The sequence below is a fragment of the Salvia miltiorrhiza genome, chromosome 4, assembly GCF_028751815.1.
Source record: "Salvia miltiorrhiza cultivar Shanhuang (shh) chromosome 4, IMPLAD_Smil_shh, whole genome shotgun sequence".
Taxonomy (NCBI): Eukaryota; Viridiplantae; Streptophyta; class Magnoliopsida; order Lamiales; family Lamiaceae; genus Salvia; species Salvia miltiorrhiza.
In genome coordinates this window covers 52,301,569-52,372,596 of record NC_080390.1, presented here as the reverse complement: position 1 = coordinate 52,372,596, position 71,028 = coordinate 52,301,569, and the positions used below count along the sequence as shown (strand labels likewise).

The following is a 71,028-nucleotide window of genomic DNA, read 5'->3' as shown; positions in this document are numbered from 1 at the left end:
TGATGGAGAAAGGTTGATCAAGTCAACTGCGGTCCTCATAGCTTCACCCCAAAAGGATTTTGGCAGTTTGGAGTGCGACAGCATGCATTTGATTCTCTCACAAATTGTTCTGTTCATCCTTTCTGCCACGCCATTGTGTTGAGGGGTCTTTGGGACGCTTTTCTCAAGCTTGATACCATGGTTCCTGCAGTGTTGCTCAAACGGGCCTTGGTACTCACCGCCGTTGTCTGCACGAACACACTTCAGTTTCCTTCCCGTTTGTCTCTCGACTTTTGCTTGAAAATTCTTAAAGACCTCCAACGTTTGGTCTTTGGTTTTCAAAGCAAAACACCAGACTTTCCTCGAAAAATCGTCAATGAAAGTGACGAAATATAGTGCGCCACCAAGAGTTCTGTCTTTCATGTAGCACAAATCTGTGTGCACCAAATCAAGAGGTTGAGCTCTTCTTGAGGGAGAGAAGCTCTTGAATGCAACTCTGTGTTGTTTTCCGGCCAAACAATCAACACAGGTTTCCAAATGCATTCCTTTAACCTCAGGGATGAGGCTTCTTCTAGCCAAGATCTCCAGACCTTTCTGGCTCAGATGCCCTAGCCTCTTATGCCATATCTCAATGGAGGAATTTTTGACGACTGCATTCACCTCTCCATTGGACAACGTTGCATGCATCATGTAGAGAGAATTTTGCTTTCTACCCTTTGCTGCAATTAGAGAGCCTTTGATTAGCTTCCATTTTCCTCCGCCGAAATGGTTGATGTAACCATCATCGTCGAGCTTGCCAGTGGAAATAATATTGAGTCTGATATCAGGAACATGTCGGACATCTTTTAAGATAAGCTTACATCCAGTGTCAGTAAGCAGGACAATGTCTCCTATACCAGCAACTTCTGTCACACCATGATTGGCCATTCTGACTTTGCCAAAGCTGCCACCGGTGTAGGATGCAAACATATCACGATGTGGTGAAATGTGATATGATGCACCCGAATCAACGATCCAGTCTGTTTGTTGGCATGACGAACTCACAAGAGCATCATCGCAAACTACGACAACATCGCCATCAGTTGCAACTGCTGTTGTGTCTTTCTCAGCATTTTCATTATTTCCACGCGCTTGATCTCTTTTCTTCTTTCTGCAGTCTCTCTCATAGTGGTTTGGACCACCGCAATAATGGCATTTGAAGTCTTTTCTGGGTTTAGACTTCCCCCTGGATTTATCTCTCGAGTATTGAGAGCCTTTACTTTTACTTCTCCCTCGATCTCCGTTTTCAGCAATCATCGCCTTTGTCTCAGAAGAACGTTCTTGATCTTTTCTTCTGGATTCTTCATTAAGAAGACAATCTTTGACCATCTGCAAGGTCAGTGCTCCACCTGGAGCCGAGTTGCTGATTGACACTACAAGAGTGTCCCAACTGTCCGGCAACGAACTAAGTAGCAATAAAGCTACGACTTCATCATCAAGAGAAATCTTCATGTTGGTGGATTGGTTGATAAGACCCTGGTATGCATTGAGGTGCTCCGTCATGTTGGCACCCTCCGCATATCGCAAGCGAACGATTTTTCTGATGATGGAAGCTTTGTTTAAAGCATTTTTCCTTTCAAACATAGCTTCCATTTTCTTCCAAAGAACGTCAGCTTTTTCCTCATTAGCAAAATGATGAAAAATACTGTGTTCAATGAAGCGCCGGACGTAACCAACTGTTTTTCTGTGCATGATGACCCATTCATCATCACTCATATCCTTTGGTTTGGCATCATCTCCATGTAAGGGCAAATAGAGATCCTTACAATAGAGAAGATCCAACATGCTTGGCTTCCAAATTGAGTAATTTGATCCGTTCAATTTGAACATACCACCAAGCGACGACGATTCCTCCATTTTTAATCCGCCTCAGAACCAAGGTGGCTCTGATACCACTTGTTGGGAAAAGTGGTGAATAAATATTCACGAGTATCCAAAAATGACACTTGCACAGCGGAACCAGGATAATTCTTTTCCCTCTTGCTGGATTACAAAATGGGATCCAAACCAAGAAAAGTATTTGGTGCAAAATATAAGAAAATATGAGACAAGAATTTTTACGTGGAAAACCCAAATTGGAAAAAACCACGAGACCGTAGTCTAGAAATCTTCCACTATGTATATAGTAGGCTTACAAAAAATTCTCCCTACACAAAATAGGGGAAACACAAATCTCAAGTTTAATAACTTGGAAAACACAAGAGGACTGAGCTACTATTTTAAGAGAGATGAAAAATCCTATAATTTTTCCTCACAATTTTCTTCTCTCAAAATGCACTCACCAAACTCTCTCTTGTTTTGCCTCACTTTTCTCTCGCACTCTGCACTTCTACATTTGCCGAATACATAGCTCTATTTATAGGAAAGTTGAGCTGTTGTTTGTTGAAGTTTGCTGCTTTGCTCTTCCAATTTGGTGGGCTGCAGCAAATTGTTGAAGAAGACTGCAAATGTCAAAAGTTGATTCACATTTGTCAAAAGTGGGGTCCACATGATGTGGAAAGCTCAACAAGGAGGACCAGCTCTCTCGTTGTGTTTGTTTGGATGATGCTCTGTGCTAGAGCTATTGCTCCACACACGTACGCTTCTGACGAGTGTAGCACTGTAACGTATGCCTCTCGTGCTTTCTCCTCACTCAATTCTTCGCCTAATAAATTAAACATAAACACTAATCCATTGGAAAACCACATGAATATAATCTATAAATTAAACATTACCGGATTGTGGTGACGGCGGGGTGACTTGGCAAGTTCCGACGGGCAGGCGCACAATCTGTTTGAGCCTCCTCAACTGAGGTTTGTAAATCCAAGAATCAGCAACGCGTAGCAGCAGATCATCACACCGGAAAATCTCCCACATCGGACCACAACACCCCACAAACACTGCAAAAAGGGGCCTACCACTTCCCACTCTCCCACTTCTCACCAACAAATTAGCCACCACCAAATTCACATGCAACCTAGCAACATCCCTCCACCCACTCTCCTCACACTTATTACAAGGAACCCTAGCCACCACCACGTCCAGCTCCTCGTACCTCCCGAACTCCGGCATTGAGAGCTCCGGGCAGCTCGTCATCGTCGAGCTCTCGTTGATCCACTCCGGGAACAAGTCCGACCACTGCACGCCCTTATCCAGCGGCTCCAACTCCACCTTCACCACCTTCCCCTTGGCCTCCAACGCCGCCGTTTCATCGCCGTCCATGTTCAGCAGCCCGATGTTGATCATCCGCTCGTCTCCCACGTCCCTCGCAATGACGTCGTACCAGTCGGGATTGGTAGATGGTTCCGAGTAGGTTACTGCGCTTTGGAAGCAGTCGTGCAGCTGTCGTAGGTAGTAGATGGTGAAGACTAGGAGGGCTATCAAGAAAAGGATGAAGGAAGAGGTGTGGGGCTTCGGCTTCGACGCCATTAATGAGGATGTATATATGGTCTGAATTTTAATTGGGTTTTCGGCATATATATGTGCGATGGAATGTAGGTGGGTTGTAAGAACAAGTGCATGGATGCACGTTGCATTATTATATTCCTTGTCTAATCCATTTTGGCAGTTTTATAGTATTTGCTTAGCTTTTCCAGAATGCGGGTGGCATGTAAGAGTTCTGAAGACTCTACCAACTAAAATTCCCACCACTTTCAAGAAATTTTATTAGGTATATAATACTCCCTCCGTGCCATTTGCATTGGTCCCTTCAGTGAGAGTAAAGGAGCCAATATAAAGGGACGGAGGGAGTATAGTACTAATATTTCTTAAAAGTATTATTCTGTTCACGAATTAATTAATTGATTGATTGATTGATTATTAATTAATCAATTGGTGACAAATTAAGAGAAAATACACCTATTTACCTCAATAATATGACTTGATAACAATTTTAGTCTTCGACTTGTGACTATTTTATCGCAAAAAGTGATATCTAGCATCAAAAAGCACAATTGACAACCGAAAATTAAATAACACGTGGACCGTGGAAGAAACGACGTTCTTTTGTATTTAAGGTGAATACACAGGTTTAATTAGCATGATATATGACTTTCTAACAATTAATTTTAGCTCAATCAATTGTTTCTTTTTTTCTTTTTTCTTCTTTTATTGGGCTAGCTAAACTGATCATATGTATTCACCTAAACATAAAACGATGTTGTTTTGTCCATGTTGGCAATCCTATGTGTCGTTTTTTGGTTTGTATTGCCCTAAATGATCATAAATCCAATTTAACGATTTATTGGATTTAAATTAACTATTGCAAAGTAATACTATTAGACTAAATCAATGTATTTTCTCCAAAATTAAGATGTCCTAAATGATGAGAATTTCTAGTAAGTGTTGATCAGGTTTGCCTTTAGACGATCAGATTGGTAATGCGTAAAAAGTGAGTAAACTATTATGATCCAAATTCGTGTATTAATTAGAAAGCAAGGATTGCTGTATATGTCCACCTCTATTTAGTATATGTCGTACCTCAAATTTTCAAAAAATGGAGTACTGTGGATTTTCAAATTGCTCTTAATTATTCTACCTTTATAGATGAAGGTAAATCAATCATTTCTTTTTCCAAGATAGAGTATCTATTCACGTTACCAAACTAACTTTCACTAGTGTAAAAATTTCTCATTCTTAATTTTCCACAATATTTTCAAGAATAATAATAATAATAATAATAATAATAATAATAATAATAATAATAATAATAATAATAATAATAATAATAATAATAATAATAATAATAATAATAATAATAATAATAATAATAATAATAAAAAGTTAATAATAGTTTGTTACCCAAGTTTTGGCATTTTTAGCTTATGACCCAATTTTATTTTATCGTTAAATATAATGAATATATTTTGCAAAAAAAAAAAGATTATAAATTAAATGCCGGAATTTTTTATGACAAATTAAATAAATTAATTTACAAACTTTAATATATATATATATATATATATATGTATGTGTGTGTAAGAAAATAATTGATAATTTAAAAATAGATTAATCAAAATTTGTATCGCAAATTTTTAACATTTTTCAAAAATGGAGTATCATTAATTTATTTTTTTACTCTAATAACTCTCATTTTTTCAAAAAAAAAAAAAAAAAAAAAGGTATATGAATTATACCTCGTATTACAAAATCCTGCAATAAAATGGTGAATCACGACTCTTTGGTGGATTCTTAATTCTTAACAAATCAATTTTTATATATAATCGGCAAGATAAATTTACAGATTTTATGTGATCATTAGCGCGCACTGTTGTTTAGACAATGAATATACTATATAATATATGTACAGGCCACAAAGCAGAAATTAAGTGTTGATGATGAAGCTTGTAATTTTTTTTGCTGTGTGGTTTTCATCATTTATATTAATTAGTTCATTAGCTACGTTTATTTTGGGGAAGCCAGAGCGATGAGGTTGGGGTGTTCTATACCTCTTTATTCATAGAAAAGGTCTTCATCCCTTGAAAATCTTCAAATGGATGTTCATTAGCCAAGTTAGCAAAATGGAATTCGATTGATTCATTAGTTCAATATACCTATATAAATTACATTCAAATTTGATATCATTCTCACTTCAATTCAAATCGATCAGTTATTGTTCTTGAATTTCTATTAGTATTTCAAAATCGAGGTAATTAAATTTGATCCATTTAGACAGTTTGGTCCGAAATATTAGTTCTATTCTCTTCACTTTGTTAATTTTTGACAATACGGTTTCCAGTTGTTCTGTATGCGAGCTTTTGAAATGAACTGGCCCGTACGTATGCACAACATATCCAATTATAATGATATTTAATTCAAATCAAAGTTCAAATATACCATTTTTTTTATAAATTAACAAATAAATTTAAAGATCATATCACGATAAATTTGAATCCAATACATTTAACTTTAAACATTAATCATTTTATGACTAAGTTAACACACATATACAAAGATAGCATTTTTTAGATGAGGAGAGAGTCGGGAATGGTAAAAATTGAATTCAAGAGCTCTTCCTCTTATACATGGAAATCCATCCTTTTAATTTGTTTGATATGAAGCTGTTGGTAGCCAAGTTAAGATCAGCCTTGGTAGATTAAAATTTAAGGGCCCATTATAGGTATGGCTTGTTATGTAGTGTATATGTGTGTTTGTTAGCAAGGTTACAATTATAGAAAACAATGTTCAGTTGTTTGATAGATATTACTAAACACATGATTAATTGATGAAATTATAAATTTATCCTCGACCAAATTTTGAAAAGACACGTGTGTCCCTTTTTGCAAGGCCCCAAATAGGGGTCGCATACCTTCAACAGCGATCACTGCTACTACGCCGCCCTCAATCTCAAGGTGTGCAAGTTGCTCAAGTCCTTGGAGGCTCGCCCGCCGCCTCTCCAACCACTACAGGCCGCGCTCAGAAACACTTTCTTGTCTTGCGAAGCCAACAACGCCTACCTCCAACACTAATTTCAATTCAATTTCACTTCTCATCTCCCAGGTCAGGTGCTTCTACATTTTTCCACTTTTGTTGCGCAGACTCCTAGGGTATGCCATTTGTTTGGGTGATTAGTAATTTAGATGTGGTTCATCAACTTAAGAATGTCACTAGTTTTTGAATGCTCACATGGTGACTCCATGTGGATATAGTAGTTAGAGATCTTCATACCAGTAATCTCGCCAGCTAGCTGATTCCGGCTGAGATCGACGAATGTCAAAAGCTTTCATTCCCTAATCTCAAGCGCAATGGGGTCGGTGAAGTCGTTGTGGCTGAAATCTATATTTGACAGCTGCTGCAACTTTCCTATCTCGGCCGGAATTTTGCTGGAGAATTTGTTGCCATCAAGCAAAAACTTTTAAACGCCAGCAAAATTTCCGATGCTCAGTGGCAAATCGCCGGCAAGATGATTGTTGGAGAGGCTCATTTGACCTAGCCCGGCAGAAAATCCATGATTAACATAAAATAAAAGGGTAAAATCAAAAATAAATTTTTAATCCAAAAATTGTACAATCTGAGTAAAAGATAACTAGCCCTCACCGCGGTGCACACTCACAAGGCGGAGCAGTAATTTAGCAGCGGCCTGGCCATTCCTACGGGCCCCAATGTTAATTAAACTGCTCTACCAAATAGGCGGAAGACATGATAAACACAAGCAATTTGTCCTTTTCAGTTATACCAAACCCTTAATATTTCCTCATATTATTCATATAAAAATATATTATTATTATTATTATTATTATTATTATTATTATTATTATTATTATTATTATTATTATTATCTCTTCTTTTAACACCTTGTTCTTGAAAACTATGTACTTGCATGTTGCCTTTTCAGTATCCAGATCCGTATAGTAAGTTTGGAACAACATACAAGAAATAATATATAAATGGATTAATTGATTTATTAATTGTTTATCTAAATTATTACTCTTAAAAAAGTAACTCAAAAATGTTTAATCTCATGACGTTCTTGAGAAAAGATATTTTCCCTCCCCGATTTCCTGAACTCTGAGGTTAATTTTGTGCTTTGTGCAATGCAGCAGTGGCGGGGGGTGGAGTTGGACAAATTCAATTGAGGAGCTAAATAGAGATCAAATCTATACTATATTAAAAAGTCAAAAATTAATTTAAAATTAATTTTAAAATTAAATAGTAACTTTATAATTATAATAAAATTTAAGATTTATTTATAATTTATATTTTTCTTTTTATTTCCTTTTCATATATCTTCGTATTTTTTGTTTAATTTCATTTCTTTCTAAAATTGTAAATTCGACTAATTTATAAAATATTTAATATATATATATATAAGAGCTTTAATTCGATATATTCTATATAAATATTTGATTTAAAATATAAAATTTATATTTATTTAAAGATTTTAATTTGAAAAAATTAAGTTAAAATTAATTTTTTTATTATATTTATAAATATGATAATTGAATTGGTATCAATTTTATATAAATATAAAAATATAAAAACGTTTTTCATGCATTGCACGGTATACAAATGCTAGTACTACTATTTGAAGCTATGTAACAACTAACAAAAAAATAACCAATATATAAAATTACTTATAACATACAAATATTAACATATATTTTATGGAAACATATTGTAGGGGGCTAAAAGTTAAAGCCGTCCTCCTGTATATAGTCAAATGTCAAAGACTCAAAAATACTAGTACTAATTTATGAACTTATAATATATGCTCTAATTTTGATTACTTCTGCAAATACGAATTGTAGTTTATGACTTCCGTCATATATACAAAGCGGCTGGGCGGAATCACTACCCAGTACCCACATAAAAGTGGAAAAACAACTCTCAGGAGAGTCTTTGAGTGTCTCAGCTCCATTTGAGCCAAGTCTCATCGGCATCTTAATTTGATGTTACTATCAATCAAATCCATCTAATTAAGTTCAAATTTATTTGCAACCTTCCTCAACTTTTTAAATAAGTAGAGTTAAATAATGTCAAATAAAATGAATCAAGATTTTTAAATAATATTTAGTCTATCAAAATGATTCAAAAGTTCGAAATTAAATTTTAAGATTTGAAAGTTTATGTTGGAATTAAAAGTTGACGCAAATTTTTTGAATTTGGCTGTATTAATTGGACCCTAGCTACAAATAATTTCGAGTAGATCAGTCTTCTTAATTCTCTGATTAGAGATCAGTCTTCTTAATTCTTGATATTGGTTGTGCTTTGCGTCATATTATTTATATATGAAAAAGAACAGGTTAGAATTTTGAGTTAAAGTACGTCTTTTATAAATATATAGTTTTAATCAGACCCACATCTTATATTATATGAGAATACTTTTGAATATAAATTATAGTAGATATTATATTAAATACACATTTTTAAACCGTCGCAGCAGCAGCCAACTTTGATTGCAGAAACTCAAGTAGCATGACCCAGCCCGAATGTAAAAACCTACCAATTAATGATGGTCACTCATGAATTTATGGCCTATCATTATATAATAATATAGTTTAAGATTGAATGGATAAACATAAGATTCAACAAACTATATATCCATCCCTAAAGACGTGCCCTCCTACACGCTTTCTCTCTTCGTTGAGCGGCACGCACAACTTGATTTCAAATTTCAATCATTCCCAATTTTAAGAATTCATCAACTTTATCTATTTATGATTATGAAATTATTCTGCGCTCATCTTATATTTTTTTGAGATCTCTCCCTCTCTCAATATTATATTGATTTTTACCACAATATCTTATAAAATATCACTAATTCGACAAGTCTTATAATTTAGTGTTAGTAGTATTCCTACTTTTCATACGTCAATAAAATAAGAGTAGAATACCTTAAAATTCAATGCACTCCCTACGTCCACAAAAATTTTGCGGTACAGTGTATGACACATATTTTAATAAATAATTGAAAGGTATGTATAAAGTGTAGAAGATCTTCCATCAAAATTGAGTGGAGAAAGTGATCCATCAAATATATTAATTGTTTGGGTATTTTGTTAGTGAGTGTGAATGAGATTTAAAATATAAAGGGTAATTTTGAAAAAAATGAAAACATATATGAATGAACGAAAATAATACTCCCTCCATTCCATTATTGTTGGCCTATTTTCTTTGGGGACGGATATTTAGAAAAATAAAATTATAGTGTAAAAATGTATAAATGTGTGTGAGATCATATTGTAATATAAAATTATTATCAAAACTAGAAATATATCAATATTAATAGGACACTCTAATTAAGTGCTCGCTTGACTTAAGTAGAGGAATGGAATCAAATAAATGAGTGGAATAGTAACAATAATCATTACTTATATTGAGGTGTTTGGTTTAACAATGAAAATAAATCATTAGTAAGAGATTTCATTTCTTTTGTTTTCTCTCTATTTTAAGGAGTAACAAATTGGGTGATTGGGTTACCCTCAAGTAAGGGTAATAGCTAACTCATTATCCAAACCAAACAATAAGTAATGGATTCAATTAGTTGAATCTCTTTTCAATTTTTAAAAATACTCAATTATACGTGGGCTAATAAGAAAAACAGGGCAATAATAATAAGACGAATGAAGTAATAAATATAGAATATTCATGGATGGAGGGAGAAAGTATAGAAAGGGGTCTTTGGGAATCAAGGCCATATATTTTCCTTCCCCAAATCATTTTTTTTCTTTTTAAAGTGCACAAAAGGGGTCTTTTTTAGTCTCTCTGTCGCTTAGTTTGATTTTGCTCTAGTTGAATGAAAATTGCTTTGAATATTCCTTCTATGTTTGTATGATTTAGTAATTTTCAACGCATTGATAAACTGTTTGATTTTACCCAACACTGAATAATAATTACACGTAATATATCAATAATAATATTTCTATCTATTTATAATTATAAGAGAAATTTGGGAAACATGATAACTTAATATTCTACTAGTAGGATCCTTAATTGATAAAACAAAATAAATATTATAGTAAAATACTTTACATATAATCTGATTATAATAAAATATAATCTTCATATATTTCCACAAAAGTAGATGCAAGTCTAACTCTCATTGGAAGAGAAAAAAAAATCCTTTTGAGCCAATAATTTTCTTTGAAGCCATTGACCGTTATATTTGATTAAATCGGTTTATTTTTTAGTTACAAGTGACAATCATACTCTCATGCAATTCAAAAAATTATCATATCATGGAAATGTCAAGTCGATTCATTAATTCATTGAATCAACAAAAGACTACCATCTCCATCAACCAAAATCAAACAGAGGTGAAATTATGATAAAAAGAAATATAAATATTATTAAAATAGTAAATATACTTAGATAATTTAAAATAGATTAAGATAATTTTCCTCAATCTTCATCCATAGAAATGGACAAAACCTAAGATGATAAAGAGTAACCATCCCATTTCGTCATTTTCATGAGTAAATGACATTTCAGGTTGTTGGTAAAATAATCGTTCTTAACAAATAAATAAGTAAAAAGCACAAAAAGATAGGTGGAAGCCTGCATTAATGTTTAATAAGACTTGTTAAAATTGTAAAATACAAAATTTGAAGGGTGAGAGGCAGTTGGGGGTCGTATACCAAATCCTATTTGCTATTACCAGGAATAAGACACGCGAGCCGCACGCGCTCTGATAAGTCAAAAACGCTTAATGTAAACTTCCGAATTTACCCCTCTGCCTATCTTCTCTCTCCAAAGTCCAACCAACAATAAACAACCTCTCCCCCTATCTCTCTCTTCTCTCTCTCTCTAAAAATCAGCTATCAGATTTTCGCGAAACACGAAGCAAAATCAAAATCAAAAAATAAACTCCGAAACACAAAAACAAATACTGGGCAGAGAATAATACATCACCGAAACGGATAGGGTTTCAAATCCTCCCCCAATCATAATTTCCTTTCCCTCAATCTCCCAATTCCACCGGGAGATTGATTTCCCCTTCAGATCAGAATTTGTTGCAGAGAAACACCTTTGCCTTTCCGGAGAATATCATTCTCACTATTAGCGGCCTCCCGGGAAAATTCCAGGTTCGTTTTTTCTCACGTAATTCAGGAAATATCTCTTTTCTGCAGGAGAAAATGTCGTACGCCTTTGTTTATGCGTTTTCTCGGTCATGTGTTTGCAGGGAATTTGGGCGATTGAATTACTTATATCCGGAACCATTGGTTTCTTATGTCTAGATTGAGGAATAGAGGGGAAAATTCATGCATAATTTGAAGGGAAGTTTATTAATATATATACGGGTGGAGGAGTTGGAGCTTTTGAATTCTGAATTTATTGAGAATTTTATTTTATAGTTCTTCGTGTTAAAAACATTGATAGTTGGGGTAAAATTGTGAGTTTCTGGGTCTTGAGTTGCGTTGGATGTGTATTGACTGATCCATGGAGCTAGATGATTCGCTCCAATCGATGAGCCATGTCCAGTGTTGTGACTGTGGGTGCAGCTGTTCAATGACGAACACGGCCTCATCTGAGGCGTGTCTCCGGTCTGTCAAGCGTAAATATGATGATGTCAAGGAAGAAAACAAATTTACTGTCCCGGGACTTGTTGTACCGCAAAATGCCCGCGTGGAGGTAGAAAATGAATGTATGGCACTGCGTGAAACAGTCAGCAGTCAGCAGCAGACTATCCAGGATCTCATTATGGAATTGGAAGAGGAGAGAAATGCATCTTCTTCTGCTGCAAACGAGGCCATGTCTATGATTCTGAGGCTGCAGAGGGAGAAGGCAGAGGTTCATATGGAGGCAAGGCAGTTTAAGAGGTTTGCGGAGGGGAAAATGGCGCATGATCAGCAAGAGGCATTGGCACTAGAGGATTTGTTGTATAAGAGGGAACAGACCATTCATTCTCTTACCTGTGAGGTTCAGGCCTATAAACACAGGATGATGAGTTTTGGTCTCACGGAGTCCGAAGCCGATGGAGAAAAGGTCGCAAGCCAAAACACAAGCATGACAGAGAATCTTGAAGGACAATATGAGTTTCCTGCATATGAGATGTACCCGCCTCTCAAATGCAATATAAATGAATCCCAGGCATATCCAGATGGGGATGATGAAACTGCCGACATTGAGAAATATCCATTTGGGGAAACCCCACGTTCTCGGTATGAGCTGAAGGATTTCGAGTACAGGCTCAATGAATTGGAGCAAAGTCCTAGAACCATTGAGCCTGATTTGGAATACTTTGGCACGAAAAATATGCTTGAAAAGGTAACTGTTGGTCAATCTCCAAGGCGGCCTAAGCATCTTAGGAAGTTATCTACTGATAGCTCAAATTCACAATTTTCAATGATTAAAGAAATGGGTCAAGATTTTGCCACAGATTCCCCAAAATGTGGTGGCAGTTTCAAGAAGACAGTATTTTCCCATTTGGATTTGAACCCTAATTTCAGGAAAGTGGACAATGCATCTGAAGTTGGAGATGACGTAAATGACAGAGTTTACACAATAGATTCCATTCATCAAGGATCTGCAGTTAATGGTGTCATGGATCATAAGGCTTCTGTTGGCTCCTTATATGATGACTATACAAAAAGTCCTAGGGAGTCACTAGAACATTCTGATGTTATGGACCTAGAGATGCAGAAGCTGTATGCAAGGCTTCAGGCTCTTGAAGCTGATAGAGAATCAATGAGGCAGGCTCTTATATCTGTTGGGACTGATAAAGCACAACTGGTATTGTTGAAAGAGATAGCTGAGAACTTGTGCAAAGAAATGGCACCAGCAAAACCAATGCCTATCCAGAAGAAGCCAGCAACTAAGAGTTTAAGCTTCATTTCCTTATTCAAGGTAATGATAGTGGTAAATACTTGAATTATTTCCATTCCAATTGTATCTGAACACATGAAAGATATATCTTTCCTGTTATTGTTGTGCTGCATTATCTGAAATCACACTTCGGATCAAACAAACATTAGTATCTGCACAAACTTGGTTAATCTCTGTGGTTATGCAACTAACCTTCAACAACCTCGCACTATATAGCCCTGTACTGGCCTTGTGGTTCAGACAAGTGAAAGTGCAGCCTCAGTTTATGATTGCAAGAACAGTTTTGATTCTGAGCTTCTTTTAGTAGATATGACACCTACCATTAAGATCTACGATTCCAGATTTGGCAGCATCATGATACTATGTAGTTTATGTTGTTATTGACTTCTTCCAACTTTTATTTTTTGCCATGTTCGCTCGCACTTGAGATCATCTTCTGGCTGCCAGTCTATCACTGCAAGTATATTATTCTCCTTCCTATAGTCCAAATAAATGGCACTTATGCTCTCAGAAGTCTAGTAAACAGATCCATTGTTGTTTAAGAATCCTGTAATTGCTTCCATCTGAAGTTTTTTATTTTCATGACTGGTCACATGTGGAAGCTCTTTGTTAAACCTCTAATTGCAGGACTTTATTTTGAGCTACATCCATAGATCTTGTAAATAAATTTTTCATAAATGCTGACGATGTATTTCTCTTTGTTCAGTGGGTTGTATCTTTTGTTTTCTGGAGAAGGAAAGCACGCAGAAGCAGGTAAGATACAATACCATGAAAACGTGTGACTAACTTGTGGAGATTATTGAATATCAGAAATTTTTGCTCTATACTCTTTGAGTCTTTTCTGCTGTTTTTGATAGAGCATCCTTAGCCCATTGATATTGTATAGTCACTTCGATAAGCTCCATTTTTGCCTGCATGTCTTAGTTATAGTAATAACGTAATATTGTCTACGATATCAGAGTGCTGGAGCCTCTGCCAAATAAAATTCTTAATAGTAGCTATCCTCAAAAGTAATAACAGATTATAAGTGTTAACCTCATTGAAGGAAGAGCTAGTAATTAGTAAAAGTAGTGGAGGATATGCAGATCACTTATTGATTGGGATAGGAGACGGATCAGTTTGCAGATAAACATTTTTCGTGAGAATCAGGGAGCAAAATAATGGAAGATATTAAACATCAGAGGAGTGGAAATCAGTCAGATTGATTCTCTGGATAGCACAATATCTTTAATGCAGTTAGAAATTGTATGATTTTTACCATTATGAACTCATATTTCTTTTTGTGAGTGTCTCAGGTACATGTTTGGGAAGTCTGCCAAAAATGAGGGTTTGCTAATGCTTTTAGACCGAGGTCCTCGTGTCGGACAGCGCAGGGTTGTGTCAACAGTAAACCTACGAAACTGAGACTGATTGGTCTTTGTTCCATATCCCTGAAGCCTGTTATCACCTGTTTGGATGCTGAGTGGTTTAAAGCTTTTCTGGTGTTTGGATTGTGCGTGAAGGTTTTTCTTGTGGATATCTTGCTAAGGGGATTGGTCGCGTTACTTCAACTGTGGCATAGCATACATCTAGAACACATCCATTTGTCGATATAGGAGATATTATATTCTTTTCGGTTTATCAGCCAATTTGGGAATTGGGTTTGTGCAAATTTAGTCCTAAATGTGCCCCTCTTAGATAGTTCTCTGCTGTATATTGCCAATGTCTCTTGTGGTTTTCTTTTCCTTTTACTTCACACGTTAATGTTGATTTGTTATTTTTCTTGTACCCCAATTGTCATATATACCCATTTTTGTTTTTCCTTGGGACGCACATTGAGCAACCTCTGCTCTCTCCTTGTGCAAGTTTTGATTTATAATACGGCCTTCATCATATGCGTCACCACTAGTACTGTTCAGTATGTGGACCAACACAACTAATCTATTTGTTTCAATCAAAATTAAAGACAAGATTTTTTTTTAAATAAAGTGATGCCGCTTAATATTGTGGATGTAATATAAAAACTACCCGCCCTTGTGGATTATCAGTCGCTTTGAATTTGGTCAGATTTTTTTGAAGTGACGTACACGGAATCGATCACCTATCCACCATAGGCAAATATAATTCCACTGTAGATAAATATAATGTGCTTATCACTGATGTGGTAATTTTAATTTGGAAAGAGAATTAACATATCTTACTCTAATTAAAATTGTCTTACTCTAATTAAGATTGTCACATCAGTGGGAAAATATAATGTGCTTATCATTGATGTGGTAATTTTAATTTGGAAAGAGAATTAGCATATCTTACTCTAATTAAGATTGTCACATCAGTGGTGAGCACATTCTGCTTCTCTAATTAAAATTATCACATCAGTGGTAGGCACATTATGCTTGCCTACGGTGGATAGGTGATCGTTTCTGGTAACTTACATTCACAAGGATGGGTAATTTCTACAGCTATATCCACAGTATTAGGCAGCACCACTTTATTTATTTTTTTAAATATTGTCTTTAATTTTAATCGAAACAAATAGGTTACTATTTTTTTTTTCCGAGAATAAACGGGAGCTTATATTTAATCACGAGACGCAATACTTGAGAGCCAAGCAGGTAAGCTCTACTTCCAGATAATTACACCAAAAGAAGACGCGGTGAAGTTCGCCAAACAATGTGCTGCCCGATTAGCTTCTCTACGGACATGACAAAAATCTAGAACAATGTGATCTTTCGCATGATTGAAAACTTCAAAAATCTTCAGGAACCACACCTTCAACGGACTGATATCATTCTCCAAACAAAACTCGATTTCGAGCATCATTGCATGAAGCTCGTCCATTAAAACATACGTTTACTTTGATGGAAAATGAGAGAAAAAATATATTTTCACTCATTTTCATATGTTTATTATAATGAAAAATTTTCTCGAGACATGGTGAATATTTTTTTCTAGCAGTTTTTTTTCACTCATTTTTTTAATGTCGGATAATATTATTTTATGTTAGGAGTGTAAAAATATTATCCAAAACATCTGATAAAATAAAGAGAAAAATATAATATTTTCTTATTTTTTTATTCATCATTTTTCAATGAAATTTTTATCACCAAAGCAAACGCATTCTTAGTGGGAAAACTTGTAAAGCTTATGTATTTTTAAAACTAATTTATGAGAATCGCCCCAAAATATGTCTAATACAGTACGTTTGTTTAACCTCTACTGACGTGGGATTAGTACTAGTGTAAAATCCTTTTAAGGGTTGGTTGCGTTTCCTCCCTCCGCCTCCAGCCCAGCAAATACTCTCCGGCGGTTTCAACCGCCGCCGACGCTGCCGTTGTTCAAAATGCTTAGCTCCAAAAATCTATGGCTCAAGTCTAGATCGAAGAAATCGAAACAATCCCGTCTAACCCATTCCAAGAGGCCGAACTCAATCAGAAAGAAACCAAAACTTGAATTAAAAAATCAAGCAACAGCCTTGGCACCAACAGAAGACGAAGAATACGAGCAAACTGAAGAAGGTATATTCAGCTTGAAAAACTCGGCTCAATCCCACTCACACGGCGTCCAACCATTGGGTAATCTCTACTTCAGCTCCTCGTCCATCAACTCAAGGAACACAGGCCTAGGTAATCTCCAAATCCTCACAGATGAGCTCGTTCTTGAGATTCTTGCATTTCTCAGTGGGGCCCAATTGGGGGTTTTATCAACTGTGAGCAAATCTTTCTATGTTTTCTGCAATCAAGAGCCTCTTTGGAGGAATCTTGTGCTGGATACTTGTCAAAATGGATTCTTGTACAATGGGACTTGGAAAAACACTTTTGTTAGTGCTTATAGATGCTCGTTCATGATTGTCAGCAGTGGGGTTAGAATTAGGGACTTTTATTCTGATTACTTGTTTCAGAGTTGGCTGTGTGCTAATCTTGAGATGAAATCTGAGTGGCTTGAGAGGGATAACATAGTGAGGAGAAGGGGAATTTCTGTTGATGAATTTATATCGAGCTTTGAGGAGCCGAATAAGCCGGTGTTGTTGGAAGGTTGTCTGGGGAAATGGCCTGCAATGAAGAAATGGGATAGAGAGTATCTGGTTGAAGTTTGTGGTGATACTGAGTTCTCGGTTGGGCCGGTGCAGATGAAGCTCGAGGACTACTTTAGGTACTCAGATCAAGTGAAGGAGGAACGGCCATTGTATCTCTTCGACCCTAAGTTTGGTGAGAAAGTTCCTCAGTTGGGGATGGATTATGAGGTTCCTGAGTATTTCAGTGAGGATCTTTTTAGTGTTTTGGGAAGTGAGAGGCCGGACTATAGATGGATTATAATAGGGCCGGCAGGGTCTGGATCGTCTTTCCACATTGATCCTAACTCGACCTCTGCTTGGAACGCAGTGGTAAGAGGTTCCAAGAAGTGGGTGCTGTTTCCTCCTGATGTGGTGCCTCCTGGGGTGCATCCGAGCCCGGATGGTGCAGAGGTTGCTTGCCCTGTTTCCATAATTGAGTGGTTTATGAACTTCTACAATGCTACGAAAACTTGGGCAAAGAGGCCCGTTGAATGCATTTGTAAAGCAGGAGAAGTCATATTTGTGCCAAATGGATGGTGGCATCTGGTTATTAACCTCCAAGATTCTGTGGCCATCACACAAAATTTTGCTAGCAGGTATAATTTCTCTCCATTGTGCTCTCCACTTCCTTTGTTTTTGTTGCTACACCAATCCATGCTTCCATATACTCTCTCTTGGTCTAGCTTGTAGTATTAGTTGATGTTCTTAACAATGTAAACGTATCATTTCGGTTATAGACTTTCATATGTCGTCGTCCTGTATAAGTCTTATAAGAGTATCTTTAAAATCTTTCATGCTGCTACTTCACTGAACATGCCATGCTTTCTTTAAGAGGGCAGTAACATAAAATTATTTGGAGGTATTAGATATATTAAACCAATAAAACTTTTGGGGTTCACCAACCCCAGTTAGTCTCTAGTTTGGGTTTATGTTTATTAATCACAATTAGGATTTGATTAGGACAGATGAACCGGTGTGTGCCTCATCCTATAGTGAAGTTCACTGTAGAAAGACCTCCACCAAATTCCCAATCCCACATTTTTATTTTTCTCCCATGGAAGAATATAAAAGAATTAGTTGGAAAATGCATGAATAGGTTTCATAATAGGCACATTTTGCTCATCTACACTCTTCGTGGCGTAGAGCTAATAATTTGCTGGATCATGGCAAGTAGTAATAAAATTTAGGAAGGTGAAATATGATGAAAAAGTTGTGGTGTTGATAATTCAAGTTAGTGAGGGAGAGAGAATATAATGATGTTGAACTTTCTGTGTAGTAGTTCCAGCATCATCTTGGTTAAGCTGCAAAAACTGAAGATTAATGTTGTATTATTGCAGGAGGAATTTATTGAACGTTTTAGATTTTCTAAAGAGGCCTAATGCAAGCACTCTTGTGTCGGGCACGAGAGATAGAGTTAATTTGCACGAGAAATTCAAGAATGCTATCGAAAGGGCGCTGCCGGGAACCATAGATGAGCTGAAACTGAAAGCAGAGGAGAAGTCGAAGAAACTTTCTTTCTGGGAGTCTGTTGCTGATTCCAAGGTGGGTGCCTTCAAGTTCTCCTTTTAAAAGGAGTTTATTTCTTTCCTTGCAAGCATAGGCGTATCCTTGCATCTTCATTTCATTTATGAAAACCAGTTTTGTTGAGAGATTAAACATTGATTTCATCTCATGATAGTCACCTCACATTCACTATTTATTCATTTCGCTCACTAATTTTGGTTGCTTATTGTAACAACTTCAAGTGACAGTAATATTGTGTGTTAATTACCAATCGCCGGAAAAGCGAGAACAGAAATTGGTTGTAGGATTATAAATTTAACCACAATCTCTCTCCACAAGTATTGTTATAGTTGATTAATATTCTTTCTATATCAGCTGAGTCTCGAAAAAAAAATATACTCCCTCTGTCTCCCTGAAATATTTCTCATGGAGTCGGCACAGATTTTAATGTGATGGAGAAAGGGTCTCACAAATTAGAAAAACAATAATATTATTATTTGGATAAAATATATTCGGACAAAAAATAGTTAAATATATTAAAAATTTGATTTAAAATAAAAAAAGATTTAATTAGTTTTATAGTTTTATCCATATTGTAAATTTTGAATAATTTTTATATTATTATTTTTGTAAGTACAAAATTTACAAAAAAATAATAAAAACAATAAAAGTAAAAAAAAAATATTAAAAAAAACTACAATGTGGAGAAAATAATAAAATTAACTAAATTATTTTTAAATTTAATCCAAAATTATTAAATAAATTAATTTTTCAAAATACTTGTTCAGACATATTTTGTCCAAATAACACTATTCTTAGACAAAGTAATAATATAAAAAGTAATGATATTAACTAATGGATCAATTAAAATGAATTGTGGTGAGTCCATTTGTGTTAATTGGTGTAAATATTTAAGAAATTGTAAGGATAATAGTTAGTGAAATTGTTTCAAAAAATAGATTATGATGTTTTGGGGACAAACAAAAATAAAAATAAGGACAGAGGTAGTACTAATTTCTTAAAACTCACACATATATTTAAAACCTCTTATGAATATTTCTATTTATATCACGTGTTCTTGAATTTGATTAAGGGTTAAAGTACATATTCACCCCTGAAGTCGACACCCCTAGAGCATTGGGCTCCCCAGACTCGGTCGTGGCGCGTTGACCTCCCTGAACTCTCGGAAAAAGGGTGCAAATTTGCACCCTTTTTCCGAGAGTTCAGGGAGGTCAACGCGCCACGACCGAGTCTGGGGAGCCCAATGCTCTAGGGGTGTCGACTTCAGGGGTGAATATGTACTTTAACCCTTTGATTAAACATTTAAACCTGCAAAGTTTCATATGGTCGTATAAATCTAAATTAAACCCTAGGATCAGTAAAAGAAAAAAAAAATGAAAACCTAATTACAACCCCCTAAGAGCACTCCCAGCAGAAATCCCAAAATTATGCTCCTATATTTCTTCCTAAAGCTTCCCTATTTAATTTTAGGATCTCGATTTTATAAATGCATATACCAGATCTCCTAATTTCTACATAAAAACAATAATTATATGTGAGCCCTACTAATTAAAAGCTTAAAATAAATTTAGGGTGGGTGTAAATTTAAGATTGAATTTAGGTAGGTGTAAAATTTTTTGTGGGCCCCATCTAATTTAGGGGATCTGCTTGATGCATTTTTTATCTCATTTTCAATTGTTTTAGCCTAAATTTAGAGTTAATGATACATTTAGGTGATCTGCTAGTCCACTACACACAGCTTAATTTTACACTTGTAAATTTTGCTATTCGTCGGAAATTTGTGGCATCACCCCAGAATATAGACAACTAGTATTCTAAAAGAAAACATAAAAGAATTCAAGTGAATTAGTAAAATAACGTATAAAAGTAAAGGGGTTAATTACAATTTGTAATCGAATTTTCAACAAATTTCGGTTTATAATCTCAACTTTAATTTATTGTTTATATAGGCTGAACTTCGAGAAATTATTTAATTATAACAACAATTGCACCAAAATTATGTTAATAGTCTATTTTTTATCATAATTACAACTAAAATGATGATTAATTGCCACAAAACTAGAGCCTAATGTACTCTATACGAAGAGAGGTTTCCAACGGTATGTAGCACATCGTCATCGGACCACCGGTGTAGTTGGAATCGCATTTGAAAGAATGTTTCAGACGCGATTCCGATTACAGCGGTGGTCCGATGATGATGATCTACCTATCGTTGAAAATCTCCTTTAGTATAGAATACATTAGGCTCTGATTTCGTGACAATCAGTCATTGTTTTATGTGTAATTTTGATAAATAAGAGCTATTGTCATAGTTTTGATGTGATTGTGGCTATAATTAAACAATTTCTCAAAGTTCAGACTATATAAAAAATAAATCAAAGTTGAGACTATAAATCGAAATTTGCTTAAAGATAAGGCTATAAACTATAATTAACTCAAAGTAAAAACTTAAATATAAATTCTTCCTCCACAAAAAAAAAATTTCTTGCTTCCGTCCATGATGACTAGAGCGCCATCTGCCGAAAATTTCTGCGCTTTGGGAGAGAATAGATGAGTAGTAGGAAGGAGAATATGTTAGCAAGGGTATTTTGGTCAAAAACACTCAATTCGTCCCTGATATCATTTTCACTTTGTGAACGTCACGAATTTTAAGAAAATGATGAATAATAGTGGATATTATTGTGAGTGGAGTTTGAGTCTCATTGTTATTGTGAGTAAAGTTTGTGAACTCTACTGCTATAAATGAAAATAGAAATAATATCGCGTGGACGAACTAAAATGATAAAAATGAAAACGATACGACGGACGTAAAAAGTATAATTTATAGAGTACTATGTTTTAAATTGATGGGTAATTTTGACTTTCACAATTCAACGTGGATAAAAATTGTTTTGCCTATGAGTCTATGACCCTCAAAAAAAAAAAATTTGTTTTGCCTATATATTATCAACGACAACCTAGCTTAATTAGCAGAAACCTATTGGATTTCATCAAATTCATTATATCATCTATTCTATTATTGTAATATTCCATCCGTCTATACTATTTTTTTTTTTGTTGAAACGTCCATAAAAATTAGTCATTTTTCATTTTTGAAAATTTCTATCACATACTGAATTTTTTTCTGCACTCACGATACAATTAACTATCATTAATAATACTGCTTAGTGAGATCATTTCTCTGCTTGTAATATACTAACCATGTATACTATATTAAAAAGGGAGCTTTCAATTTGAAATCAATTTTAAATTAATTTCAAAATTGAATGGCAATTTTGTAGTTATAATAAAATTGAAGATTTATGCTTAAACTATATATTTTTCTTTTTATTTTCATATTCTTTAATAATTTACATTTCTTTCCAAAATTGTGAATTTCGATTATAATTGAATTAATATTAATTTTATATAAATATAAAAATTAAAAATATTTTCCTGTGCATTGCACGGGATGCAATTGCTAATTTTTATTAAAACATGTGTCGTCATTTTTTAGTATAATTTTTTGTGGACGGAGGGAGTAAAATATAAATATTCTATTATAAATCAATCTCAAATTAATTGTAAAATTTGTGATTAGAATAAAAGTAAAATTTTATTTATATGCTCTCTCTCTCTCTCTCCTATATTAAAATATTTGTATTATATATTACATTATTCAGTAGGATATATTTGAATTATATAATAATGACTTTTGTTATAATTATAATTTGTTGTAGTGATTCAATTATTGAAGTCATATCTAAGTGCAGAACACTAGTATATGATATATAGAAAATAAAGTAATTATGTTTAGTTGCGTAGGAATCCACTCCTATTTGTTTCATAAATGAAATGAGGGCCATTTCTGTAAATCATATCCATGACCTACACTTGTGTGGACGTAATTCAATTCATGTACGTCCAATTTGTTGCACGACAATTTTCACGCCTCACTCTCTTCTCTTTCACATCGCCCTATTTTTCCTAATTCTTAGCTAACAGACATTTCCCCCCTTTTTAATTTATTTTGTCCTCTTTTATCTTTTTATTTCATTTTCATTACTACATCATATCGATCCATATATTTTGTAAAAAGGACGTACACCAAGTTATTATAAAGATGTTTTTTGTTCATTTGCTTATTAATTTCTTTTTTTTTTTTTCAATTTTAACTCTCTAGCTGTCACATAAGATAAGGATAGTGGGTTTGAATTGTTGGAAAACTGATAATAATGTAGATACGTTAATTCAAATGGAGAAGTTAATCAGTATACGTGGTATCTGAATGATTGGATGAAATGATCACTAATCACGCACTATTATGGCTGTCTAAATGGTTATCAGGTTTTGGGTATCCAATTAACCGAACCGAAATTTCCGGGTTTGTGTATCCAATAACCGAAAATTTCGGGTAATGGATCGGTTTCGATTATTGTTTTTTTGAAAATTTCGGTTATCGGTTAACCCGAAAAACCGATCGGGTTAACCGAATAACCGAAAATTATTTTATTAATTATTTAATATATATATTATCAATATAATATATATTTATTATATATATATATTATATATAATATATTTGTAAATTTACATATATATTATATATTAACAAATATATTATAAATTTGTAAATTTATAATATATATTGGTAAATTTACAAATATATTATATTTGTAAATTTACAAATAATTTACATATATATTATAATATATTTACAAATATATTATATATTTGTAAATATATATTATATATTTGTAAATTATTTAATATATATATTATATATTTGTAAATATATATTATATATTTGTAATTTCTTTTAGAGTAGATAGAGCAAAAATTATTTGAATTTCATTTTTTAAATGGGTATTTCGGATACCCAAATAACCCAATTGGTTAACCGAAGCGGGTATTGGGTAACCGAACTTCTAAAACGGTTCGGGAACGGTTATTAAAATTTGGCAATTTCGGATTCGGGTAACCGAAAATTCGGGTACGGGTAACCGAACCCGAACCGATCGACAGCCCTACGCACTATGATTGGTTATGACTTTTAAATTACTTTAACATTGCATGTGGATTTGTGCCATAGGTCGATGATAAGTGATTTCGGTAGTTGAATATAAAATACTACTAACATTGTTGCTTTTTTCTTTGAAATCTTATTTGTTTGGAAATGAATTACTTAAGAAAACGTGTAAATAAAATAAACGAAAATGTTTTCTTTAGAAGGAAGAAGGAAAATTCTAACGTTATTTAATTATATTTGCATGTGAACTAATTGTACATATATAAACTTATGCTATATTTTCTTCGATATAATGCACTCAAAACTCGCACACCGATAGTTGGCCTTTCTAATATTTTTCCTCTGGTTATTTAATTGTTTTCATTTTTAAAAAAGCAAAATAGAACCTGCGGTCCATATAAAAGTCATGAATTCCGTTCCACTAAAAGTGACTTGTATTTCATTTTAGACCGTCTTATTATAAGTGATCTATTTATATAAATAGAAAATTGTAACCCTTAAAAAAATGTAGGCCCTATCACTTTCAACCAATCTGCACATTCTCCTTAATTCTCATGACGAAAAGTTTTGAATCATTTACAGTGGAACAGAGGGAATAAATTATATTTTTCTGAATTTATTATTTTTCATAACAAATTCATAATATATATATATATATATATATATATATATATATATATAAAACATATATATATAAGGGAAAATTGCACCTAAATACACAAACTTTGCCAAAAATTCATATTTGACGCGAAGTTAGGATTTTACATTTTAATACACCAACTTTCATTGTTGTCCAAATTTGACACGACTTTCTTAAAAATTCAAAAAACAACCCATTTTTGTAAATAATTATACAAAGACCCACTTATATTATAATTTGGGACATTTAAACCAAAACAAGATATTTCCTTATGATGTTTTCTTTTAAACCATTTTAGGCGCGGATCAAAGATTAAAAGAAAACATCATAAGGAAATATCTTGTTTTGGTTTAAATGTCCCAAATAATAACATAAGTGGGTCTTTGTATAATTATTTACAAAAAGAGGTTGTTTTTTAAATTTTTAAGAATTAAGTCGTGTCAAATTTGGACAACAACGAAAGTTGGTGTATTAAAATGTAAAAAAATTCTAACTTCGCGTCAAATATGAATTTTTGGCAAAATTTGTGTATTTTCACGCAATTATCCCTAGACGAAATTAAGTTGATCATTTCGTGTTGACTTGTGTAATGCTAACGTCCTTTTTTGTGAGAAAAAAGTGGAAATGCTAAATAAACTGATCATTTCACGTTGGTAAATATATATGCACATGTACTCCCTCAAATAATAATAATATTAATAATAATAATATGCACATGTACTTGAGATCATGCAAGTACGTGTGCTTGAACGCCTCATCAAATATATAAAAACTACCACATGCAACAATCTGTATTTATTTATTTTTTTGCTTTTTTAAAAGGCCATGTAACAATCTTGAATTATTGATATATATCGCTTAATCTTATCAAACGTTTAAATTGACTCAAACTTTATGGATATACAAATGCAAACTCGCCTTATGTCCAATTCATCTTAGAAAAGCGTTACTTGAATAGACAACAAAGTAAATTAATAATGAAAACAGAATCATGTATTACTCGTACAAATACTCATCGAGAATAAATGGATTATATTTAATGAGAGAAGACATGCTATAAATGGGGTTAAATTAATGAAAATAAAAATGTAAAGTGAAACGGGAAAACACTGAAAGAAACAAAAACTATAAATGCTGGAAATAGAAAGAGAGAGAGAGAGTGGTGGAAAAAGAATGTAAAAAATAGTGAAAAAATGTACAGTAATCATCAGGGAATCGTGATAGTGTGGGTAGACGTGGAAGCTGTAAAGAGATTTCTGGCACCACGTGTATGGTGGCTCAGCTGTGTCCAGCCCACTGCTCCGCCGTCCCCACCGCCGTCTCAATCACGTGCTTTGGCCGGCACCGCCACTTTTTCAAATTTGACACGAGACCAACACCATCCCCCCCACATTTCTTTTATTCCAAAATAATACTATCAATATAAATCCCAAAACCAAGCATGGTTTTTATTTTTCCCTTTGTGAAACAAAAGGTTTCCAATTAAAGTTGATTTTCATTGCTCTCCTCTTTCTTAACTGAAAATAAATACTAATACCTATATAAAAAAAATAAAATTGTACTCCAGTATGTAAAAATATTTTTAGTACTCAGCTAACTAGGGGTGTGCGCGCTATTTCGATGTTTTAGTATAGTATTTTGCATTTTGTGTGTGGTCCATAAACTATCAACAGAGAAAAGTACATGATAGGATGGTTCGCTTATTTTATAAGAATGCGTTGTTTTGAGTTATAAATGTATTGCGAAGAAAAGGAGGAATAAGAAAAGGGGTAAAATATTTATTATACTATTTTTTTTTTATCTTATACGTATGGTTTTTGCAAAGGAAAATATTAAAAAATATTACTTCCTTCGTCCCATGAAGCATGACACTTCTTTTCGGCACGGGAATTAAGAAAATGGTATTTTGTGTGTTAAGTGTGGTAGGTGAAAAAGTGAAAATGTGAATAAAGGGTAATTTTTTTGCCATTTTTAGAAACGTGTCATGCTTCGTAGGACGGAGGAAGTATTACATCACTGTCTCATGATGTTATTATCATAAATTTAAGTGAAAAGAAAGAAAAGGGTTGCATGAATATATATATATATATATATATATATATATATATATATATATATATATATTATTTGGAGAAAATTATCTATCATATGCTGAATTAACATTTTATTGAAGAAAATAAAAAGGGAAAAAGAAAACCGCATAATCCATTGAAAGCACAAAGATGCTAACTAATGGTCGAGCCTCATCAAAACTTTTACGACAAATATCAAATAGAGAAAAAACACCAATAAAAGAAAAGAATTACCAAACCACTCTCGTGAAAAGAACGATACACATCTGCAAGGACGAGATCGATAGTGTATAGGGATGGCAACTGGCCGGATCTGGACCGGATCTCATCAACACCAGAGATCCGTTTCATTTTACCAGATCCAGATCCAGATCTGTCAAATCCCCGGGTCCACGGGTCTAGATCCATAGATCTACTGTTTTTAAATTAAATTAAAAAAAAAGTCACACAATCAACAACATTTAATTTTCTTCATAAAAAATATTGCACAAAACAAAGTATTTTAATTTGTAATTCTAATTTTTGTATTATTTTTAATTTTTAATATTATTAATAAAATAAATATAATAAATAAATAATATATATTAAATAAAACAGATCCACGGTCGGATCTGGGTCGGATCCAGATCTCAAATTTCAAGATCCAGATCCAAATTCGTTTTAAAAATTGAGATCCAGATCCGCGGGTCCAAAAAATTGAGATCCAGACCTTGAAAAATGGATCTGAATCCACGGATCTGGATCGGGTCCAGGATCCATTGGCATCTCTAATAGTGTACGGTATATATGGCATAAGTCCACCAACCCTCCATATTCACAGTTTCACACAAGAGGCTAAGCAATCAGCAATGCAATTGCATTCATAAAATATGTGAGAAATTTGAATGTCGATATTAGTAGCAAGATTAAGAATTTGATTCCATCTATACTTTTAAAATGCCAAAGGACCGCATGAGACCGAGTAGAGAGAAGTTGAATCACATACATCAAATCCCACGTAATCCAAATGAGTTGCCGACCAGACTCAAAAGCTCGTTCGAGAGCAATAATAAGAGCCAAACGGCTTCATGTAATGCGCCACCGGAAAAATGGAAGCAACCAGGGACCTCATTAGAAGCATTACGGCAAATTAATTCCCCTTTCCAATTGAATTAATATCAAATGAAAATTATCTATCATATAAGATATGTGAAAAGAGTGAAAAAATAAATATATTTTCTACTTTTTCTATGAAAATAATGCACCCTCAATGTTTTAATTACAGGTTGAATGTGTCGTACAACAACGCCTTAAAGGCTATTTCGTAGCCTTTTTTCTTCTAACGATGGTTTGCAAGCTATTGTAAATGATTAGGATTAGGAGTGTTTCTAAATTCTTAATTAAATTGAAATTTATAGGTTTTATTTTTAATCCTCATCTTCGAATATGTGTAAGTTCTTTTCCTGATAAGTTCCATATTTATATTTTTTTATGGGATGGAATAAGTATATGTCGATATCACAAGTGCATTTCTATGGATCATCAATATTTTTAGAATGTACGTAATTTATGTTAATAATGCGAGCATAATGTATATACCCATTAATAGGTGAAAGATATTATTTATTCTAATTGAATTTCTCACAAATTGTATTAAGAAACTCTGAAAAAAAAAAGCGATAAATAGAATTATAAAAATAGTAACTCATAGAATTTTGCTTAAAAGAATATGCCTTTTATCCTTATATAGAATGGATAGACATAAAGGAGTCTTTGATCAACAACAAGTGGGTATCGTTATTTTTTTAAAATTAAGAACTGACAATTTGAAAGGCGAACCCCCCCCCCCCCCCCCAAACAATTATTTGATTTGATTCAGATATCGAAAGAATAGTCGGAGGTTACACCTAGCATATGATGCATTATAGTAATAAAAACGCATTCAATCCTCGACATGGTTATTAGTAATTAGCATGAATGCAAACTGAGCTTCATAATAATGTCAAAATAGGAGAGATGCAATAAAATTTATTTAAATAAAACTCGATAAATAATTAATTTTTAATTTTTTTTTTAAATTCTGATTTGTGCCAATTTTAGAAAAAAGTCATCAATTTAAATAACATAATAAAATAAAGAATTTTTGTAGAATATATCCCTTTTATAAATACCTCGTCAATATTTAAATAAAATATTTTTTTAAATATTATAATTATAAATACTATAGTAACTTGTTAAAATATGAATATATTGTTTGATAATTAATGAAATTAAAATTTAGGTGAATTTCATCCCTAACTTTTCTAATTGCAATTATAAGTTTTGGTATCAAATTCTTCAATGCAGTAGAAGAGTTGGTGCCACTTTCAAAGCTTCTTTTTGTGTGATTGCTTCAAGTTTTGATCATCATTAGGACATTCAATAATATGAGCCATAATTTCCTCAAAACTTTGAATCTTTGAATACTGAGCATTTTCACCTGAGTAATCTAACAAGTTATTGACATCCATTTCATTATGATAGCTCATATATTTAAATCATTCTGTATTATGCATGAATATTCTATTTAATTTAATACATTATAGCATTATTTATCTTTTTTTTACACATTATAATTAACTTGTTCTAAAATTATAGTTTTCGAAATTAAGGCGACAGTCTATAAATTGATAAATAATTAATTTATCATTATGAATTAATAAAATTCCCATATCTCAATAATTAATTAATTAGTCTATAGAAGTTAATTTTGCCGTAATTAGAAGATAAATTCAATAAAAAAAATGAATATTATAGCTGAGCGCAACGATGATGAAACCATGACGACGAAGAACAAAATGCTAAAAATAATATGGATAAAATCAAACTCAGACGCCTATCATATTTACCAAAATTAGCAGAAAACAAAAAGATGGGCCATATTATATATATATATCGTCGAAATAGAGGGAGAAATTCCATATGTCTGAAAAGGAAAAAAAAAGGTGGTACATGATTAAGAAATTTGCAAAGGCGATGATGATGCCCTAGCAAAGAGGCAAGCTAAGATGGCCTCAAAATATTAAAGAAGGAAAGCTCCTCGTCCTTGCATGTAAGTGTATTACATGTATATGTTGTCGCCATTCCACCATGATTTCATGAGGCGGCATATCAATTACCTAATGAGGTTAAACAACATTAATGCCAAAAGTTTGATTTATAGAGACACCTAAGCCTAATCCTACTCCATCTTCATCATGATGAGACTTGTCTATATTCCACACACACACACAATGAAGTGCTCGACCGGACACTTGTAAGGTGGAGATCGATTGGACTCCACGGGATGAAGACTATTAGGGTTTCCGAGTATATGCAAATAATTCACTTACTCCATCATTTTCCCAAGGCTGTACTTGCTTCGTCCCTTAAATAACTTCTTAATTTTCCTTTTTAGGCCGTCCCCCAAATAACTTTCCTTTCCAATACACTCAACAACTTCGCCTTAAAAACTCGTGTCCCTGCCTCCTAAGAAGTAAGAAGTTATTTGAGAGACGGGTGGAGTATATATGGTTCACTTTGAGTTTTTCAGCTAAAATCTCCATGTAACCATTATTTAGTGAAGCTCGAGAATCGCGATATATAGAGGATGTTTGACTAAGCTGATTTTAGAAAGCTTAACAGTTTATATAAAAAAAATTATTCAAGAGCTTATAAGATGATATATTAAGACTTATAAATTGTCAAAGTGTTTGGATATTGAGCTTATAAATTAGAGAGAAAATTTAAGTTATAGAGAAAAAATCATAATCAACCAGAAAAAATTGAAAAAAAAATGAGATTATAAGAAAGGTACATGATGCAGAGAACAAACTATGGTAGGGGTTATTTTTATAAAATAATTGTTGTTTTTAAGGTTATGAAAAAATAATTAAATTAGTTTATAAGTTGTTTTAAGAAGCTTATAAGCTCAATCAAATACCCACATAATTTAATTAATGTATCGTGTAATTTTTATGACCGGAAATGGCATAAAGTATAGAATAAGTAATAAGAATACATAATTGGGTTGGCCACTAAACATGAACACGGTTAATTAGATATACTTATTAGTTATTACTACTGACAAAATGATACGTATGAATGATATGATGGACATAAGTTATCGGTCAAAATTACATAGCTAGATATATATTAAATCCTGATTAATTATTTTTATAAATTAACATATATAAATATATATCACAAATATAGCATAATTTGTAAAAGTACACATTATTAACTTGTGTATAGCATCTACGAAATTGTTGTTTCATGTTTCTTAATTTCGTGAGCATTGAATGAGTAGTGCGTGCAGTTGATGTGCATTTGTACGGGCTCCCAATAAATTGGCGTATGACTAAAACATAGTCTTAACAGTTGCCAATTTAGAGAGACATACATATTTGCTTTGGTCAAATTCCATGTTTCCAATGTGCTTGCATGATCATTTTTCTGCTAAAGGTTTCTATGTAAATATCTATGCATATGTAAGTATATTTAATTTTTAGTAATCGAGCGAGCTTGGATTTCGATTGAAAATATAATAATTTTTTAATAGCCTTTTCAGATTGAAAAAGAAAAGACATTACTTGAATTGTTGAATGGATGTGTATGCCTCTTATTTATGAAACAAAGAAGAGAAAACCTTCTTATTAATTAATTAAAATTTAGAGATGCGCTAAATTTTCTAATACAAATTATGTATGAAACCCCACATTTTAATTTATAAGCTTAAAAAATAAAAATGAAAAAACTAGGGTTCGTGACATACTATATACGTTCTTTTTTAGTATAACTATTTTTTCCTAAAAAAAAAGAAGTTGAGAAAAAGTTTTGTTATCAGTGTTATACTTGGCATGTTTTATCCCAACACGTACCAGGAAATAGGTATTTTTTTATAACAGTATTCCCTCTGTCCCACTCCAATAGGCTCATTTTTCATTTTAAGTAAAAAAGTTACTAAAAAGTACTAAGTTTCTTAATCTTCGTGCCCAAAAGAAATTAGCCTATTAAAGTGGAACGGAGGGAGTAATACTATTAAATTTAAGAGTTTGTGCCATGATAAATTTGAACTTAAAATTTTTATTTTAAACATTAATCACTTTATTACTACACAATAGCTAATTTTGATCTCTTGCTATGAGAGTGTTTGACTAAGCTTATTTTAAAGAGCTTATAAGCTCTTGGAGCTTATAAGATTAGTTTGTTATGATCCTATAAGTTGTCAAAGTGTTTGGATAATTGAGCTTATAAGTTAGAAAGAGAAAATTTTTGTTAGATAGAAAAAATTGAAAAGAAAAAAAAATTAGAATGATATATAATGAAAATAAAAAAATTAAGTTGAATTATTTTTGTAAAATGAGTGTTGCTTAAAAAAAAATGAGAAAATAAGTTATGATAGATGAACTTATTTTTTGGAGAGCTTAATTTTACAGCTTATAAGCTCTCTTTAGGAGCTCTTTTGCCAAACACTTTAAAGGAGCTTATAAACTCCTAAACAACTTATAACCTATTTTAAACACCCTCTATGTCAATTAGTCATGCGACAATTATTTTATTTCAATACTCCAAGCGAGTAAAGAGATCTAGTAACTTGGAAAGCTTATTACAACTTTGTTATAAATAAAAATTAAATCCCCACTTGCATCGTAGAGCCGTGCAATGCCAACACTTGGTTCCATCATATTCATACCCTTTATCCTATCTTTTGCATTTATGTCCTGTAATTTTCAATAAAATGTGGAAATTTGTGACCTTACTAATTTTCACAAAGTTTAGGGGCTCACATGCAACTTAACTACTATTCTCAAATTTCTCTATCGCCCCTTTCCCCTATATATTACAAAAACCCTTCACATTTATGATAACACTTCAACAAACTCCTCTCTCTAAAAAATTTGGCCACGCAACTTGTAAGTCCAACTGTTCCTCTCTTACCTACTGCATGATTACATATCATCCCGAAAATCATGGAGTCATTTTATTTATTCTGTCGCAAAAAAAAATAATTAGTTTTATTCGATTTTAATTCGCATGCAGAGTTGCTTAATAAATCTCTAATTTTATTTACAGTAAGCAATGGAGAAGACGACGAACTCGACGACGAGTCTTATACGGACGAAATCCGACCAGCTGGTGGAGACAATCGCGGCGGCTCTGGGCGCGATGAAGTCTCCGGTGTCGTCCGGCGACGCGGCGGCCGACAGCAGCGGCAACCTGTCGCGGATGTCGAGCCGGCGGCTGGCGGCGGCGTCGCCTGGGCGGAGCAGCGGCAGCGTGGGGAGGAACACTCACATTCGGAAGTCGAGGAGCGCTCAGATGAAATTCGACGTCGACGACTTGAACAGCGGCGCCGCCTTGAGCCGCGCCTCCAGCGCCAGCTTCGGCCTCTCCTTCTCCTTCACCGGCTTCCAAGTCCCCGCCGACGAGATCGCCGATTCCAAGCCGTTTAGCGACGACGAAATCGGTTAGTCCTCTCTCATACATTCCACATTTATGTAAGCAATTTATATTTACTGTTCTTTCCTATGTGTCATTTAATTAGTTCAATTGGTACGTGATTTTGGTCTTAATTTAAATCTCGTATTTTATTTTATTTCATCAATAATTTAGGCGAGGATTGATGCTCAATAAGGAACTTGTGATAGCAGCCATCAGATAACATTAACTACACTTCTCTAAGAGCCCAACATTGCTTCCAAAATAATGTGAATCCTTACACTGCAGCTTTTCCCTCTGCCAAAGGCAACTTATTATAGCCAATGAAAAGAAAACAGTTAAATCTAATTTTGTATGTGTACGTTTTACGTATATTAATACCCTTTTTTTTTGCAGTTAAATTAAATTGATCAATATTTTTATGATATACATGCAATCGAAATTACAGAGAAGCTTGTTTTCAGTTATTTTCAAATTAATACTACTCATATTAGGTTGTGGAAAGAGTAACCTAGAAGATTTCCTGTGATTCTCTCTCTCTCTAGATATATGTATATGCATGCATGAGTGAACACAGGTGCGAGGCCATGTATGTTCCATAAAGACAAAAGAGCACGACACATGCACGAATCATGAATCTAACCAAACAACTGATCACGTTAAATTTTCATTTTTGGAGTCAGTCCTAGAGAGAGAGAGATAGAGATATGGAGAATTGGTCCCCTAAACTACTTTCACAAAAAGCACAAACCTTCTTTTTTTTTCGAAGCAAAGAGACTTCGGAGTCATACAAATAATCAAAACTGAATAATCGAATCAATCTAAACTAAAATATTAAATTATATATAGTTCGATTTTTTCAATTTTTTTGTTTGGTTCAATTTTATTTTTTTAAAGAATTTGATTTTTCAGTTCGATTCGGTTTAGTTTTGTAAAAATCAAACAAAATTGAAAATCAAATTATATTTGTATAATAATATATTAACACATATATTTATTTATAAATATACGGTTTTTTGATTTGATTTATTCAATTAATTCGGTTCAATTTGATTTGGTTCCGAAAACCGGATGCTCACCCTTGGAGAGACTTTCTCTTGAAAATGAAACTATTTTGTTCTGTCTTCCACCCCAAATTTCGGCAGTTTCCGAAATAAATAATGAGAATGTTATTGTTTGAGACGGATAAGGATGGGTGTACGCTCCGCTCAATTAATTTTTCTTGTTCATGACCATGAAAGACTATGATAGGACAAGATTTTCCAAATGATGGAACATATATGTACGTAGATTTAGTCACTGTTAGTGTTAGTGTGTGACAAATGTTTTTGGAAGAAGCACAAATTTTGATTTAGAAATAAAACAAAATTAGGTAGAGGGATTGGGTGCGGGTACACAAAATTCTCCACCAAATCAAATAATTGACAACTGTCGTCGCTGCTTATCCTATTTATCTGTGTACAATTGTAAGGCCCAGAGTAGTTTGGCGACCTCATGGGTCCCTGTGCTCTGCCAAGGACACTTGCACATATTATTTGTACACAATTTTATTTTGGATTAATTGCATAAAATTATAAATTTAAAATTTAAAATATTATTTTTATTAATTATAAACTTTGAAAGTTTTTGAAATTCGGCTTGAATTAAAATTTCGATAATATATTATTCTATGTGGACGTTGGATTATTACGTGAACGTTATAACATCTGTAATCATCTTCGTCATAACTAGCTCATATAAAAATGCCACCTAATTAAATTCTAATGTCTACGTAGGATTAAATGTGTCCAAAATTTTAAATCGGGCCCGAATTTTATAAGATGCAAAGTGTATTTATTGACAAAATATAACAATCCTATTAGTTAAAAATTAAATTTAGGTATACTTCATATAAGTACATACAATTAACCTTTTTATTTATTAAAATTTGTAGAGTATAGTTTATGATAGCAAAAATAAATAATTTTATGTACTAATTGATCCTAATGTTGAGCCTATATATCAACTGATTCTTCACATTATATTCCCTCTCAAGTACTATCTAGTTACCTCTCTTGTTTATGTTATTGAACATGTATATGTGTTATTGACACTTTGATGATTGTGTATTTTCATAATATTATAACTTATTTTTAACTATTGTGATTTTTTTTAATAGATTCATGTGGTGGAATAAACTTATTTTTATGGATTACCCCTAGCCAATATATACTGATAAGCTATAAACTCCGGTTGTGCAAAATACATTTTTATGAGTTCTTCTTGAAAGAACATTTCCTAGAAAACAAAGCTTGTTATTTTTATTTTGAAGAAATAGATCGCAATAATTGCATGTACAGACGTAAATATTGGCAGGTTTTAACGAATCTCGTGTATGTCTGAATAAATTTTTAAACTGCAACAAGAAACTATTAGAGCCGGATTTATTTACCTGACAATGGCTGACATCTGACAATGTCCAACATCCATAACAAATCTAAATTTTTACCAATTTTTAATAATTCTGGTATGTCTTGACTCTCTTCCGTCAACATTTTTGGGATTTTCTATGCCGTATCCTGTCAAAAAAAAAATCTTCTTATTTTTCTTCAATTTTAATATATTACTCCCTGCGTCCCGGCACTGTATCTGAGACTCTTTCTATTTTGAGCGTCCCACTGTAAGTGAGACTCTTTCCTTTTTGGGTAAAAGTTTTTTTCTTTAAACATCTTTACACTTTTTCAACTACACATAAAATACACATTTCTTAATTCTCGTGCCCAAAAAAAAGGTCTCACTTACAGTGGGACGGAGGGAGTATGTTTTAATTTTTATAAATATTTTTATTAGGGCTCATTACCAAATAAGGTTTTTAGTTATTCTTCCAACATTTAATTTGCAATGCTACAATTTTTGTAAGCTCTGATTCTTAGTCGTACATGTTTTTTTTTTTTATATATCTTAGTCGTACATGTTAAGGGTTCATTATATTATAAAAAAAAAAAAACTTTATTTTTAATAAATATCATAAAAAATGGTGAATTTTGGTAGTGGAACACAGCGAACCGTGAGACAGAGGAACCAAACCGTTTTCACAAACACTTAATATCATAAGCTTCAAAGTGAGGTATGATTATATTTTCATTTTTCAAGTTATATAGTAGTATTATATTTTTCATGGCATCGATACACTTATATTTTTCTGTAGAAGATTTGAGACATATAGGTTGATGATGTGTTGTTGGTGGAAGACAACTTCTTCCTTCAACATTGCAGAAGAAAATACCATTGTATATAAGAGTTGTGCGTTCTCATCCAAATTTCATTATCCCGTGTTAAGCTATTACTATTATTATTACGAGATATTAATACTACAGCTGAATTTACTTGCTCGTAGCTCATTAAATCTTGAATTGCATGCATTCTGTGTCACGACAAATAATTAGTTGTCTGATAAAATGGTTGCAGCTGAAGATCTTGAGGCAGGCAGGCAAAAGAAGAGACTCCAAACAGAACCCACAATACCAATCTACCTCAAGGTAACATACACACAAATACTCAATAAATCTCTTTCATTTGTCTTTCGAGATAGAGTACACGTGTCGAAACACGGTCGGTCCCAGCCGGGTACTTTCTAGAAGGATCCACAGATTGATGTGTGACACCATCTATTTGGACAGGGAGATTAAAGAGATGGAGGTGTTTATCTAGCTTGAGATCAATGCAACTCAAATCATTATGCTATTATGTCATCAGGTTCAGTCTTGTACAGAATCTCATTTTCCATGGCATTTTTGTACAAGACTTCCCTACAACCTGCTTTCAAACAAATAGTATAACAAATGCAATGTACACAAAAACATGCATCTTATATGATCTTAGGCCAGAAATAGAATGATGATGCAGTAGTGTGTGTAGTCCCACAGTTTTCTTGCAATGACCTTAAACAACACATCATATATTTTCGTCTCCTAAAAATGTGCAGTTCACAGATGTAACTTACAAGGTGATCCTAAAAAACATGACGTCGACGGTGGAGAAAGATATTTTGTATGGGATCAATGGCTATGTTGCTCCAGGGGAAGTTTTGGCCCTCATGGGGCCATCTGGGAGTGGAAAGACTTCATTGCTGAGTCTACTGGGAGGGAGAGTCACAGAACCCGCCCACGGTGGCTCGATCACATACAACGATCAAGCATATTCCAAGTCCCTAAAGTGCAGGTACCTATCTACTCTTTGTCCCTTCCCAAACAGTGGACTACCCTTTCCCCCAACTCAAAAACATAAAAAATAAAAAAACTTGGAACTACTTTGATATGGAATTCTTGGCATCAAGCAAGTAATGACATTGAAAATATCACAGGATAGGGTTCGTGACTCAAGACGATGTTCTTTTTCCTCATCTTACAGTGAGGGAGACGCTGACGTATGCAGCTCGGCTACGGCTTCCAAAGACTTTGACGAAAGAGGAAAAAGATCAAAGGGCATCGGATGTTATATACGAGCTGGGACTAGAGAGGTAACTAGCTAGCTAGTTTGTTAGCTATGAACAGATATTTGTGAAATTGACTGACCTTTCAGCAATGTATGTCACCAGCTGCCAAGACACAATGATTGGCGGCTCCTTCGTCCGGGGAGTCTCGGGTGGAGAAAGGAAGCGTGTGTGCATCGGAAACGAGATAATTATCAACCCGTCCCTCTTGTTCCTAGATGAACCCACCTCAGGCCTGGATTCCACTACTGCTTTGAGGATTGTGGACACATTGCACGATATAGCCGAGGTACAAATAGACAGCCATAATTCTGTTCCAACGATTAACATCAATATGTTATTCTGTGGTCATATACATACATGGGGTTAATATCCTGAAATAACACAGCAAATTTGAAATTTTTACACGACTTTCAAAACATTGCAATTATAACACCACCTTATAATTATTTAATTTGCAATTACAACATCCTCAGTTTTTCCAGCAATAAAACTAGATCATTTTCGAGATAAATATCAGACATGGAGTAATCAAAATATTGGGGATATGTAATTGCTAAAATTAAAACGAAGGTGTTGTAATTGCAACGTTAAAAAATCATGCGAAAATTACAAATTCAGATAAATGTTATGTTATTTTCTCACAATTAACCCTACATATAAGTAATTTAGTATACTAAAGATTAAGGACTTGTGAGTTACCGCGTGTCCAATTTGTCATCATGGCAGGCTGGCAAAACAGTGGTTACCACAATTCACCAGCCATCAAGCAGACTCTTCCTTAAGTTCGACAAGCTGATTCTTCTCGGCAAAGGGAGTCTGCTTTACTTTGGAAAGGTGTCAGAAGCAATGGTTTACTTCTCATCCATAGGCTGTTCCCCTCTTATTGCAATGAACCCTGCAGAGTTCATGCTCGACCTCGCAAATGGAAACGTAACAGACATTTCTGTCCCCTCGGAATTGGAGGACAAAGTGCAAATGGGGAACTCCACAACAGAAACAAAGAGTGGAAAACCAGCTCCAGCAGTTGTGCACGAGGTAAAAGATAATTCATTCAATCACCAAAAGAACTAGAGAAATCACAGTTCAACCAGTATCTCAATATCTCAAAACTATAAACATAAATTATATGATACGCAACATTTCATAAAGAACAAAATTATTGCTTTCCTCATATGTTAATGTTACCATTGTTAAGCAGTATCTTGTGGAGGCTTATGAAACACGGGTAGCTGAAAATGAGAAGAAGAAACTCAAAAACCCAACACCCGTAGATGACGAGATTAAGGCCAAAGTATGTTCTGCAAAGAGAGAATGGGGAGCAAGCTGGTTTGAACAGTACTCCATTCTATTCTGCAGAGGACTTAAAGAACGAAGGCACGACTATTTTAGCTGGTTGAGGGTATTTCAGGTTCTTGCAACCGCAACTATTTTGGGATTACTATGGTGGCAATCTGGCAGCAATAATCCCAAAGAACTGCAAGATCAGGTAAGTAAACATATTTTCATCTTCTAAACATAAGCTGATTCATAATTCTCAAACTGGAATGATAATAGCAATAATGAATTGTCTAAGCAAAACTGTGTCAGTAAATAAATTCTGTAACAGCAAATCCACATCAAGAGTACATTGTTTAATCTGCCAAAATGAAGGTATAATGAAATAAAAGAGAGAGGAGGTTCAAATAAAGACCGGTAGGATGATACTTTTAGTCAAATGAAGTGACTCAATCTGGTATGTTCACCAACAAGCTATAGAATAAAAAATTAATCTAAATGCAACGAACTTTTGCAGGCAGGGTTACTGTTCTTCATTGCTGTGTTTTGGGGATTTTTCCCGGTTTTCACAGCCATCTTTACATTTCCCCAAGAGAGGGCTATGCTGAGCAAGGAACGAGCAGCTGACATGTACAGATTGAGTGCATATTTTGTGGCAAGAACGACAAGCGACCTTCCACTCGACCTAGTATTGCCAGTACTTTTCCTCGTGGTTGTATATTTCATGGCAGGGTTACGAATGAATGCTGGTTCCTTTTTCCTCACTGTAGGGACAGTTTTTCTCTGCATTGTAGCAGCTCAGGTATGCCCTTTCTCCATTTATGAGATTATTGTAGTGATTCGGATACATAACATGAATCGTTAACATAGAGTAAAAATTGATGCAGGGGCTGGGGCTAGCCATTGGTGCTACACTGATGGATTTAAAGAGGGCAACAACGCTGGCCTCGGTCACAGTAATGACCTTCATGTTAGCTGGAGGATACTTTGTGAAGGTAACCACAGAAATTATGAAGTAATTTACTTTACTCAACAATTAATGGGGAAATCATTTTGCAGAATGTTCCGGTGTTCATATCGTGGCTTCGCTATCTCTCCTTCAATTACCATACCTACAAACTTCTCCTGAAAGTACAGTACGAGCACATAAGTGATACGATCAATGGGGTCAGAATAGACGACGGTTACAAGGAAGTTGGAGTGCTGGTAGCAATGGTGGTAGGCTACAGACTACTAGCTTACCTATCTTTGCGAAGGATGAAACTCCAGCCAGGAGCTTAAGTGTCCACAAAGCCATATTATTATCGGCTTTGCCACAGCACAGTTTTTTGTTTTCAAGGCTTTAGTTAGCTAACAAATCATCTGGCCACAAGACTATATTGAAACTCTTGCCTCTAAGAGAGGTCGTACAACCACAATTTGGCTAAGATTAGCATAAACATCATTGCATGGATTTCTCTCAAGATACTTATGCAGGATTCACTGAAAAGAAAGTTTCCAGCAAAGTCTGACAAGTTCAAGCAGTGCCATGAAAGTTTTCACCCTCTTTTCTAAGGCTATGTTTGGTTTTCGGATTGTATTGAGAAGAACACATAGGAAATAGTATTTTTTGTTAAGATGATTGTATATATTGTACTTAATGTTCGGCTACTTTCGCCATTCCCGACCAACACCCAAGATGTGAATCAAAATATTCCTCATTTGGGGTTGGTCACAGTATGTCAATCTCATCAATCTATCTATATTGTACAATTAAGTTGGTATGGAACTGCAGTACATGACTTACAGCATCTATTTCAAAAGTAAAATACTTCAGTAGTTTTACTAAAGTAAACTCAAGGTAAAAGTACCTCAAGCTGGTTTCTTCACCTCTCTATCAACATAAGGAAAAAGTAGCTAACAGTGTTTGATGGCATCTTATTGCTCTTCGAGACTGTTGATTTGGTATGACGCCATCCCTATTAAGTCTCGACATTTTTGCTGACTTCTCATATGAAACTTCTCATGCTAAAGTCCTGAACCAACCAAGTAGCTGAAGGAGAGCGGTATCAAGAACAGGGTTTTTCTTCTCAAATCCTGCATAAAGTGGGAAAGGAGTTCAACAACACGAAACAATTACAGTTAATTGTTATCCACTCATAAGAAATTATTGATAATTTGCTTAGTGTTAGCCAATCGACAAAAAATGTTATAAACTGCAAGCTGCAGTTCCAAAAGCAGAAAATTGTGGAAACGATAAATTAGTATTTTTCTTTTGTCTGCTTTCTTCTGCCGCCTCTACTTGAGCATACATATCGTTACAGGCAAGTTATGTATTCACTTTCCATCTCCCTCATCAAGCTAACAACTTTCCCATATAAAACTTTGACTTTGTTTTCCTTCTCATACCTTTATTCCTCAATAAATACAATTTATTGTCCACCTATTTTCAACTATATACTGATCACTAATTGGAAAAAAAAAAAAAAGGCAAGGCTTCTAGGTATTAGAATCTATAGTTCATCCATTAGTACCGTTACAGAATATTATTGTATCTAGGTTGTCCTTATTTATCTATTGTTATTTTAAGAATAGATTTAAGCTAGTAGTAACCAGAGCTTTCTACTCCATATATATGGGAGGCTCTCTTATGTGAATATACAGTTTATTCTTCTCTCCTATATGTTTCTATATTTTACTGCTTCACATAGTACCAGAGCAGTCCAAGTACAACATCTCATTCTGGTTCCCGAATAAAATTTGATGATATAATTTAAGCTTGGTGTGTTACTAGTTAGTAGTTACTTTAGCATCTAAATAACAAACTTTCTTTTATAAGTTTCTAGCAATTTTCTTGAATATGATGAAACCTGTTAGTTGGGATTAGAAAGAAGTGTTCAACATTAGCGGCAATTTGTGACTCTTCCAGAAGGAAAGTGTCTTGGGATTAGAAAGAACTGTTCAACATTAGCGGCAATTTGTGACTCTTCCAGAAGGAAAGTGTCTCATTCTCATTTTGCTTCCTTCAATTCAAGTATTTTATGCTGGTAATCTCTCGCTTCATCACACGATTACCCTTGACTCTTATCAGAGACGTTGACAGAAAAATAATTATTTTCCCTTCTTCCTTTCTTATTTATCTGTTATGTAATCAAGAAACTCATTTCATCTTTCCTCAATAATATTTAATCCAAAATTTCCTAGAAACCGAATGAAAGAACAGAATAAAAATTTCTCAATAAACAACTGCATCAAATACAACAGCAACATCTACCTTAAGTTATGAGAAACAATTTCAAAAAACTGACCTAAATCAGCGGCCACTCGATGTGCACACATAACTCCTGAAAAAGCTACAGCTATGACACCTTGCCCAGGAAAGCAACTATCTCCCACACAATACAAACCATTAATAGCCTGCAAACTCCATCAGAAAACAAACCAGATAAGTTGCAGAGGTAAAAACTGATAAAACATGTCAGATTCACTGGTTGAGTAGCGACAGCACCAGTTTATATTTGGTTAACGTACCGTTGTGTTGAAGGGCATCCCCAATAAGCCCTTTGGAGTTGTGCGAGGCATTGGACCATAAGTGCCACTATCACGGGCCAAATATCGCCTGTGTGTTTTTGGTGTCCCCACCTGCCATATTCGGAAGCATCACTAGACATATAACAATTTGTGTCTTGAACTGACATGAACAGGCCATCGTAATATAATTTTGTTTGTATTACCAGGTTACTAGTTGCCCAATGAAGATACAATCATAATATAATTTTTTTGTCAGACAACTCTTAAATTATTTATTAATGTCCAGTGAAAATTATTTTAATTAATTTTCAGGAATTCATCACTGAACCCATATATCAATCTAGAAGTTCTAATAAAAAACTTTATGCTTCAAGCCCAAAAACCAATGTTGTGGAGTAAGTGTTGATACCTCCTGAAAAACTATAGATGACTTAAGTCCAGGAAATAATTTCTTCTCAAGCCTATTAATTATCTCTCTGGCCACACGCTCTTTCTTTTCCTCATAATCTTTGCGTGACAGACCCTGTAGAAAAATGGCCATTTGAATTAAAATCTTGAAAAAAATAAAAAGAAAATTAGAAGTAAAAAACTAATGTTTTTAATAGAATAAGAGGCGTAAAGAAACCTCCCAGTCCTCAACAGAAGAAGTAGTGAAAATGTGAAGAATGTGGTTTCCTTCTGGAGCCAATGATTTATCAAGGACAGTTGGAATGCTCAGAAATATACTTCCATAAGTGTCTTCCAGTTTTTTCCAATCATCCTAATACCAAGGTAAACCACATTAAATGGTGTAGAATACACTAATACATAGAACATGTATATATATGATTCGAAACCACACTATACCTCTAGGATGAAATGGTGACAATCAGTGTCAGGTGGTAAAACATCAGCTTTAACCCCCATGTGAATAGAAAGAAAAGACGGAGCTTTAACATATGCCTCCTGAAACCTTTTTTCTTCCTTAGGTAGATTTTCTTTTTTCAAGAGCTTGCCTACAGAAATTGTTTCAACAGTTTAAAAGCTTAGAATGATGAAGAAAATAACGCAAGCAGTTCACGCAAGTCTAAATGGAATTTCGGAAACTCACCGAAGGTATCCCATCTAGTGGCATTTGAAATTATGGTTTTAGCATAGAATTTCTTTCCATCTGATAGCTTCACCCCCACCTATAAAATGAGACAAGTCAATCCTATCTTTTATTCCTTAATGATCTCAGGGAAACAGACCGTGAAATGCAAAGTGGATGCCATTTGCAGGTATACTTACGGCTTTTCCGTCTTCTATGATAATGCTGGTTGCATTTGCCTTATAAAGTATCTCACTCCCCTGATTAGTCAACCCCTCTGCTAATGACTTCGCAATTTCTCCAACTCCTCCGACAGGATAGTTGATTCCACCAAAATGTCTATCGCATAAAACCTAGAAAGAGAGAAATCAGAACACAGGAAATGAACGAAAAATTAGAAATGGAGCAAGAATTAATAAAATAGATTACCATGCTTGCATTGATCATAGGCGTCCTCATAGCATTAACCGTACTCACGATGAAACACTGAAAAGCAAGAAAATTGGTAACACAAATTAAATAATTTTAGTTAAAAATGGTTGGTTTATGCATAACTTATTAGGCAAGTTCACCTCCGCATCAATAAAGGACAACAACTCAGGATCCTTGATATACTTCCGAGCAATGTCACCAGCATTTTGGGGCAGATAGTAGGCTGAGATTAATACGGAAAGCACCTATCAGCATAAGGAAGTGTGCGCACTTTCGCAGCTTACAGTATAGCAATTCATTGATAAGGTCAACTGTATTAGCAAGAGATATGGTTCAAGAGAAAGTAGAATATTAACTGCATAACCCATTACTTCTATATAGCTAATCTAGCACAGCCACTTTATGTAAATTACTGTATAAACAATAAGCTTCTTTTCTTTCTTTTTCTTGGAAATAACTTTGTTGTTTTTTCACGTTTATCATTGGTTAAAGAACTCCGAAGATCAGGAGAAGACAAACCAAGCAAGACAGATTACTTCAAGGAAGAGATAGAAAAAGTAAAAGTACATATAAATATCCTCTAATATAGTTTTTCATGCTGTGGGCATTAAGAGAGAATGTTAGAGTAAAACATATAAACAAAGCACCAATCACCTAGAGTCAAGCATTCAAGAGGCTTCTTAAAAAATTGCCCAAAAAGGTAGATTGGCTCCTCCAGTGACTTCAACTCCAGTGAGTTCAGTGCATTGAAGATCTAAGCATATATCCAAGAGAATGCGAGGTTAATTCAGACACGAACAACCTAGAGAAGCAAACGATAACCTTAATCGGAACAAACCTTCCAGCAGACACCATAGAATTTGAGAATGCCTTCTTTCTCATGGGGGAATTTACTGATAAGTTCTGAAGTGAACTTGCTATATTCTCTATCTACTTGGACAGAGAGTCCATTAGGTAAATGAAAATGAACAGTGGTGGGATCAGGTATTACTTGCAGCCTACATCCCACGGCTGCTAATGCTTGTGTGATCAAATTCAAATTTCCCTGTAAATAGAATGGGAGAATTGAGTTTAAAGAGTGATGATCACATCTATACAACAGCAGATTTGATCACATCTATACAACAGCAGATTTAAATATGAACAACCAACAAGAACTAGGAAAAAGTAAATTAGGATCACTTGGATAGACCACCATGTAAGAAAGAACATAGTTCAACTAAACTCCATAATTGACCTAATAAACAATATGATGAAACCATCCACCCCAAGGAGATATAAGCTGTGCTATTCATTCTCTATGTTCACCAGTATAAAGTTCTAAGAAATTACTACCTAATGAAGATGCCTAAACCATCTCATGTTTGTCGGGCATTTTTCATATCAATTCTAAATTTCCAACCGACTACTATGCTCTTCATTAGTCAAAAAGCATGAAAGCATATGTAAGTCGATCAAAGCAGCTTGCACAAAATTCAAGGCCTTAACAGGTGCCCTCCAGTTCAGAGCTTTCTGAAAAGGAGAAAAACACTACAAGACCCTTTTCCATTTTCTGGTTTAAATCAATATGTTGATAATTGATTAGTTAAATGAATTTGTAGAAGAAAACAGGTCACTGAGACAAGTCCTAACATTGCAACTTTGAGAAATAGCAAGTTCAATATCTATACAACCTCCTCCTGGAGTAATTTAATAAAGACAGCACAGAACAACTCATCAATTAATCTTTGATCATATCGAGCACTTCTTAGTTTCTCAACAAAAATTGAAAATGAAGCATCACGACATACTGACAATCTCGTTGGTTTTCTTTTCCTTGGAGAATCAAACTACAGACGAATTTCCCTACACAAACACTTCTTTAGTTCTCAAACCTTGGACATTCTATGCAAATTACTACATTCTTCTCATTCCCCCAATAAATGACATAAGAACTCAATGCTTAAGGTTCTCACAACTACATATATCAGAATTCATGTAGTCGTATAACTAATATAAAGAGGAATACCAATTACCAAATGCAAAACAAGCTAACCTTATCGCTGAAACCAAACATGACCGATGATCCAACATCGAATTTGAAGCCATCCCTCTCATAAAACCCAGAGCTTCCTCCAGGAATCACATACTTCTCCAGGACCAAAACCTTGGCGCCTTTCACTGCCAGCTGCGTCGCCGCCACCAGCCCCCCAATCCCGGAACCTATAACAATGGCATCATAGAAGCAGCCATCCCTCTCACCTGTACCATAACTCTCTACCACTTCGCCAACATCAACAGCTGATTTCAACCTAAAAAGACTGCCTCTTTTCTCATCCTTGCCCCTGCTGACCCCAAATTCCAAGCCATCATTACTTAAATTCAAGGATTTCAAATGGTTCAAACACAAATTTCTGTGTCTTTGGTTTCTGGGTTTTCGGTTGCTCAATGCCTCAGGCTTGCAGTTACTTACAATTGACTGATGAAAAGAAACCCCAGAACTGACGATGCTCATTTTGAAAATATTGATTACTATTTTTACAAAAACAACAACAAAAAAGAGCAATTCTTGATGGATAAGAATCAAGAATCAGGAACCTCTGCTAATGAGACAAGAAACCATCTAAATCCTGAGATTGTCAAAGGAAGTGATTCTTGTATGACCTTATTCCAAGTCATTGAAATCTGCTATTTAAAAAACATAGTTTGGCTGAAAAAAGTTTGAGCTATTTTGGTGTGTGATTGAGTTAGGTGAGCGGCGGTTGGGTTTAATGAGAGGTTTAATTGCATCAAATACTGATTTGGGAGTATTTGGAAGGAAATTGAAGCAAAATTCAGAGTTCAGCTGTGGATGAATTGGCATTATTTCGGGTGAAGATTCCATTTACAGATTGATTCTTCTTAAATGAGACAAAAACTCGCATTACCGAATTCCAGAATTATTTAATTCTATTTATGAGCTTTGTATTGGCTCCATTTCCCTATTCTTCAGGGGACACACAATACTCCAGCTTATAATACCAAGAGCCTGATAAAATTATATTTACGTATATTGGTGGAAATTGAGGCTTAATATTTTCACCATTTTAAGAGGTGCACCATAAATATTATGTTATAAATTGAATAAATATTACAGCAACCACATCAATCGATTCATAAGACTGACTCGAATCAACTTTTGACATGAATCGATCGATGCAAGGCAAGAAGGCTCGAGTCCTGACTCGATGATATGAGTCAGGCTCAAATGCTCAACGTGAATTATAAAAGGCGTGTGTATGAAAAAGCTTTTATGTTTTTCATTTCTCTTCTACAATTTTCTTTATTTCAATTTATGTTTAATTTTTTTTTAATTTTATGTAATTTAAATTAATATAATTTTAATTAAAGTAATTGTGTTATTTAAAGTTGTGTCATTTAAATTAAATGAAAAAGTCAAAAATCAAAACAAATTTTATAGAGTCGGCAAATGAGTCAAGTCAATGCAGACTTATAATAAGTGAATCTGAAGCATGAATAAGTCAGGTATCATCGTAATGACTCAAGTCACTCAACTAATGTGGATGCTCATAGTATAAAAAAATTCTAAAAGATTGCACAGTGAAAAATAACTTCACACTTTGGTGGAATTGCCCACCTAAAACAATTCTAAATTAAGATCGGACGATGAAATGTTTCATCATACCACTATTATCATGAATATAATTGGCATGTGATTATCATTTAAATGTAATATTAAAAGTTGAGCGTTTACTGATTTATGCATAAAATATATTTAAATATAAATTGGAATCATATATAGGGTTCCATTATAGATTTTTAAAAAAAAATATTTTCCAAGTTCAATATGTGTGGTAATTTAATTTAATTTTACAATAAATAACTATTTATCAATCCGATTAGAATTACAGTTAATTTTTATATTTATGTTAATTTTGATTGATTATTTTGAAATTAGAATATAAATTTTTTAAAAAATCATTTCATTTAATAAATACTATCATTACTATATAACAATAATTTTTTTATTTATAATAAATACTCCTAAAATATAAAAAATAATAATAGGACCCATATTATGAGAAATAGAAGTGGAACGTAGCATCTCATCCGTTATAATATTGACACCATGCAAACAGAAAACAAATATTGGCATGAATTTTTAATTTTATTATGAATTATGAATGAATTCCATATTGGAGGAGAAACAATGATATTCCTAATCAAATTTGATGATTTCAAATTCGATTAGTGTGCTTGACAATCCTATCGAGGCAGTCGCCGGCGACGCCCTTGGCCCACTGATCGAACTTTTCGAATCCAGCGGCGGAGCAGTCGCTGCAGGTGTCGACGTCGGTGTTGAAGGCGCTGACGTCGAAGTTGGCCTTGACGAAGTCGCCGGCGGCGACGCTCTCCACCCCTTTCTTCATCGAATCCGCCGCGCTCTCGTACAGCTCCTTGCAGATCGCCAGGCACTCCCTCTCGGAGTCGCCCGCGGCGGGGTCCTTGAGCCTCCTCTCCACCTCCGTCGCAAGGAAGATCTCCACCTTGTTCGCGGCGGCGATCATCTGCGCCGTCAGGAACCGGCTGTCCATCGCCTGCTCGTCCATCGGAGCCACATTGTAGCTCTCTGGGGCTTGGGTCTGGTCGAAGGCGGGGGCGGGGGCAGGGGCAGGGGAGGAGGAGAAGGGGGCCTCGGCGATGGAGGTGAAGGCGGCGGCGGCGGAGCAGAGGGAGAGAAGCAATGCGGCGATGGGAATGCTGGACGATGCCATTGGTTTCTTCTCCGTAGGAATTGATGGGGGTGAAAAATTAATCACAACGTTTTTAGTTTTGTGAGAGACTATTTATATTGTTTTTGGTATGGAGATTATTTTGGCTGGCCATACAATATTATCTTGCTTTCTAACAATAGTTTATGCGGTGATTTTAAAAAATACTCCATTCGTTCCAATTAATTATATTGATTAATTAAATTTTGCACAAGATTAAAAGTTATTGGAAAATAAAATTATTACAATTTTTATTAATACTAGAATTAATCAAAGAGTTGAATAAAGATGTGTTAGTAAATGAGTTAAAACATATTTCATGAAAAACAACCTATATTTGGGACATTTGAAAAAAAAAAAAAAAAAAAAGACTGTATAATTAGGTGGGAAGGAATGAATAGTTTACGTGGTATGGATAAATGTTCATCTCATGTTTATCTTTTTTCTTGGGACTTTTATGATATCATATTTCAATTTTGTTTTAGGATGGGCTCATAAAACTGATTAGATAGGAGGTGTCATTTTGTTTTGTGCTTAGTCCAATATTTCTATTTTGTTTTTCATTTGATTTGTATTTATAGTTAATTTACTTACCGCACGTGAGAGCAATTGTAATTAATTAAGTCAAATTTAATATTACATGATGTATTTAAATGAATTTCTAATTAATAACATCTTTTTTTGGAGAAATATGTTGGAATTGAAATTAATTAGTAAAAGCGCGGACTTAATAAAACGAGGAAGAAATTAAAGAGCAGTTCTGGCATTCATGAGAAATAAGTTTTTTTTTTTTTTTGATGGATGAGAAATAAGTTTTACTTGCCCCACATGGGATCATCTGTCTCATAATTTAGTGTGTTCCACCATGTACCACTCTTAATTTATTATAATTGTGTTTTCTTCAAATTTAATTTATTACGCTTTAATATAGTAATAAAAAAGATAATGAACATGGGTTCACTCATCCAATTAGGGTTTATAATTATTTTTTTATATTTATTTGAATTAATAATGAATTATTTGAGTTAATTAATTCAAAGTTAGGATGTATTATTTCTTAAAATTTTAATTTTTAGTGATAAATATAAATTAGAGTTCATATAATATTTTTTTTATTTTTGCAACAAAAAATTACTATAAAATAAATAAATTAAGTATGATACACGATGAGACACATTAAATTATGGGACAAAGAATCACATATGTGCTTGCCCGGTCGTCAACAACTATCAAGTTAATTAGTTGCTCGGTTACCGGTCAATCCATTTTTCGGCCGACAAATTCACTTCGAGTGGATAATATCAAAGTATTACTGATTTTCATGCAAAATTTATCATATGAAAGCACTTTTTTGTTTATTAATTTGCTTGAAAATGAATATTTTCTACATATTGTTATAAGAATGAGCAATGATCTCTACATTTGCCTTATTAATAGGTGTATTAGGTAGTTTTACTTTTATCCATTAATTAACACTTAATTATAATACTAATTTCTTTATGAAAATTACCAATCATGCATGAAAAGATTAATATATATTCCAAATTGATTTTCTAATTAATTAAAAAATAACAAAAAATATTAATATTGGATCCTTATATAGAGAGGGAGGGAGAGTCCTCGAAGAGTCAACCACCAAATCCTTGAACAAAACGAGAGAAAAACGGACAGAGAATATAAGAAAACTGTGGACACCTTTAACCAAAGAATCCAATATTTTCCAAACAAAAATCTTCTTCCATTTTATATCATAACTTCCGCCCAATGCTTCCTCCCTTTGTTCTGATTAGATTCTTCAAATCTAGTAAATGGTTTTTATCTTAGCCAACAACAATAATCTTTTGATTATACAGATACATATATTATATGAAAAACAGATAAAAACCCCATTTCAACAATGGATTCTTCAATGAAAACTGGTTTAATGACAGTTTTTGCAGTTTCTGGGAGCGTGGTTTTCGTGGCCATGCAAGTCCACAAACGCCTCCTTTCCAAATTCATGGAGAAAATCGAATATGAAATCGGTAATTCGACAGGTTAATTAATTTCTCCCTTTTGTTTTAACGTGGATTTTATTTTATTTTACGTATCTGATTTGCATGATATTTTTTGTAGAGACGGCGTCGAAAGAAGAGCCAAAGAAGAAGGTGAGATTCGCAGATGACGTGGCAGAAACGGAAAATCGGAAGGTTTGCGAGAAGGCGGCGGAATCTGGCAAATTTAACGATGAGAATTTGGAGGCTTTGCCTGAAAATTGGCAGGCTATGTATAGAGAGATTTTGCATCAGAGGAACTATCTTAGGACCTGTAATTAATTTTTGTTTCAAAAATCGCCCAAACATTTATGTCATGTGTGGGTGTAGATATGTTTATTAGGGTATATATTGCTTTTCTCATGCAACATATACGTAGTTTGTAAAAATATTTTATTACTGGTTCTTGATATTTTTGGAATGTAATTAATGTAAGTATAATTGTATTATCTATACTATATTAAAAAGGTAGTTTCCAATTTGAAATTGATTTCAAATTGATTTAGGTGGCAATTTTGTGAATAATAGAAAAATTAAAGTCAAAAGTTCAAACTCAAATTAATATTTGTAAATTTTCGCATGCACATTTAATTATGTGTAGATAACTGCCATTAACTCTTTTTTTAAGAAACAACCATTAATTTTTAATATTCCATTTACATATTTCCATTAATTTTTTTATTTTTTTTAAATTGTAAAATTCGATTAATTGTAAAATATTTAATATGCATATCAAATTAAAGATCACGATAAGAGCTTTAATTTGATATATTTTATGTAAATACCTGATTTAAAATGTTCAAATTAAATTTGTTTAAATATTTAAATTTTATAAATTTCTCTCTCCTCTCTCATCTTTTTGAAAAAATGTATTTTTAATTCTTTTCTATTATTTTTTATTTATTTATTATTAGCTTATTTTTTTTGGCTTTTCATAATATCAAATTTTATAATTGTAAATTCTTTTTTATTTTCTAATATTCAATTCTAATATATTTAGTTAAAAATAAATTTTATTATATTTATGAGTATGATAATTAAATTAATATTATTTTTTATATAAATATAAAAAATACAAAATATTTTCCCGTGCATTGCACGGGATGCAAATGCTAGTTGTATATATAAACCAAAATTGTATATTGATTTATGACTTTTGTTTTGTTTTTACAAATATATACACACCTCCAATTAAACTCGGAGAAAAACACAAATATGTTGTACTTCGTCATACAAAATTAATCTTTATCTAAAAATAGATTACAATATCTTTATGTGGATGAACTAAAATAAAAAATTAGGACATTTCATGAACGGAGGAAGTAATTTTATAACTAGTCGAATTTCACAATTTTAAAAAGAAATAAAATAATAAAATAAGATGACAAAAAAATGTGTATATATATATATATATATATATATATATATAAATAATACAAATTAGAGACAAAGGGTAGCCGATTAATTATTCAAATAGCGAGAGGGATCGATGGCTAAAAATAAACTTTGGTTAAAATTAATTACATCTTCAAACAATTACTAGACGGCGGCTACAACTTCTTTTTCAAATCAAGTAAGAATTCAAACTAGTTCCACATCTTCAATTTATCATTATTTATTATGAATTCAATGTTCCTCATATTTGAGCATATTAATTTGTATTATTCCAGCATGTTTTTTTCTAATAAATATTGTTGGATATTGTATTGTAATATAAAAATTAATCTAGGGTGTGTATATATATATATATATATATATATATATATATATATATATATAAAGAGGAACCAAAATATATAACTAGCCGTGAAATTATGTTATGTTTAAGCTATTAGAGCATCCACATCGGTTACACGATAGCGGCCTACTCGTGTAAGGCTACTATCGTGTAAGCCGATGCAGCCCTCACTTACACGAGGGCTACACGTTCTATCGTGTAGCCCGATCGACCGTTGAAAATAAGGCGCGTGTTTTACACGCGCCTTAAAAAAATCGAATTTTGAATATCATGGCCTCAATTTGCGCGATTTTTGACCGTTTCTTTTTTTTTTCTTTTTTTCTCTTCTTTTTCTTCTCTTTTTTATATAATTTTAAGTTTTTTGTTTTAATGGAATTTTAATTATTAGTAAAATGTGTTATTTTTTGAGCAATTAAATTTAAGTGAAAAGCATAAAATTCAAAACTAAAAAAATCATGTAGGCTATCATGTAACCTCAATGCAGCCTCTTTACACAATGTGGTCCCCCCCTCATCAAGTAAGCTATCATGTAATCCCAATGCGGATGCTCTTAGTTGGGGTGTTGCATGCTCACCACCGGCTACTGGAGTAAATGAAACCAAATTCCATAGTTAGTGGTGAATTTGATGTTCTATTTGCTACTCCTTTGTTCATGAAAGAACTTCACATTTTTCTTTTTTGGGACTTCATAAAAAAAATTCTACTTATTTTTGGACTATAACCCACCATAATCAGGGTCGGCCCTTGCATAGGGCGGCTTAGGGTCCCAAAATAAAAATACAAATCCACTAATATTAATCCTCTTAAAAATTTTAGATTACTTTTCTAATATTTTTATTGCATATGGAATATTGTTGACTATACTGGTTATTGTAGCCTTAGTAGAAAGAAGTTTTTTAAAATTAAAATCAATAAAATTATATTTCCATTCTACTGTATCTCAAAAAAGATTAAATGAGTTAGCAATTTTATGTACTCCTTTAAACATGGGGTATTCTTGAAGAGGTTATTGATAATTTTTTTTTGGATAAATTAATAGTATTAAATAAAAAAATTTAAATGCCACGCCATAGGGGACTCGAACCCAAGACCTTTGCATTAGAAGATCTAATTTATTTCTATAATTATTTGATCATTGTTTTATGGTTTATTGCACTTTATAATCATGTTAGCAAATGCAACTATCTCAAATTTGCTATAAAATTATGAAGCTTCATTTTTTAGGGGGGCTATTTTTTTTTTTCGCGTAGGGCCCCCGGAATGTTAGGGACGGCCCTGACCATAATACTTCATTTACTCTTGCTTTTCACGTTTTCACCACTCTCAATACTAATTACAACATTTTTTCACTATTCTCAATACATTCAACAACATTTTCTTAGCTAAAATTTTTCTACCTATTTTCTGTTTATTTTTTTCATAAAATGAGAACATGAATAGACATTATATATATAAGAGTGTATTAGTTAAAATTATACTATACACTCTTACATGTGCATGAGTTAAAATTGATTTAATACACTCCTATACATTAAAGAATAAAATGATAAAAATGAATAGTATTATTTGTACATTATTATAGTACTAAATATTATCAATGTATGCAGGCTAGCACCGGCGGCCCCTGAACTCACGTACAAGTACTTTCACGTTTCATAATACCTTGTCATTGTCGACAATTCTTAAATATCCGCTCCTTATATAATCTGGCTTCATATTTTTCTCCCTCTCTCCATCACAAAAATTATTAATCTGGTCAATAATAATCCCAAAATTAGAAAGAAAATCGAAGCTAAACAACAGGAGAACCTCACACCACCAAACAAACACCTTCAATAATTCTCTATAAGAATCTCTATTCCAACTAACAACAAAAACACTCTCATTCCGTTCTTCTCTTGCCCTCTCTCACTATTCCCAGGTTTTTTTTTTTTTTTTTCTAATAAAAACTTGTGTCACACATATTCACAGTTGAGCCAACCATTAGACTTTTCTCGAAACTTTATTTAATTACAATATATATGATTTTTTTTGGGTGCAGGTCGGATCGCTTTCCTTCTCGCGAAGGAAGCCAAAGAGGGGAATAGGTGAGGAGATTGATCTAACAAAGTGGTGAAGGATGGCGAGGCAGAATCAGATCGTGCTGCGGCACTCGTCGTCGTCGGTGACGCGGCGGCAGCCGCTGCTGGAGGTGAACGACTACGCGCCGCAGGGAGGGCTGGCGATGAGGCTGGCGGAGGTCGTCGGAGGCACCACGGCGGAGGTTGCGGCGGTGTGCTGCTTGTGCCCCTGCGGCCTCGTGGACCTCATGGTGCTGGCCATGTGCAAGGTGCCGGCGGGGCTCTGCCGGAAGGCTCTGAGGCGGAAGCGCCGCCGCAGGCTCATGAAGATGGGGCTGCTGCCGTCGTCCAAGTGCACCTGCGACGAGAAGGACTTCCAGATTCACCCCGTCGCCGCCCCCGAGAGCGTCGAGTCTATGCCGGAGAGCATGGAGGTGATCGAGTTCGATAAGGAGATGTTCGATCACTTCTACAGCGGCGGCTTCTGGCGGAGCTCCTCCGCGAAGATGTGATTGCGGAATGGTGGTCGTCTATTTATTTACTTTCTGCGTTTTGTGTAATGGGTCGTGTCGTTTTGTCGTAATCGTAATATAGGATAGGTACATTACATTATTTGGAAATAAGTGATCCCGACTTAAATGAGATATGTACTGCATCATTTGCCTTTGATGCGGTTTTTTTTCTCCTTATATCTCATTTTGTTAGTGGATCGATTTTATTGCGTATGTGTGGTATGGTAAGTGGTTGTTCGCCATGTCTCTTTTGGTTAGTGTGTACCCCATTCTCCAACATTTTTTTTGTTGGGTGAATTAATGTAAAAGATCCAATGCTTTCTTTCATTCTTTTATTATACTCCATCCGTTCCATGAAGCATGACACACTTCTTTTCGACACGAGAATTAAGAAATTGGTATTTTGTGTGTTAAGTGTGGTAGGTGAAAAAGTGAAAATATGAATAAAGGGTAAATTTTTTGCCATTTTTAGAAACATGTCATGCTTCGTGGGACAGACCAAAAAGGAAACTGTGTCATGTTTCATGGGACGGAGGGAGTATTTTTGCGTTAAGTTTATTTTTATGAATAAAGTTTCAAATAAGTAATGTATTTTTTTTAGGGGAAATGAGACTTTCATTTCATAAATAGGAAACAAGACAACAATTACACATAGCATCTAATATGGTTCGGTATATCATTAAAAAAGATCCCATTAAGTTCTCTGGCCATAAAATATGCAATCTGATTAAATTCGCGTCTATTATAAACAGAAGAGATCCAGTGGAGTTTCTTTGCCAAATGCAGGGAGTCCAGATTTCAATTTGAAATTAATTTTAAAATTGAGTGGCAATTTTATAATTATAATAAATTAAAAGTTTATTTATAAATTATATATATATATATATATTTTATCTTATCATTTTTCTATTTTGTTTCTTTCTAAAATTGAGAAATTCAACTAATTATAAAATATTTAATATGCATATCAAATTAAAGATCACGATAAGAGCTTCAATTTGATATATTTTTAACTTTTTTTCTTGTCTTTTATAATTTTAATTTTTATTATTGTCTCAAATATATTTGATTAAAATTAACTTTTTATTATATTTATAAATATGATAATTAAATTGATATTAATTTCATAAAAATATAAAGATATTTCGCGCGCATTGCACGGAGTGCAAATGCCAGTTATAATATAAATGTAGAAGTTGTGCATGTTTAATTAAAGAAGCAAGAACATATAAACAACCTCCAAATTTCCGACATTGGTAAGTTATTAATTTCTTCTCATATTTTATTTTGATCTTATATATATTCATAAGACATTAGAGCATCCGCATCGCTCTACACGATGCGGCCGGCATCATGTATGGCGATGCAGCCCCCCCTTACACGAGGGCTACACGTTCTAACGTGTAGCCCGATAGCCCCTTAAAATCGAATTTGAATTAATTGACAGCTTTGACTGTCTTGGTTTGCGTGTCATTTTTTGACCGTTCGATTTTATTTATTTTTTAAGTGAAAAGCATAAAAATCAAAACTAAAAAAATCATGTAGTCTATCATGTAATCCCAATGCAGCCTCCTTACACAATGTGATCCCTCTCTCATCAAATAAGCTATCATGTAAACTATCATGTAACCCCAATATAGATGCTCTTAACAATGATCGTGCACACATGCATTTAAGATGTAGGTCAGTAAAATAAACTATAGTATGAAATAAAAAATACGACGGACATCACAGCAATAAATTTGGGCATATCCTTGTCTTGAATTGAGACAGAGATATTGATTATTGGTTTGGTGCAATAACACTTCACTCCTATATGGATTGAGATTCAATATCATATTCGATGTTCTAACTTGCGTCTCATTTTTAATTTTATTTCTTTATTTTTCTTTATTTTAATTAAGGAAACAGAGTAGTGTTTTGTGGCTTAGCTTTCTTTGGCCGTTTTTGTGGCCAAAGACCATGAATGGTAAATCGTTCCAACTCCAGATTCAAATAGAAGCATAAAATAATTTCGTATGGGTAAATATGAGCTTTTCTTGCCATTGGTTGTCATCTATGATGCACGGATTCTTCAAAAATTAGCATGTACGGCGAATCGGATTCTTTTAGGGTGCGATTCTCTCGGATTCTCGTCGGATTCGCACCCGATTCGCCACGTGGCGTATCTTTTAAAATAATTTATAAAAATAAACCGGATTCGCAAATTCCATAGGCGAAATTCACGTATCTCGTGCACGAAAGGCCTACACAAGGTTATTTTGATAATTTTATTTTCAGTTATGACTTATATATTGGACTAATAATATTTGAATCGTTATATTGTTGCTCAATTAACTTATATAATTGAAAATGCTTAACTTTTGGGTAAAATAAAATGTAAATTACATATAATTAATTTAAGAAAATTTAAACTGTATATATTTTATAAGCATTATCATAAAATTTTAATAATTAGATGTATCCTTGCCGAATCGCACCCTATAATTTTTAAAAATCCGTATCCCCGTACTCGTATCGTATCGCCCCCGCATCCGCACCCCCGTACCTATGCAACATAGGTTGTCATTATCCAGCCATGGGTACCTAATTTTAAAGCAAATTTATTATTTTTTTTAGATATTTTTAATTTTATATATTTTGATTATTTTAAGATTTACAAACTTGTCATTTATATATTTTTTATTGTTATATGATGTTATTTGTTGTTTTATACTCTCTTCGCTCCCCAAATAATTTCATATCTTTCCTTTTTGGCGCGTCCTTTAAATAACTTTTTACTTTTCACATTTTCACTATTCGTAGTACTAATTAAGTATAACACATTTTCGCTATTTTTAATATTAGTATAATATTTTTTACTATTTTAAATACACTCAACAATTTTAATATGAATAAATAAAACATGAACAGATAAAAAATGATTTATTGTAAAAACTACGAATCTCTCGCACTCAATCTAAAGTAATTGTACGGAACTCAGTTCTTACTAAATATTTCAAATTACTTGCAATTGAATTCAAGGAAAAAAAACAGTTATATGAATTGGATTTGAGGGAGAAAAGTCAAGACCCTTCCTAAGTTCCTATTTACTTTTTCGAAGTATCCATTTTGGTTACATGAAATTTAAGTAAAGTGAATATATTGATATAGTATGAATTGGACTAGTGGTTAAATAATCCACTTGAATTTGGGGTGATAAATAATCACTCAGCCAATTAGATGATTAGATACGGCCAAAATATCAATCACATATCAAATCATGCAAATTAAAAACTTAATTAAAATGAATTATTTTATCAATTATGTTTTATCACTCAAATGCCTCTTAAGAGTTTTTGTAATTAAAAAATATTGTAGTCAGTCATATAAAGTCAGACATTTCTAATGAATTTTCTCATACATTTTTTTTGAGGGAATGACTTTTCTCATACATAAAACTTTCACTGCATTCTAGCTATTGTGATTATGCTACAATTTTTTTCCCTTAAATCGTGGGTAGAAAGAATTTTTAGGTTTCTACACTGTTAATTTTTATTATGAAATATATTAAACAAAATTTGTTATTCAAGGGGTCCTTAATTATAGAAGGATTCACCACGTCCTTTTTGGTTAAGGACAATCTAAAACAAATTGTAATTAATTTAGTCCTTTAGTAGTAGCCCAGTAAGTCCCTGGAGCTCATCGGACTTTAGGCCGAAAATTTTCCGAATTATTAAAAAAGTCCACTTATAATTTATATGTTACAACTTACAAACGTAGATTAATCGTATTTGATAAATTTTAAAGGGTTAAGGTGCAGATAGACCCCTCAAGTGGAGGCCCTTAGAGCGTTTCAGCCCCCTTACTAACTGTGTGTGCAAATTGGCCCTCGAACTCAAAAAAATGGTGCAGATCGCGCCCTCTGACTTAACACCGTTATGGGGCCGTTAGTCAGAGGGGGCGATCTGCACCGTTTTTTTGGAGTTCAGGGGCTAATCTGCACATTTTCCCTTTTCGGAGTTCGGGGGCTAATCTGCACACCGTTTATTAAAAAAAATCACATCTCATCTTCTCCGACCAACGGCGTCAATCGCCGTCAAATGAGGAAAATCACGAAATCAAGTTCCCAAGCCCCAAATCGGGAATTCCAAATCGGCGTCATTGCTCCCGAAAATCACATAATCGAAATGGAAACTCGAATTCTCCCTCGAACGTCACCGCCCCCAATTGCAGAATCACCCCCAACGAATCGAACTTCGCCTCGCCGTAGGCGGTGATCGTGACCCCAATCGAGATCGAGATCATGTTGGCCATGGTCTCTGATTTGAAGGCGTCCTTCTTCAACAGCACGCCGATAGTGTAGATGGCGACGGGCATCGTCGGCCTTTATCACCGGATTTTGCCGGATTTGAGAGAAAGAGGCGACTCCTTATCGAGGAAAGCTAGGCGACTCCTCATCGAGAAAAGCCAGGCGGCGGGTTCACCGGATATTACGGCGGCGATTTCCGACGGAATGGGAGAATTAGGGCTCGTCCTTGACGCTAAGCGTGTGCAGTCGAGCGAGCTCCGAGGTTTAGGGCCCAAGAGAGAAAGAAAGGGGCGGCGCCCTCCGCCGGCCTCGCCGGAGCTTGAATCAGCGACAACGACGATCAAATTTTGAGCGAGAGAGATGTAGTGGATAAAATCCGACTGACCAGAAGTCAGCGGAACCCTCGTTAGAGGGACTAGCGAATTCTCTGCTCGGGGCGACTTTCCTGCTCGCCGCGATTCCTCTGCTCGGGGCGACCTCCCTGCTCGCCGCGATTCCTCTGGCGCCTCGTCAGAGGAATCAACGAAGTCTTCGCCAGAGGAGTCAGCGAAACCCTCGCCAGAGGGATCAGCGAATTCTCTGCTCGGGGCGACTTCCCTGCTCGCCGCGATTCCTCTGGCGCCTCGCCAGAGGAATCAGCGAAGTCCTCGTCAGAGGAATCAACGATTCCTCTGCTCTGGCAGAGGAGCGACCCCTCTGCTCTGACAGCGGCATGATCTCTCTGCTCGGGTAGAGGCGTGACCCCTCCTGATGGATTTAAATAAGATAACTAAGAAATTAAATTGAATGCGGCATGGTCCGAGTGAGTATGTCAAAATTCGAGAATTTAATTTCAAAGTTAAATTGTGGTTATTTCTAATTAATTTTATTCTTAAAATTATGTAGACCTCCACATGCGGTCTCTAGACAAAGTGTTTAGCAATATGAGTAACGGTCCACCCCACGTGGCTTACTTCGTATTTGTTTCTCATAAGTTTGTCAGAAGAGGTTTCTATAAAAAATATTTAAACCATTAAAGTAGTGGGAGTTATGCAGTAACGGTCCACCCCACGTGGCTTACTTGTATAATTTTCACGAGTACTTTAGAGGATGGAATTAAATAAGATAACTAAGAAATTAAACTGAATGCGGCATGGTCCGAGTGAGTATGTCAAAATTCAAGAATTTAAATTCGAAGTTAAATTGTGGTTATTTCTAATTAATTTTATTCTTAAAATTATATAGACCTCCACATGCGGTCTCTAGACAAAATGTTTGACAATGTGAGTAAACGTCCACCCCACGTGGCTTACTTCATATTTGTTTCTCATAAGTTTGTCAGAAGAGGTTTCTATAAAAATATTTAAACCATTAAAGTAGTGGGAGTTATGCAGTAAACGTCCACCCCACGTGGCTTACTTGTGTAATTTTCACAAGTACTTTGGAGAATGGAATTAAATAAGATAACCAAGAAAATTAAATTGAAAGCGGCATGGTCCTAGTGAGTATGTTAATTTCGAGAATTTAATTTTCAAGGTTAAAATGTGGTCATTGCTTAGATATCATATCAAGTACAATGTACAACTCCCCCACGGAGTCCCTTCTTGATAATGATATGGTCTAGTCAAGGTGCCAACTATTAATTTCATTTGTCAAAAGGTTAAGTTGACATGGAAATTAAATGACTAGGTGAATAGTCTGGTTGAGGAGTTCGTATGTAAACGTCCACCCCACGTGGCTTACATATGAAATTCTTTGAGCCGTTGGAGGTTTCACTAATATTGTTTTATCAAAAGGTTACAATATTATTGTTACGAATTATGTGCTTTATGTTCGTTACTTTCAGATATGTCTATGTCTCTTACTGTTTATTTATTCTTGCACAAAGTCTTTTAACCGGTCCACATATATAAAATGGAAACGCAGTTTTGGATTTTTATCTTTATCACAAACTAACACAATTTTTGTGTTGCTTACTACTCCACGTCCTTATGGTCCGAACAATGAGACAACTGATGGGAAAGAGGAACTGCATAAAAGGTGGCACGTGATGAATAATGTGGCTATATGCTATATTATGTATAATGTCACAAACCTTGTAGCTCCAACATCAGGGCATGGATGATGCTATTAGCATCATGCTGAATCTCAAGAAAGTGTTCGGAGAGTCGGACTTGACCTGCTCAGTGGGAGTATCGACGGTGAGGTAAAAGTCGATATATCGTGAACTCTCTTCCCAAGTCTTTAATTAAGAACTTCCGCCTCAACGCTGTTATGAGCAAGAAAAATAATACTCTTTTTGAGTTGTTGAATGCTCTAGTTACGGCTAAGGAAGTTATGGGAAAGAGATGTGCAAGCACTTGTTATTGCCAAAGGAGAGCCATCTTCTTCGTCGAATGACGGGAAGAAGAAGGGTCCAAGGGGCAAGAAAGACAAGGGAAATAGTGGGAGTAGTGGTGTGATAAGATTGAGTATTGGAAATTTCTTCTTTCAACACTCAAGGCAAAGGGTTAAGGTACTTCACTTGCTATAGTAACTGAGACATATCAGCTCATTTTCTACTCAATTGTGAGTAGTGGATAACGAGAGAAACTGATAATGATTGTTGCACCTTGCATGGCTTTTAGGCTGACAAGGAAGCTGAGAAGTGATGAGATGATTGTCTTCGTAGGCAACGTGACTGGAGTCGCAGATGTTGCAATTGAAGACTTGTCTTTAAGTTCTAAAGACATAGTTTAGTTTTTGAGAGTTCCTTATCATGTTTCAAAATTTTGAATAGATGGATCACATGTCATTTTTGATAGTAGTATTTCTATCATAAGAAATGACAAAGTTGTCTATTCTGGTATTTTTGAACATCTCTCTTCATACTATAACTTGTCTCCAAAATACCTTTATATTGCATTTACATCATCGAACAAAAGAAAAAGAAAGAGAAAAGTTAAGGCTAATCTCTCATGAGGATCTTACACATATATTGATACCCTAGATTAGGTCACATCTATCTTAACAGGATCCAAAGGCTCGTGTCTAAATAAGTGCATTGGATTCAATCCAGGTTGTACTATTTCGAACCTGCGAATCCTGTATAGAGGAAAAGATGGAGACCAGGTCATTCATGATAAGGGGGATAAAGGGCCAATAATGTGTTAGGAATGATCTTTTCTGATTCATTGTCAGTGTTTGGGATTCCAACCCAATTTACTACACCGTGTAATCCCTATATAAAATGGTGTGGTGGAGAGAATAAATAGGTCACTCTTGGAAAAATATGTTCGATGATGAGTTATGTATCTTTGCAATTAGTCCTAAAGAATCAGAAGGTGGTTATTAGCAATGACACACGATTCTTAGAAATGGACTATGGGAGTAATCACTAATCCAAGTCAGATAGTGTGCTTCAAGAAATTGAAGACATTAGACAGGCGATTCCATCACCCAAGCCAAGTGTGCAAGAGTTTTGTACCACAAGACACTGCACGCACTGTTGACACGCATGTGCCACCACAGATCCATTGTAGTGGGAGGGTTGTGGGACAACCCGATCGATTTATGTTCTTGGGAAGATCTTTGGATTCAGTCCCTGGTAGTGAATATAAGAGAATCGACCCAGATATTGGAATTAGTGGAAGACGAGAATGTAGATTCCTGGCACGCCTCAATGGAGCAATCCATTAAGAATATGGGTGTATACTAGAAAAATCTTGCTACCAGGAGGCAGTAAAGCCTTAGGTTGAAAGTGAGTATACAAGATAATGACAGGCCCGAATGAGCAAGGTCGTAGCTTCCGAAGCTAGACTGGTGGCGAAAGGTTATGCCCAGTGTAAGGTATAGGTTATGATGATATTTTCGCTAGTGCCATGCTCAGAACATTCGGAGCATTTTACCCATAGCAGCTCACTTAAACCATCGAGGCCTGGCAAATGGATGTCATATACATTACCTTGGAAACGGTAAGGACATCCATGTGCAACAACCTGAAGGTTACGTGAGGGAGGGAGAGAAGCATCTCGTGTCAATCGCTCTCGTGTCATCAGTGATGTGGTTTATCTTGCATTTTATGTAGATAATATCCTCCTAATTGGCGACAATATGGAGCTATTGTCAAGACATAAAGTAATGGTTATCCGAACAGTTTCAGATGAAAGACTAAGGAGGTATAGTATACATCTTTGTGATCAAGGTTATAAAGGATCACTAGAAAAAGATGTTGGGCTTATCTCGAGTGTCTTACACTGATACTGAGAATACTCGTTTTAGTATGAATACCGCCAAGAAAGGATTGCTACCTTTTAGATATGGCGTTCCTTGATCTAAAGACTATGTCTTAAGATGCCTATTGAGGTTGAGGAAATGAAGGCAGTTTTCTACATTTCCGCAGTAGATAGCTTCATGTATGGATTGCTATATACGTGATCTTATTTTTGCTATGCAGTTAGCATGATTGTAAGATATCAGTATAGTTCTAGTTAAGACTGAACTGTGGTAAAATTATATTCTCAAGTCCTTGACTAGAGAATAAGGGTAGTTTACCAGTTAGACAGTTTAGTTTCCCTTTTGGATTATACGGTTTCGGATTTCCAGGCTGACCGGAACAAAGAATAATTACCTCGAGCTATGTGTTTTCCTTGGGAGGTAAAACCTTTTGGTTTGACCACTACCTCCAGGGTCTAAGAGTGATTCCTAGTTTGCGTGAGAGCATCACCTTCGTGGTACCTCAAGTGCAGTTGCAAACTCTAAGGAATCCTAGAACCACAAGGGGTCAAACACATGGAGAGTAAGTACCAAGTTATACGATTATTCGTAAATCGAGGTTATGTGCTCAAAGAATAAATTCTCACATATTGGAGAAACCTACTGATCTTTTCACAAAAGGCTTATCGCAAATGGTCATTGAAAGATGGGAATGCGATTGATGCCAGATTGATGCCACCCACTTAGAAAACTTTAAGTATAAGTGGGAGAAGTGTTAGGTGATTGGTAAATAGACGCATTGTATACTAAAAGTTTGCTTTAGTATAAGTGGGAGATTGTTGGATTTGTATACTGAAAGCAAGAACGTTTTATGCTTGTATACAATGTTTCCTAAGTTCACTATCTAATCTCCTATCTGATTGTGTTCATGATTGCATATGTATATTTTTTTATCTCTATATAAGTAGATTATATGGTGTGTTGTAGATCACAGAAGACCATATAATTGGAATAACCTTAAGAGATATAATATGATCACAGCCGAAATAACTCTAGGACAAGTTATTGGTTTAGGCTGCAGTATAGATGGAAGTAGTTTGTCTTGGCTACTTGTCTATACTGGTACGTCATTACGTATTGATAGGACCACAGTTTGAGATGTATTCTTCTATCTGACTTAAGTGAAAAATCAAGATCTCGGTGACTTATAAATCTTAATACTAATAAGTATTCAGATATATATATTAATTCGTATATCACTTTGACTTACTATGGGTGAAAGTTATATACTAACTCGAGTACTCTGTATCTTGGGTGATAGCGGTTAATATATGATATTTGATTATCTGTATTAGTACCCGTATCCGGTATAGGATAATGACATCCCCTTAAGGAGCTCAATAAGGTTTATTACGCTAAACCCTGCAGGTTGATTAAGTTCAGGCGTAATAATAAAGTTTTAGTGGTATTGCTTAAGGAATTATTAAGAGATTAATTAATTTAAGCTGTCAGAGCTCTAATTAATTAATGGATGTCGGATATTTTAAATACGGAGATTTAATAAGTCTAAATACAAGCCCCGACTCATCACCGGCAATAAAGGGGTAAGTCAGTATCGGTTCTCTAGTGGAATGAACTGATATTTATAAATTAATTATAGTCTGGGCTGACCATAGATAAATTAATTTATTTGAGGCCCATCTTTATTCCTTGTATCTGGTCACTGGGCTGGCCCAATGTCTCCTAGCCCAAGTAGAGCAGATTTTCGGCCCTCATATAGAAACTGGCGCCCCCTCTCAGTTTTCTGTATTTTTAAATACAGCTGTCAGCTCTCAGAAAAATAGACTGATAAAATTAGGGTTTTGAGAGCAGAGAGAGGCGCAGGAAAACGTGAGGTGATTTCTGTCTTGGGAATTTCCATAGCTCGTTGTCCATCCAACGTTGGGAATTGAGCGGGATACAGTCGAGAAGATCAGAGCTGGAGTCAGATTTTCGCAGGAAACCAAGTTCTGGCAGTCTCCGTAAAACGGCCATAACTTCCTCTACAAAACTCCGATTCAGACGAATCAGGCGGCCACGGAAAGTTCTCTCGAAGACGAAGAAGTCGTATTTCTGGGCGAAATACGATTTGAGGACGTTTGAGGCTTCAAACGAAGGCTTGAAGCTGACTGACCTGTTCAGCGACAGATTGACGAATTCTTAGGAATTCTTCAGGTATTTTCTAACTCCAACGTGCAGTTGTTAAATTCATAGGAGCATGTTAGGATTAATCGTTGTATGATAAATTAATAATAATCCAAGAAACGATCATCGGGCAAACGGAGCATTAATTCAGTTTAATATTCCTTCACCTCCGCCCTGGCAGCGGCACCATAGTAAACACCTCAACACGAAAGCAAACAAACGAAATTATACGCTTACGAAAACCTGGTCAAACGTGGGTGACTAGGTCAAACGAAAGTCGTGGAAGATCATTTCCTAAAAATTCGGAGCCGCTAGGGTTTCAAAGAATATTCCAACAAACCGTAGAAGGGCAGCGACTTGGAGAGAAAGAAAGGAACGAGGTCAGGGATACGATCCCCCAAATATCGGAACGACCAGGGTTTAAGATTGTGTAGCATCGGCTGGGTGGCGCGGGGAGAATGGTGGCGGAAGTTGTGTGCAGCGAGCTAGGGAGGAGAATTAGGGCACTGTTACACTATACATAATTATTTCACCTATTTCATTTTTTCATTTTTTTTAATACTCTATGTTTTAAAACCTGTTTCAGACCGGTTTAAAATATTTAAACGAATACCGATTTTATAATATATCTATAACACCACATGATAGAAACCGGTAGTAAAAAACCGGTTTCTATCAGCGCATTTTTTTGAAATAGAAACCGGTTATATTTAAGAAACCGGTTTTTGGAGCTACGAAACCGGTTTTTAGCAAAAACCGGTTTCTATTTAGCGGTTTCTATTAGAGTTTTTGTTGTAGTGGTGCCAGCAAAACCCTAGCCGTCAGGCCTATACCTATATATACTACTTCATTAACACAATGGAAGGACAGGCCGTCATTAACACTCAGACTGATACTTACGATCATTCTCATTCTAACACATTCTCTAGCACTATTCTGCCTCCACGCTCCCAGCCTTAGGTTTTCCGGTGATCAGATCAACCGGGACGACCCAACGGCCCTCGCTCATTGCTCAATCGCCTTCAACTCCGTCTACTAAATCGACTCGATTCACTATTTCATTTACTTTCAATTGCTTTCAATACGATTTTTATTACAATTGTTTACTGACTTGAGCGTCGGAGGCCCTTCCATCGACACCCCCACCGGTGCTCTTCGGAGGGCTCTAACGTTACTTGTGGTCTCAGGTTGCTAGTGCCCGTCGATCCTGACGTGACTGACGTCACTTCCGTGATTGTTGGATTCATCCCCCACAAGAGATGAATTAATTAAAAAGTTAAAAGGTGCAGATTAGCCCCTGAACTCCGAAAAAACGGTGCAGATCGCCCCCTTGACTAACGGCCCATAACGGTGTTAAGTCAGAGGGGCCGATCTGCACCGTTTTTTGAGTTCGGGGGCCAATTTGCACACACAGTTAGTAAGGGGACTGAAACGCTCTAAGGGCCTCCACTTGAGGGGCTTATCTGCACCTTAACCCAATTTTAAATGTTTCGCCATGAAAAGGGAGATCACCGCTCACTTAATTTAAGACCAATTCCAACGACAAACAACATTGATATGAGGGGAAATATAAGAGCATCCACAATGGGAGGCGCTATAATTGGTGGTCTCATTTTAACTCTTCTATTTTAAATTCTACTTTTCATTCAAATTAAATTCAAACATTACATTAATTAAAATAAAAATTACGATAACTTAAATAACTAAAAAAAGTTACGATAATTAAAAAATTAAATAATTAAAAAACCTACACTATATGAATCATCTTCGCTTGAGCACCTCTTGAATCATGTTGTTGTGTCATGCCAATTAAGCTTACGATATACCCGAAGTGTCCATGTTGAAGATTTTCAAATCGAGCTCCTCCCTTGTGACCTCGGTTTTTTTTGATTTTTGCTTCAGCCGCAACTCTTTTTGCATCGGCATCTTTGGCTTTGCTTCGGCGATGTTACCACTTTGGATGACATATTCCTCCATGTTTTCGGCGACGAGTTCAAGTGCCTCGTAGAATGTCGATTTTTTCGATGCGGATTCCACATTTTTCCCCTTGCCTTTATCGCGCTTCGCTGCTTTCTAGCATTGGGGCCTCGTCGTGATACTTGGCTCCGCGCAAGATAATCCAAGCTTTGATATGCTTGAATCTTTGTCCATGGTTGGCCTCGTACACTTCTTGCGCATGTTTAGTGACTTGCTCGTCGCTCATCCCGCTACCGCAATTCGCTTTGCATTTGTCGTATATCACTTCCCACACTTTAACTTCCTTTTGGACGTGTTGGAAGTGAGATTTGATATGCCTATTCTCACGAACATGAGTTCCCAATGGTTTAAGTGCATTGAATCTCTCTTCGATAGCTCCCTAATATTGGAGAGCCATTCGGGACGTTCCCAGAACTCGGTTGTGGGTAGCCCCCGCCCACAACATGCATATGAACTCCATCTCGACGCTCATGTACCCGGTGTAGGTCTTCGAAGACTTGGCTTTACCTCTTTGACTTCAATAATGGGCGGTGGCGTCCCTGGGGTTGAAATAGATCATGGAGCCAAAACATTTGAGGCTTGAGAGAAAGGAGCGAACTCTATCATCGGGTTGAAAGTAGGCACACCTGAGCCTTCGGCGTATTTATCTAAGTAATCGTCAAATTGGTGATCCATTGCTTGAAATAAATTTGAGAGAGAAAGATATAACTGTGAAAATTTGAGGGAGAAAGAAGTGAAGAGAGAATTGTGAAAATTTGAGGTAGAAAGTAGTACTCCCTCCGTCCCGGCTTTTGGTATCCAGTTGAGAACGGCACGGGTTTTAATAAAGTTATTGATGTGTTGTGAGTGGAATAAGGGTCCCACATTTTATGTGAGAGTTAAAATAATTAAAGTGGAATAAGGGTCCCACCTACTTTTACTAAAAATAGAAATGGATACCAAAATGTGGGACGACCAAAAAAGGAAAGTTGGATACTAAAAGCTGGGACGGAGGGAGTAGTATATATAGAGGAAGGAAAGAAAATTTAAAAAAAAAAAAATCTTATAATATGTGTTGAATAGCAAACGGTAATAATAATAATAATAACAAAAAAATCGGATTCGAGGGTATTAAATTCGAATTTTAAACTATTTTTTTTTATTCCGACGCATGTTGGACACGTGCCATACACTCCTCGCCTTCGTGCCCAACACCAACCAAACGACCGAGCACGTGCCCTCGTGCGGCACGCCAGCTCCCGTGACTCGGCCAGGCGTGAAGGAGATGGCGCTGCGAATGCTCTAAGTGCGGTTACATTTTAATTAAGTCAAGAAACATAAGAAACAAATGAAAGGCACGAAATACTTTTAAAAAAATCAAATGAAGAAATGAATAAAGAATGACACCACGCAAACCTCAGCAAACCCGTAATTAATTATCAAATGTATTAGTTATTTTTTCTAATTATGGTTTAATAATATATAATTTAGAAATAATAAATTAATATAGTAATTCATAATTAAAATCTATGGATTCATAATTAATATTTATTAATTATTCTATAATTACTTATAAGTGAAGTTTAATAATTTATAATTAAAGTTTATTAATCTATAACTGAAATATATTATTCAATAATTAACAACTCAAAAAAAAATCTATAATTAAGATTAATTGAGTTAATTTATAAAATATTGATTAAAATAAAACACAAGGCAACGTAAGTTTGGGAGTGCGGAGTATTTATTGTTTTCTAGAAAAGATGTTGCATGCGCAAAGTCCTTCCAATCCTAGTGTATTAAAGAACTTCGCTTTAGCATAATCAAAAATACGCAAAACAAAGACAAAAAGGAGTCATCCATTGCTATTTTGCTAAAGAATTTCCTATTGATTATTAGAGAAGGCATTATTTTGTAAATTTTCTATCTCAAATTATTCTTCTTAGGTTTCCTTTCGGCAACCGATCGCTTTTTTAAAAAATAAAGTTGCCATTGTTGCTTGTTAAAGGTAAAAGTTATTCTCTAAATGCAAAGTATACTGCATGACCTCTAATGTATATATGAAATCACACATTTAGAATTTGAGAAAAGTACATTATATATGATGAGGATTTGAGAGGGGAAAAAAATAGACAGGGAGACAAAATATGGGTAGGCAATGGACTAATGGAGTTGAGAATGTCAAAATGGCACGTTTAATTCGGCGTCTTATCTGAAAATTATGCTTAGGTAGAAATAATCAAACGTTTATACTAAAGTTTGAATTCAATTATTGAATTTGCCGAAAAAGTACTGGATTTGCACCACCAAATCCAAACCCACCACTCATACTCATACATCACGTTTAATTTAATATTTTCCCCTCTCTGCGTTTAATAATTTAATGTCTTAATAAATATACGATTGCGTGACCTCCATATCTATTTCCTGCTTTTCACACCTCTCCGTTTCTCTCTCCTCCCTTTCTCTCTCTCTCTCGAAATTGCGTGAGGTTTCCGTGAATGTGACCTCTGCGTTAATTTTCATATTTGGAGGGAAATCTGCTTTCAATTTCGCGGAATTTGATGGGATTGTTCTCCTATTCTTGACCCCCGTCTGTTGATTCTCTTTCTTGTTTCTGGAAATTTTATCTCTTTTATGGAGGTAAATGATTAATTTTATGTATTAGTATTTGGGAAAATTGAAAGTTCATATTTGTCTGATCTGATGGGGTATGTTTGATACCCGATCATCAAATTTTGGCGCTTTTTTCATGATTTATGATATGTTCCGTAATTTATTCCTTGAATTTTGGTTCTGCCTCTGGTCTGGTGCAGTGAATGCTATCACATAGTTCTACCTCTTGATTTTTTTTTTCCGGGAACAGTTATGGAGAATATGCCCAAGCATTTGTGCGTGTGCGTTTATTTATGAAATTTCAGTTTTCTCGCCTCGGCGTGTTATCTTTTGCCTAAAACCAAGAAAAACGGTCTATTTGTTAGAAATGTAATTGACTTGACTCTAAAGTATCTTGGCCTGTGCTTTGTTTGCCTTTTAAGGGTAAAGTTCCGGGGATGGATGAGGCCAAGAAGGCAGAGACTCACATGACATCAGCTGCGGCTTTTGTCGAGGGAGGGATACAGGAGTCTTGTGATGATGCTTGTAGCATATGCCTCGAGGGGTTTAGTGATAGCGATCCTATGACGGTAAACTGTGAATGTAGTATTCCCATTTGCATATCCATTGTTGATGAGTATATTCTTCTCTCGCTTGCAATTAGAATCTATTTGATCATCTTATGTAGGTGACAAGTTGCAAGCATGAGTTCCACCTTCAGTGCATTCTTGAATGGTATGTATCTCTCAATTTGAATTTGGGTACTTGGTTTTGCTGATGTCATATGTTGCCAATCTATAGGCTTAACCTGGTTTTATTTGCTACTTCATCTTCATGTTCTATGGAATGTCAGCTATTTGCTATCATATTCCACTTAAGGTCATTTTGCGGGTAATTTATACTATCATTCTTAAATGTATAAAATAATCTAAGTTATGTTTTCCTAGCAACTCGTGATGTAGTTCTTATCTGTGAAGTGTGAAATGAATGCACCAACTTG

At 34.6% G+C, this 71,028-nt stretch overlaps 8 protein-coding genes across 18 annotated transcripts in view; 6 read left to right on the top strand and 2 right to left on the bottom strand.

Moving 5' to 3' along the window:
• The window catches only part of LOC131023600 (putative UDP-glucuronate:xylan alpha-glucuronosyltransferase 4), a 6,992-nt gene extending 3,566 nt beyond the window's left edge, over positions 1-3,426 (bottom strand). Inside the window, exons 1-2 of the mRNA XM_057953143.1 lie at positions 2,733-3,426; positions 2,533-2,662 (exon numbers count right to left, since the gene is read on the bottom strand). Of these exons, the coding sequence (XP_057809126.1) occupies positions 2,533-2,662; positions 2,733-3,426 (824 nt within the window). The remainder of the gene's footprint in view (positions 1-2,532; positions 2,663-2,732) is intronic.
• A 7,748-nt stretch (positions 3,427-11,174) lies between these two features.
• On the top strand, positions 11,175-15,027 carry LOC131020472 (myosin-binding protein 7). Its single transcript, XM_057949294.1, has 4 exons — positions 11,175-11,519; positions 11,618-13,281; positions 13,967-14,013; positions 14,556-15,027. The coding sequence occupies exons 2-4, from the start codon at positions 11,875-11,877 to the stop codon at positions 14,662-14,664; spliced, it is 1,563 nt and encodes a 520-aa protein (XP_057805277.1). The 5' UTR covers positions 11,175-11,519; positions 11,618-11,874; the 3' UTR covers positions 14,665-15,027.
• A 1,407-nt stretch (positions 15,028-16,434) lies between these two features.
• LOC131020471 (arginine-specific demethylase JMJ22) lies at positions 16,435-18,992 on the top strand. Its single transcript, XM_057949293.1, has 2 exons — positions 16,435-17,889; positions 18,631-18,992. The coding sequence occupies exons 1-2, from the start codon at positions 16,583-16,585 to the stop codon at positions 18,860-18,862; spliced, it is 1,539 nt and encodes a 512-aa protein (XP_057805276.1). The 5' UTR covers positions 16,435-16,582; the 3' UTR covers positions 18,863-18,992.
• A 13,305-nt stretch (positions 18,993-32,297) lies between these two features.
• LOC131020469 (ABC transporter G family member 22-like) lies at positions 32,298-40,476 on the top strand. 6 transcript variants are annotated; one of them, XM_057949285.1, is made up of 11 exons: positions 32,298-32,449; positions 32,610-33,003; positions 36,423-36,493; positions 36,940-37,175; positions 37,318-37,473; positions 37,552-37,735; positions 38,176-38,484; positions 38,648-38,935; positions 39,242-39,526; positions 39,612-39,719; positions 39,784-40,476. In XM_057949285.1, the coding sequence occupies exons 2-11, from the start codon at positions 32,616-32,618 to the stop codon at positions 40,003-40,005; spliced, it is 2,247 nt and encodes a 748-aa protein (XP_057805268.1). In that variant the 5' UTR covers positions 32,298-32,449; positions 32,610-32,615; the 3' UTR covers positions 40,006-40,476. The 6 variants fall into 6 exon arrangements, with proteins under 6 accessions (XP_057805268.1, XP_057805269.1, XP_057805272.1 ...); XM_057949286.1 differs by lacking the exons at positions 32,298-32,449; positions 32,610-33,003 and adding an exon at positions 36,006-36,257; XM_057949289.1 differs by lacking the exons at positions 32,298-32,449; positions 32,610-33,003 and adding an exon at positions 36,063-36,081.
• LOC131020470 (prolycopene isomerase, chloroplastic) lies at positions 36,337-46,714 on the bottom strand. Of its 2 annotated transcripts, XR_009100712.1 has the most exons (16): positions 45,771-46,648; positions 44,574-44,780; positions 44,390-44,489; positions 43,876-43,958; positions 43,733-43,789; positions 43,504-43,656; positions 43,325-43,403; positions 43,081-43,229; positions 42,860-42,994; positions 42,644-42,757; positions 42,235-42,345; positions 42,012-42,120; positions 40,575-40,800; positions 38,149-38,923; positions 37,529-37,757; positions 36,337-36,770 (listed from the first exon to the last, which is right to left on the bottom strand). XR_009100712.1 is itself a non-coding variant. In XM_057949291.1 (13 exons), the coding sequence occupies exons 1-13, from the start codon at positions 46,227-46,229 to the stop codon at positions 40,727-40,729; spliced, it is 1,830 nt and encodes a 609-aa protein (XP_057805274.1). In that variant the 5' UTR covers positions 46,230-46,714; the 3' UTR covers positions 40,406-40,726. The 2 variants fall into 2 exon arrangements, 1 of the variants encoding a protein (XP_057805274.1); XM_057949291.1 differs by lacking the exons at positions 36,337-36,770; positions 37,529-37,757; positions 38,149-38,923 and having other exon boundaries at positions 40,406-40,800; positions 45,771-46,714.
• A 3,431-nt stretch (positions 46,715-50,145) lies between these two features.
• On the top strand, positions 50,146-50,974 carry LOC131020468 (uncharacterized). 2 transcript variants are annotated; one of them, XM_057949284.1, is made up of 2 exons: positions 50,146-50,510; positions 50,602-50,974. In XM_057949284.1, exons 1-2 carry the CDS (start codon positions 50,384-50,386, stop codon positions 50,799-50,801), a joined length of 327 nt encoding a protein of 108 aa, XP_057805267.1. In that variant the 5' UTR covers positions 50,146-50,383; the 3' UTR covers positions 50,802-50,974. The 2 variants fall into 2 exon arrangements, with proteins under 2 accessions (XP_057805267.1, XP_057805265.1); XM_057949282.1 differs by having other exon boundaries at positions 50,178-50,522.
• Positions 50,975-53,976: 3,002 nt separating this feature from the next.
• Positions 53,977-55,156, top strand: LOC131020467 (uncharacterized). The gene is made up of 2 exons (XM_057949281.1): positions 53,977-54,178; positions 54,299-55,156. Exon 2 carries the CDS (start codon positions 54,377-54,379, stop codon positions 54,827-54,829), a length of 453 nt encoding a protein of 150 aa, XP_057805264.1. The 5' UTR covers positions 53,977-54,178; positions 54,299-54,376; the 3' UTR covers positions 54,830-55,156.
• A 14,546-nt stretch (positions 55,157-69,702) lies between these two features.
• The window catches only part of LOC131020462 (E3 ubiquitin-protein ligase RHF2A-like), a 4,628-nt gene continuing 3,302 nt past the window's right edge, over positions 69,703-71,028 (top strand). For all 4 annotated transcript variants that reach the window (XR_009100710.1, XR_009100709.1, XM_057949277.1 and 1 more), the window contains exons 1-3: positions 69,703-70,076; positions 70,472-70,618; positions 70,717-70,763. Coding sequence is in view for 2 of the 4 variants with exons in the window: in XM_057949277.1 (XP_057805260.1) it covers positions 70,071-70,076; positions 70,472-70,618; positions 70,717-70,763 (200 nt within the window). In the remaining 2 variants the exon portion in view is untranslated. The remainder of the gene's footprint in view (positions 70,077-70,471; positions 70,619-70,716; positions 70,764-71,028) is intronic.

Coding starts and splice junctions, on each gene's coding strand:
- LOC131020467 (XM_057949281.1), top strand. CDS start 54,377: ATGGCGAGGCAGAATCAGATCGTGCTGCGGCACTCGTCGTCGTCGGTG.
- LOC131020471 (XM_057949293.1), top strand. CDS start 16,583: ATGCTTAGCTCCAAAAATCTATGGCTCAAGTCTAGATCGAAGAAATCG. Junction 17,890..18,630: donor ACACAAAATTTTGCTAGCAG/GTATAATTTCTC, acceptor GTATTATTGCAG/GAGGAATTTATTGAACGTTT.
- LOC131020472 (XM_057949294.1), top strand. CDS start 11,875: ATGGAGCTAGATGATTCGCTCCAATCGATGAGCCATGTCCAGTGTTGT. Junction 13,282..13,966: donor GCTTCATTTCCTTATTCAAG/GTAATGATAGTG, acceptor CTCTTTGTTCAG/TGGGTTGTATCTTTTGTTTT. Junction 14,014..14,555: donor AGGAAAGCACGCAGAAGCAG/GTAAGATACAAT, acceptor TGAGTGTCTCAG/GTACATGTTTGGGAAGTCTG.
- LOC131020468 (XM_057949282.1), top strand. CDS start 50,384: ATGGATTCTTCAATGAAAACTGGTTTAATGACAGTTTTTGCAGTTTCT. Junction 50,523..50,601: donor TGAAATCGGTAATTCGACAG/GTTAATTAATTT, acceptor TATTTTTTGTAG/AGACGGCGTCGAAAGAAGAG.
- LOC131020469 (XM_057949285.1), top strand. CDS start 32,616: ATGGAGAAGACGACGAACTCGACGACGAGTCTTATACGGACGAAATCC. Junction 33,004..36,422: donor GTTTAGCGACGACGAAATCG/GTTAGTCCTCTC, acceptor AAATGGTTGCAG/CTGAAGATCTTGAGGCAGGC. Junction 37,736..38,175: donor CATTGCACGATATAGCCGAG/GTACAAATAGAC, acceptor TCATCATGGCAG/GCTGGCAAAACAGTGGTTAC.
- LOC131020470 (XM_057949291.1), bottom strand. CDS start 46,229: ATGAGCATCGTCAGTTCTGGGGTTTCTTTTCATCAGTCAATTGTAAGT. Junction 43,959..44,389: donor TCTTGAATGCTTGACTCTAG/GTGATTGGTGCT, acceptor TATTAATCTCAG/CCTACTATCTGCCCCAAAAT. Junction 42,758..42,859: donor CTTCTGTTGAGGACTGGGAG/GTTTCTTTACGC, acceptor ATTTTTCTACAG/GGTCTGTCACGCAAAGATTA.